This window comes from Triticum aestivum, chromosome 4D (genome assembly GCF_018294505.1).
Source record: "Triticum aestivum cultivar Chinese Spring chromosome 4D, IWGSC CS RefSeq v2.1, whole genome shotgun sequence".
In the NCBI taxonomy this organism is placed as follows: Eukaryota; Viridiplantae; Streptophyta; class Magnoliopsida; order Poales; family Poaceae; genus Triticum; species Triticum aestivum.
In genome coordinates, this window is record NC_057805.1 from 16,429,345 (window position 1) to 16,491,302 (window position 61,958).

Sequence of the window (61,958 nt, forward strand, 5' to 3'; positions counted from 1 at the left end):
ACTTGTCCTTGTCCTTTCTAATGAGCTTGCCACCATTGTCTTCCCTCTTCTCGTAAGGGCACTCCGCAACAAAGTGGCTCACATTGCCACAATTGAAGCAAGTCCTCACTCGTTGCTTGCCCTTTGCGCCACTTGAATTGCTCTTGTTGAAGTTTGGCCTTGTGTTCTTCTTGCTCCAAAATTGCCTTGAAGCATACTTCGTATCTTCGAGGTTGGCCTCCTCTTCTTCCTCTTCATCCTCTTCCTCCATACTAACCTTGGACTTTAGAGCAAGGTTGGGCTTCTTTACTCTTTGAGAGCGAAGAACCGCATTGTTGGCGGTCTTGTCCAAGATGCTCATAGCAACAAACTCATCCAACACTTCACTTGATGACAAGGTGTGGAAGTCCGGCCTTTGACGAATTACGGAGGACATGGCTTTGTGGTAGGGCATCATTGCCTTGAGGAATTTGCGCTTGATCCAATTGTCATCCGTGTCCTTACTTCCATGATCTCGGAGAGAGACCGCGAGTTTGGTTACTCTCCGAAAAATCTCACGAGTTTCTTCATCTTCTTTCATTGCAAACTCGTCGGCTTCATCTTGCACCACTTCATAGTTGGAGCGTTGAATGCTTGCGCTTCCCCGATAGAGGGAGACAACTTGGAGCCAAGCATCTTTGGCCACGGTGTAAGGCCGGAGATGAGGAAGATCTTCGGGTGGGATTGCTTCTTGGATGATGAAGAGAGCATTCTCATTGAATTGATGATCCACAACTTCTCTAGGAGTGAAGTTACTTCGGTCATGCGGATAAAAACCTTCTTCAATGATTCTCCAAAGGTTAGTGTTCACATGATTTAAATGACGCTTAAAACGATAGACCCAAGAATCAAAATCTACATTCTTCTCAATCTTAGGGGCCGGGCCGGCATGATTCAAATGAGTGGACGGGAGCGGTCCACCATAGACAGGTGGAGGTTCCACATGGGCAAAGATGTCGGTCCCATTTTTACCACTAGAAGAGGGAGCTTTCTCGCTAGTAGCTTCCCCCTTGTCGGAGGTAGCATCCGTCACCTTGTTAGCGGGATCACCCACTTTCAACTGTGCGGTGGTAAGTTTAAGCCCTTCTAAGAATTTATTAAACATGCTTTCGACCTCGGTCGTCATGGAGGTTTTCAATGTGTCCAACGCCACATTGAATTCCTCACGAGAGACTGCGGTTCCCCCATCTCCCGTAGACGAGACCGGATTCAAGCCGGAGTGCTCCTCCACACCGTCTACGACGTCAACCATACTCTTTGGACGGTAAAGTCCTTAATAAAGAAACCTCGCTCTGATACCAATTGAAAGGATCGATATAGTTGACTAGAGGCGGGGGTGAATAGGCAACTAACATTTTTTAGCTTTTCTCTACCAAATTAAACTTTGCATCAAAATAGGTTGTCTAGATATGCAACTAAGTGAGCAACCTATATGATGCAATGACAACAAGCATGCAAGCAAATAAGAGATATAACACGATTAAACTTGCGAAAGTAAAGGAACGAGATAACCAAGAGTGGAGCCGGTGAAGACAAGGATGTGTTACCGAAGTTCCTTCCTTTTGAAGGGAAGTACGTCTCCGTTGGAGCGGTGTGGAGGCACAATGCTCCCAAGAAGCCACTAGGGCCACCGTATTCTCCTCACGCCCTCACACAATGCGAGATGCCGTGATTCCACTACTGGTGCCCTTGAAGGCGGCGACCGGACCTTTACAAACGAGGTTGGGGCAATCTCCACAACTTAATTGGAGGCTCCCAACGACACCACAAAGCTTCACCACAATGGACTATGGCTCCGCGGTGACCTCAACCGTCTAGGGTGCTCAAACACCCAAGAGTAACAAGATCCGCTAGGGATAAGTGGGGGGAATCACATTTCTCTTGGTGGAAGTGTAGATCGGGGCCTTCTCAACCAATCCCGAGCAAATCAACAAGTTTGATTGGCTAGGGAGAGAGATCGAGCGAAAATGGAGCTTGGAGCAACAATGGAGCTTTTGGGGGAAGAGGTAGGTCAACTTTGGGGAAGAAGACCTCCTTATATAGTGGGGGGAACAATCCAACCGTTACCCCCCACACCAGCCCCGCAGAGAGCGGTACTACCGCAGGAGGCAGCGGTAGTACCGCTGATCACAACGGTACTACCGCTCCCCCGGGCGGTACTACCGCTGGGCCCAGAGCGGTACTACCGCGGTGGTCAGGGCAGTACTACCGCATACGAGCGGTACTACGGCCCCCCACTGCAGCGGCAAGTACCCTAAAACCCGACACGAAAGAAGACCCCTCGAATCGAGGCGGTACTAGCACGAGACCGCAGCGGTACTACGGCTGCGGGCTACCAGCGGTACTACCGCTCTAGGGCGGTACTACCGCTTGTAGCACCCAAGCGGTACTACCGCTCCGGCCCGCGGTACTACCGCTGGGACCAGAGAGGGCACGCGGAGAAGGGGAACGAGCCCATCATAGAAGCGGAAAGGCTCGGAGGGGGGGCAAAGGAAGTGTACGTGATGATTCCGCCCTAGCCTTTCCAAAGCGGACCCCCTCTTGATAGTACGGTGATCCCTATGAAACTAGTCCACCAAACTAATTCGAAAGGACTATACCGTCTTCGCTTCAAGCTCCGAGGGGAGGGAATCGTCTCGTGCCAAAAGGATGAATCTCTGAAAACACTCAATGCACACGATTAGTCCGCAAAAGCATTGTCATCAATCACCAAAACATCTTAGGGATAAATATGCCCTTACAAAGGTCAAAGGGGAGTTGTTTGTGTGCCAACTATATGTTGATGATATTATCTTTGGTTCCCTTAACAAAGTTTTCAATGAGGAATTTGTCGCTCTCATGACCTCAAAGTTCAAGATGTCTTCCATGGGAGAGTTGAAGTTCTTCCTCGGGTTCGAAGTGAAGCAAAGAAGAGAAGGAACCTTCATCAACCAAGCCAAATACACTCAAAACATGCTTAAGAGATTCAAGCTAAATGATGTCAAGCCGGCTTCCACTCCAATGCCCACCAAGTGCCAACTTGACATTGATCCCAATGGTAAAGCAGTGGATCAAAAGGTATATCGCTCCATGATTAGCTCCTTGCTTTATCTTTGTGCATCTAGACCGGATATCATGTTGAGTGTGGGGATTTGTGCACGGTTTCAAGCCGCACCTAAGGAAAGCCACTTTGTGGTGGTCAAGCGAATATTTTGATATTTGGCTCATACCCCAAACTTTGGCTTATGGTACCCAAGAGGAGCAAACTTCAAGCTTGTAGGATATTCGGACTCCGATTGGGCGGGAGACAAAGTGGATAGGAAGTCCACTTCTGGAGGGTGCCAATTTCTTGGTTGCTCTTTGGTGAGTTGGTCTTCCAAGAAGCAAAGTTGTGTGTCTCTTTCGTCCACTAAAGCGAAGTATGTGGCGGCCGGTAGTTGTTGTGCACAACTCTTATGGATGAGGCAAACTTTAAAGGATTACGGTGTCATTTGTGACAAAGTGCCTCTTTGGTGTGACAATGAAAGTGCCATCAAGATTTCTCTCAACCCGGTGCAACATTTCAAGATGAAGCATATTGAGATTCGGTATCACTTCATCCGGGATCACATTAGGCGAGGGGAGATCGAGCTCAACTACGTCAACACTCATGATAACCTTGCAGATATTTTCACGAAGCCCTTGGATGAAGCAAGATTTCACAAGTTAAGGCATGAGCTAAATATCATTGATTCGAGCAATGTTGCTTGAACCCTTGCACACCCCACCATACTCAACTTGTTGTCTTGTTTAGGTGTAGGCATGGACATAGGGGGAGTGTTGTTCTCTCAATGAACTTTCCCTCCCCCCATTATGCATAAACTAATCAACCTCTTTCACATTAGCCATTTTTATGGTACTTGTGCTTCAAAGATGAGTTTTGGTCATGGGCCCAAGGTTAAAATCTTCGCGGCTCCATACCTCCGGACTCAAACATAGGTGGCCTCGGCCACCCTCTCTTGGAGAGGCGTGTGCTTCTCGTCCCCTTGTGCTGGTTTTGCGTGTGTGTTTGCCCTTGTTTTATGTTTCTCGGTTTCTTTTCTTGAGCTTAGCCGTGTTGGCCAGTCTTTTTGCGGCTGAGCGGTACTACTGCTGGGTGTGCGATACTACCGCTTATGATCGTCAAGCGGTACTACCGCCCACCCCAGCGGTACTACCGCTGCGGGGCGGGCGATAGGGGGTTATGTCGGGGCAGGGGGAGTTGTTTTTCTCCCCCATACCCATTCGCTCCACTCGCCCATCCTCTTCGTCGCTCCAGCGACGTCTCGCCGCGGGAGGGCTTCGGCCGGCCGCCGTCCTCGTGCCATCCCTCTCCATTTCTTCCGGTGGAGTCGATCCCCACCACGTCCTCTTGCCATGGATGCCGGTATTGCCCCCTTTCCTGTTCTCTCTTTGCCTAGATCTCACATCTAGTTGTTAGGGGCAATAGGCATTGTTCTTCTCGATTTTTGGCTAAGTCAAGGCTTGAGTAGGACGGAGAGGGCTTCTAGGCCGGTTGGATTAAGGTTTGGTAGGTTTATTTTTGAATTTTGCATCCCCAGTAGTGCCGGATCTGTTCACGGCAGTAGGGAACCGCCGTCCCTCGTCTCGAGCGGTACTACCGCTCACCTCGCGCGGTACTACCGCTCGCGCGGTACTGCCGCGGTTAGGTCGCGGTTCTACCGCTGCATGCCCAATTCCATCTTTTTCCTACCACTTTTTGATCCATGTTGTTCTGTTTGGTGGCTTATGCTCTTTCTTTCGTGTTTTTTCTTCAGCTCGTGTGTTTGGCTCCAGGTGATCAACATCATGAGCAGCAAGTCCGCCGTGTCAACCCCGGACGTGCAACGTCAAAGCGCTACCGCACCTCTGAATCAGCGGGTGCTTCCTCAAGTGTGCCACCTCCGCCTCAACTCCAGAAGAAACCTGCCAACAGGCCGAAGCCAAGGGGCAAGACTGTGACTGAGTTGACTGCCAAGGAGTTCTGGGAAAGGCGTCGACGCAACCCCTATGCGGAAGACCAAGAACCCAATTTGATCAACCGCTCGTTCTGGAACCGCTTTCAGTTTGCCATCTACTTTGATGTGATCAAGGCCAAGAAGAATCTCTATGTTGATGTACACTCCATCGACACGGATGCCATGGAAAAGGACCCTGAGTACTTTGGCGAAGCCCTTCAGATGTGTTCTCAGCTGAACATTCTCAGAATCATGCAATTCAACAAGGACTTTGATGCAGATTTGGTGGCTCAATTCTATGCTACTGTCCATCTTGGGACTGATGAAGAAAGGACTCTAACTTGGATGACAAATGGCAAGTTGCTTTCTGTCAAGTGGAAGGCCTTCATGGAGTTACTTGAGGTGGAAGATCACGGGCTTGAGACTCCTGTCGGCTTCCGCCCTCACTGCAATGCAAACTCCACTCACAAGCAAGCCCTCTGGCCCTACTGTACTGTGAAGGTTCACCCTGTGACTAAGAAGTAAACCTATGAGTTGTCTGCCTTTCTGGATATCCTCCATCGCGTCTTCCGTGAGACTCTCTTCCCTCGTATAGGGAATCTGGATTCAGCAGCACTGTCCGTGGACCGATTCAGACACCGAGCAGTTTTCGACTGAGGATGGCAGTGCGGATGACCCCGCCAGGATGTGATGAGAGAGCTCCTCAGTTTGCTATCACCTGGAGCCGTAGCAACGCTCTTTGCCCTTTTGGTGTCTCGATGCCAAAGGGGGAGAGAGTTTAGGGATTTGTGCTTTGTGGTGTCGTTGTGTTTTCTCGCCATTTGCTTTGTTTGGTTTTGTGCTAGTGAGACCTAAGTTCCAGACATATGGTGTGAGACATATGCTACCTTATCTTTATCTTATCTTTATCTATGTCTATCTAGACTTTGGTATCTTATGAGTTGCTTGCTTATCCTGTTATATACCCTGCTCTCATGTATCCTATGCTTAGGTTGTTGGACTATAAAATATAGGGGGAGTGTTGATCCTAATGTGTGTGTCTTGCATTCCAAATGCACTACTAACTAGGTGCACACATTCAGGGGGAGCCCGTCTATATTTTGTAGTTCTAAGTATCTTTACTTACATGTCGTATCCTTGTGCAAATCCCTGGTTGTCATCAATCCACCAAAAGGGGGAGATTGTTAAGGCATATCTCTCTAGATGTGGTTTTGGTGATTGATGACAACATGTTTGCGGACAAATCGTGTGCTTTGAGCTTTTCAGAGATTCATCCTTTGGCACGAGACGATTTCTTTCCCCTCGGAGTGTTATTCAAGACGGTGTAGCTCTTTCGTTTCTATTTTGGTGAACTAGTTCCGTAGGAGTCATCGTACTATCAAGAGGGGGTCCGCTTTGGTAAGGCTGGGGTGGAATCAACACGTACACATCCTTTTCACACCCTCTGAGCCTTCCCGCTTCGATGGAGGTTCCATTCCCATTCCTCTTGAGTTCGTTCTGGTCCCAGCGGTAGTACCGCGGGTGCCCAACGCGGTAGTACCGCTTAGGAGTCACAGGCGGCAGTACCGCTCGGCAGCGGTAGTACCGTCGGTGGGTCCTCAGCCGTAGTACCGCTGCGGTACCGTGCTCCTACCGCGTCGACTCGAGGGGGTCGCTTCTCGTGTCGGATTGTGCGGCACTAAGCAGCGGCAGTAGAGCGGTAGTGCCGCTCATGAGCGGTAGTACCGCCCTACCACCGCGGCAGTACCGCACTGGGTCCAACTCCTGCTCTCTCGCCAGCCCTCCCAGACTGAACGACAGTACCGCGAGGGGGAGCGGTAGAACCGCTGTCCGTAGCGGTAGTACCGCCCTCTGCAGGGCTGTTTGGGGGGTAACGGTTGGATTGTTCCCCCCTCTATAAAAGGGGTCTTCTTCTCCAAAGTTGACTCACCTCTTCCCCCAAAAGCTCCATTGTTGCTCCAAGCTCCATTTTCGCCCTATCTCTCTCCCTAGCCAATCAAACTTGTTGATTTGCTCGGGATTGGTTGAGAAGGCCCCGATCTACACTTCCACCAAGAGAAATTTGATTCCCCCCACTAATCCCTAGTGGATCTTGTTACTCTTGGGTGTTTGAGCACCCTAGACGGTTGAGGTCACCGCGGAGCCATAGTCCTTTGTGGTGAACCTTCGTGGTGTCGTTGGGAGCCTCCAATTAAGTTGTGGAGATTGCCCCAACCTTGTTTGTAAAGGTCCGGTCGCCGCCTTCAAGGGCACCAGTAGTGGAATCACGGCATCTTGCATTGTGTGAGGGCGTGAGGAGAACACGGTGGCCCCAGTGGCTTCTTGGGGAGCATTGTGCCTCCACACCGCTCCAACGGAGACGTACTTCCCCTCAAAAGGAAGGAACTTCGGTAACACATCCTCGTCTTCACCGGCTCCACTCTTGGTTATCTCGTCCCTTTACTTGTGCAAGCTTACTTGTGTTATATCCCTTGCTTGCTTATGTGCTTGTTGTTGTTGCATCATATAGGTTGCTCACCTAGTTGCATATCTAGACAACCTACTTTGATGCAAAGTTTAAATTGATATAGAAAAGGCTAAAAATTGTTAGTTGCCTATTCACCCCCCCTCTAGTCAACTATATCGATCTTTCAGGGTGCTGGGTGCTCCTCGACGGCGACTGTCCGGTTGGGCGGTTCCCTCCCGCTCAGCTTCAGTACTGCTGCTTCCGTCGCTTGGCACTTCTCTCCGGTCTTCTTGGCCCCGTGTTGGTGTTCGCAGTGTGACAGCGTGGGTGGCGGCGCAACCGCGATGGCACATGGTGTTGGGCGGTGCTTTGGCTGGTCGGCTCCGGTTGGGCGGTGGGGTTTGTAGTAAGGGAGAAATCCTTGCCGGTTCGCCCGGCTCCGATGCGGTGACACAGGCGGGTGCCACCATTCCTTCCTAGAGGGTGTCGGTGGTAGCCATCCCCCACTTCCCTTCGCGTGCCGGGGGAAACCCTAGGACACGTCTGGGCAGCAACGTCGTCGGCGTCACATCCCTTTTTCGAGGTGCTGCTTGGTACGCGGCGGATCGGAGCCTCGGGCTGCGATGGTTTGTTTCCGGAGGGCGCAACGATGGCGGGTCATCCGCGCTTTGTCGAGCTGCCGTTGTTGGCATTTGTTTCTCCTTTTTCTTTTGGGCTTGATGTGCTGCTCGCCCAAGCAAAACTATGTGTACGGTGTTGGTTGCTTTGGAATACAAAGCGGGGAACCCTTTTCGTCTCGAAAACAAAAACCTTTTTGTGTAAAGGGCCATAGAGACCCAACCGAGAAGTGTGAACCGAGAATGTGAGTTGGGCAGTGGAGGAAGATATGAGTGGCATCTTCAACCAAGTTTGCACATCGAAGACGGTAACTAGACTTGTGAAATTTAAAATATTTAAAAAAAAAATACATATTATAAACTAATGAGCGAAATCGCATTTGGGAGCAGGAAATCCACTCTCACACATTCACCTATATATCAAAAAGAAGTGAGCACATGCACAATGCTGATCATTTTCCAAGGCAGTGAGGCACACTCCAATGAAGAAGGGGAAAATGAGGAAGCAGCCGAGAAGCATGATTCCGTACTTCGATGTAGCGGTTTTGTGAGGAATAAATTCTACATATCAGTAGTGCAACCTGCAGAACCATTTTCTATCTATCCCCGGAAATAATACTACAAACAAGGCTACATTTTCTCCATCCCGTAGGTATCTTCAGCACCGCTGGCCACCTTTTTCCTCCTCTCAGATATCATATCGGTGTATGCCTGACAAAGCCATAGGGTCAGTTCTAACTTAGTTCTGCGAATGAAATTTGTAATTGCATAGTAAAAAATAATAATACTGTGGACTGATGTTCAGAATACCTTCCGATCAAAGAATTCTACTTGAAAGAAGAAAATGTCTGATGTTAGCACTTGCCACAATCAGTTTGCTGGTATATTGTAGTTTGTAAGTTTTCTTTTGTGTGGTTATTTGTAAATCTCTTTCTTTTTGTGTTGTTTAATAGTAATAACATAGTTTATGCGTCAAAACAGACAGGACTATCTAGCAGATTATCAGTTATAACTTATAACTCATAACAACATTAGTTTATATGTAAGAATCATGTTAATGTCGAATAATAGGATATTACCATCTTCCAGAATTAGCAGTCTGGAAAATTTTCATAATTGTGAAACAAAGTAAATTTAAGAGCGCAACACACTAGACCTTTTAGAAAAACCAAACCTCTGAGCAATAATTTCAATAAAAAGAAATAACATAAAGAAAGGGTGGTGCAGAAACCTTAGGATAGGAGTAAAGAAATATGTACCACCATGCACATATTACAAAAGAAACTCCTCCGGTAATCACAGCAGAGTGGATGAGCACCCAACTACACGCAACTGCAACGGTTCCTGTTAGTAATATTGTCCAAGGCTGACACCTACAACAGACAAAATTCAGAGGTCAATATTGGTCAAAATAAGAAGACTGAAGCATACAAAACCAGTAAAAAATATATGGTTGTAGTCACTAGTCACAGAGGTTGAGACCATAAATGTTCAATAAGGACGACAAAACAAGAACTGGTTGAAATATAATATCTGCCTTTTAACTATCTTATATAATTCCTCAAAAATAAATTATAGTATATATCGCCTAGCTCCATTGCCACATAGCATTAACTTTTAGAAAGAAAAAAAAGAAATCGGAAAGGAGGGATAGTCCCGGGCCTCTGCATCGGGTGATGCACGCAGCCTTATTTATTGCAAAAAAAAATGTTACAGGTCGGAAAAATGAAGTAAAAATCAAGCACTACATGTTACAACTTTTATATGCTGAAACTTGAAAACGAGTTACTTGTTTACCAGGTAGTAAGAGAAGTGAGGCTGAATCGGTAGCATCAAGCATAGATATTTTAAGGCTATGTTAGGCATTGTGGTGAACCGTGAAAACCCCGTTTGGTTAAACCGCATTTAGATGGTTTATAATGAGTTTAGAATTGTGCTTGGCTAGTAAAAAAATACAAAAGAGATCTATCGACTCTTGTGGTAAGTGGTGTTTTTCATTTGGTATTGTAGGAGTTAGTTAGATTCTAATTTGATTTGACAAGCATGACTCCTATTTTTGCACTACTTCTGCACATCATCTTACTGAATAAGTTCAGTGCAGTCAGGTTTAATACAGTTCAGACACCGCAAACTCAGCCTAAATTAAATCGGCACACATCACTCAAGAGAAGCCATAACTTGTTTACAGCGAACAGGCAAATACAATCTTGACAGTAGTCATCAGATCATTAAAGGTTAGAGCGTAGTTCGTTCCAGATTCTTGTGGCCATTTAAGCTTTGCAACAGTAGTGCCGTACTCTGATCTGGTCATAATACACAGTAACAATACTAACAACAAACTAGAGGTATTCGCCTGAATAAATACAGGTAGCAACAAATCGAACTTTTTCGCCACAGCCTTCGTAAATTTCAGTTTCTGAACGGAAAGAAAGGGGGAAGGGGACAGGAAGGCATACCAAGCAGGCTTGGTGTCCCAGACGGAGTCATACTCGAGGGACAGGTAGTTGAGGTACCCGTCCATGTCGTCCACCACGCCGTCCTCCCGGAAGAACTCCGCCCCGCCGTTCTTGCCCCCCTTCTCCCCGCTGCCACGCGCCACGCCGGCGAGCCGCCGCCGACCCCCGCCCGCGGCGAGCTGGGGCCGCGGCCAGGGAGAAGCGGAGGGGGGCAGGGGAAACGCGCCCGCGGGTCTGGGCGGGCGCGGCGAGCAGGCCAGGCTGCGGCCCGAGCAGGACGGCGGCGTGGACGGGAGCAGCCAAAGCGCGCCCATTTCTTGGCTTCCGCTCACGTACGGTGCGCCTGCGTCCTGCTTCTCCGGCTATCGGCTCGGCTCAGTGTCTTGCTTCCTTCGCGATAAAAAAAATTTGTTTTCCGATGGGCCCTTCGCAGATCAAAACTTACAAGTCCTTGTTTGTAGAAACACGGCCTGGCCCGCCGAAACTTCAGCATTTTTGGCCCATAGAAGTTGTTAGCCTGCTGCAGAGAAACTGATAAGTCTTCTTGCCGTTAGTACACCCCATTTCAAGCCCGGTCTGGCCCTAGAACCTCTTAGAAAGTACAGAGGATCCTGATTTTTCTTTGTTTTTGCCCTAGAACCTCATTTGAAAATTTCTGATTTTACCTTGTAGTTGTTACATTGTGTCGTATTCGGTCCCATGGTTTCAGATTTGCTTCTTCCACTAAGGAAGTCTCTCTTCCCTTGCGTCAAAGCTAGGATCGCCGCTCTTGTCCAAATCCCTAACCCCAACTATCAAATATGTGACCGAAGAGGAATGGAGATGAAATAAATTCAATGTAGGGCGGGTTGGGGAGCTCTTATTTAACCCGTTTTTTGTAAAATATAGCTCGCGACGCACACACAGGAGCCCAACTGGGTCGCCTCATTGGCGACCATTGCCACGAGCACACAATAGTGGCTCAAAACACCGTTGTGAGTCTTGTGACGCGGTTTTCATGTATCGACTTGGTTTTTTGTGGCGACTCGGAACATTGTAGCGACGTGGTTTTCATGTAGCAACTCAGCGCAATGTAGAGAAGCTTTAAAAATAGTCCGAGAATAATTTTTGTGAATGCGGACATTTTTTGAAATTTCGAACACACAATGAAAACTCAAACATTTTTTTAATTCTTCCAAACATTTTTAAAAAATAATTAACTTTCGAAATTATGAATACTTTTGAATGGTTTTTGCAGTTGTACACAATTTCTGAAATTCAGTTTTTTTAAAACAGTCAATTTTTGAAATTACAAGTTGTTTTTTGGAAAAGTGTGGTCAAATTTTGAAATTTTCAAGCATTTTAGGAAATAGGCGAACATTTTTGAATTAAAAATTCTGAATTTTTTTTAAAAATGAAAACCCGAAAGGAAAACAAAAAAATCGGTTTGAGAACCTTCTAGAAGGTTCCCGAAACCCGTAGAAAACCGTACAGCAATAACCAAAATCCTTACACTACGCTAGCTAAATGGGCCTACCCAGGGGGAGACTTGTATGAGATTTAGCTTTAGTTGAGATCAATGAGATTTATCTATTTGAAGACTCGAAACATGTTAAAAAATTCTGAAAATATTTATAGACCCACATCCGTGTTTGATGTACAACCTCAACAAGTTTCAGCTCCTAATTCTAAGTACACTTAGAGAACCAAAAGGGACAAAATCGGATGTGAATAGTGCCAAATACTATTCACCCCAAGATGACACTATTCGTAGTCAAGTTTGTCTTTTTTGGATCTCTCAGGGTAGACCGAGTTTGAAGCTGATTTTTTTTAGAGTTGTCAAAAAAAAATCAGAATTTTTTGAATTGTCTAAATATGAAATTTTGGTGTTGATCCTACGATCTCACCTAAAGATCAGATTCTATACAAGTCTCCCCCGGCCTACCCACCCAGAGCGCTCCTCGCGCGTCTATGCAAATCCGTCAAACAGGAGTTGGTGTGAGTAATGTGTGGGTGTGTGTTTGCGCTAGCAAAAAAAGGCTTTCGACCCGCTTTTATCTACAAAGAAAAATGCGACACGGGGGAAGCCCAGCTCACCGACGCCTCTAGCCCCTCCCCCCCCCCTCTTCTCTGCGTCGCTGGCGTCGGAGGGCCTGCAAGAGAATCCTGGGCAAGGCTCAGGGAAGGTGGCGGCGGGGCATCCCGTTTGGTGGCGTGCAATGCAATGTCTGCGGCCACCTGGTGGTGCGGGGCGCGCCCAGATCCGGGGCGGGGTCCTTCGTGGCGGCGGCAAGGGAGGTCCTCAGCGCTGCCGAGCTCGCCTGGGTGGTCACGCGGTGGTGCCCGGACGGTGGCGGCTGGGGGTGCGTGGGCTCGATCTGGACCCACGGGATCTGGCATGGCGGGTGGCGGTGCTTCGGAGGCTCCTGGCGCGTGGATCCGGCGGGTGGGGATGGGGCCGGCGGCTCCTGGCTGCTCGACGAGGCCCCTCCCGGTGGTGCTGCGGCTGTAGTGGGTTACTCGGGCTTCGGCCCAGCAGCCCTGCTCGGCGGGTTGGGGCGGGGTGGCGGCCCCCCATCCCGGCTTGGTGCTATGGAGCTGGTCGGCTTGCTAGCCCGGCGTGGCTGGCGGCATGGTGGAGGCTGCCGGGGCGGCGACCCCGGATTTGGCGGAAGCGACTTAGGCTAGGGGGTGGTGCGCGTGCCTGGGCGTGGTGTGTCGGGGAATCCCACGGCTAGTGCAGGGTCGGCCTCGGCAGGATGGGTTTTGTTGGTTGTGCATGTGCGAGCAGGTGGTGGTTGAGCATCTCCGGGAGAAATCCTATGTCCAGCCTTTGCCGGATCCGGCGACAGTGACGCCCGTGGGCGTCGTGCTCTTTCTTGAAAGCGTTTCTATTGTGTGGTGCTCCTCCCCCTCTCCGCGGCATTGGCTCCGAAGGAAAACCTCAGATCTTCTGGATCGGGCGATGAAGGCGCCTTCACGTCTTCTTCCTCCTTGGGGGCATCGTCTCCGAGCCGGCCACAACCTGGGGACCAGTGGATGGCGGCATCTTCGCCGCGTGGTTTGCGGCATCTTCGCCACGTAGTTTGCTGAGGCGGCCATTTCGGGGGCGCTGATTTCTGTCTGCCAACGATGATGGCGTCGAGAGGAGCTTTGGTCGAGGCTCGGGCTTCGGTAGTCGGATCTTTGCGGCGTGTCCGAGGTGCTCTTCTGTTGGTTGCTTTGAAGTCGGAGCTGCAGTGGAGTGTGTCCATGTGGTGACGATGACAGGCGCTCGGTGGTCGGCTACGGAGGGCACGGTCGGCGCAATTCCTGCATATTTCCTTTGTGATGATCATCGTCAGAGTCGGAGCTGTCGGTTATTCGCGCGTGTGGCCTTCTGTTGGCATGTGCCGTCATGGTTTTTGTGCAGCTGCTTGTTGCTCTGTGATCCCATGTTGGTGGCCAGGTTGGCCGGTGGTACCCATGTTATGTGGGTTGATTTGTATCCGTTTTAGCCCGGTTTTTCGTCAATTAACCGGGCAGTTCTCTTCTTCTTAATCGATGAAAATGACTAGTCCTTTGCCTCGTTTAAAAAAACAAAATGCCCGAATCAATACAAGTTGATGAGGAAATTATTTACACTGTTGGAAAAAAAATCTATTACAATTCCACCCAAACGATGATTGTTTGTGATAGATGGTGCAACTGTGTGTAGCTAGATAGGATCGGACCGAGCCGACAATAAAATATCTCCGTGTCCCACAGCAGGATCCTCGATCCCTAATCCAGCTCGGTAATGGAGTGCAGGAATACCAATGGAGCACCACATCAACACGATGAATGATTGGAACTCATGCATGCTGGATTGAGGATTGTCTATCCGGAGAAAAAGGCTTTCGCCCCGCTATATTGATATATAGCAACCGCCCGATACAACAAAGAGTCTAATGCTGAAGCAAACAGCACAAGCATGCCAAAAAAAGAAGAAGAAAGAAGCGAGAAAATAAAGTCAACAACGTCGGATCGACGAAAACGAAGATAATCCAAAACCATTGCGCCCACCGGAGATGTACCACCTCGCTCCAGGCGCCTCAAACCTCCGCATACCAAGCAGCACCTTCAGGAAGGAACACGACGACGACGACGCTGCTGCCCGGACAGGTCCTAAGGTTTCCCCCGGTACGCGGAGGGGCGTGGGGAAGGGGAAGATCCGACGCCCTTCAAGAAGGAACGATGGCGCCCACGGGCGTCACCGCGTCGGTGCCGGCAAGCCGGCCCGGATTTCTCCCATCCGCCAAACACCCACGACCCCCGAACGGTCCGACGTGCTCCACCAGACAAGCCACCCACGAGCATGCGCTACCACGGTCTTGCCATCATCACCGCCGCCTCACCGTGGTCATCGAAACGAAACCGACGAGGACGAGAGGGAGCAGCCGGGAACGAGGAACGGCAGCGAGAGCAGCCACGCCGGACGCGGCAAGGGGAGCGTACCAGGCCCTCGAGGCCCGGCCGAGCCCAAACGGGGCTCGTGAAGCACCCGTCGCGGAGCTGCAGTAGACGTGTCGCCGTCTCCACCACCCCCCGCACGAGCCGCGCCACCACCGTCCCCGCCGGAGCCGCCGCAGGCGAGACCGAGTCAGGCCCGCCCAGACCCAGATGGGGCCCCAAAAGGCCCAGATCTGGACCGGGAGAGCGCCGCCACCATCCACCGCGCCAGCGCGCCGCCAAGTGGCTGCGCCGCCGCCTCTAGGCCACCCACCCGGAGCTGCGCCGCCAGGAGCAGCTGCCGCTGCCGGAATCACCGAAGACCGAGGAGCACCACCGCGGGACGCCACCACCCGAGCCGTGGCACCGCGCGCGGGGATGGGACGGCCGCCGCCGCCGCCAACACCACGCGGGCAGGGCCCGGTGGCGCAGGCCGGCGGCGGCGGGAGGAGGGGAACGGGAAGGGGAGGCGCTGGGGGCGGGGAGATGTGCCCCCGGTCGCCTCGCTCGGGGAGGCGACGCGGGGGGCGGGCTGGAAGGGAGGAGGGAGGCGCGGGAGGGGAGGGGGCCGGCGGCGGCGGCGGAGCAGGGGGAACCCTAGGAGCGGGGCGGAGCGGGTCTCGACCAGCGCTCCTCCTCACTCACTGAGGATTGTCTATCCTCTCTCACGATGGCCCACCAGTTAGTTATACAACTCATGCATCGATCTGCATCTCTGGCAAGTAGTACCAGTAGGAGTAATGAGAATGCATGCATGCACGCACGTTGCTGGACGCCGTAGTGATCAGCTGTCCAGTCAGCGCCCATCCCCACTTGGGGACGAGGGAGTAGTGATCTACAACACCAGACCGCTTGTCCGGATGCGCAGTCGAAACTCTATCCATCCGGACGCGGCAACCCTCGCCGCCTCGCGGACCAGAGTTCGATTCAGGCCTCGGGACCAGTGGACGCATCACATGCTGCTGCATGGATGCCACGAGACGAGAGGATCGATATCTCTCGCCCGACAAAATTCCCCGACAGTCTATCAGCTTGCGGTAAGAGCGCTCCGTCCGGCCGCCACGTCTCCCACGCGCGACGGGCCGGAGAAAACACAAGACACGCGCGACAACTTCTTCTGGAAACGTAGAGTACCAATCCATCCGCGTCATCGCCCACGCATCGGCGGCATCAATCCAATGATCCAATCCACCGTCCAATTACTAACTCACTCGGTATAGATAGTACTACCGGCGAGTATCTTCTACTCCATGTGTCTTATAATATAGGAGCATTTTTTGACACTGCACTAGTGTAGAAAAACGCTATTATATTATGGGACGAAGAGAGTATCTTCTAACAAAAGAAAATCAGCATAACTGATAGGAAAGCTGGTTGATCTGTCTTCGTCCGGGAAAGTATATAAGGTTGGACGAAGGAGCGAAAATGACAGAACCTTGCATCTTTCGGCTCTACGATTCGAGTTTATTTCAGTTTTTTGTTACTCGTTTGTTTTGACATTGTGGAAATATTAGCTCCGCTTGAAAAAAACTCACCGCATTTCACTCTATAGGTTTGAAACAAAGTCACATTTTTACCTTTTCTTTAGAACTTGTCCTTCCAGCCCTATATGTCATATCAAAGTGTCAAACGATCGGGCATCAACATAGATGCATTTTTTTGAAGAAAAAAAAGAATCTAAGAGGCAGTTCAAATTTGACTTTCGGCTCATGTGCTCCCTCATGAACTGTAAAATTAAAAGTAAGGAAATAAAACATTTTTTACAACGAACATGTTTGTGTGCTCTAACTGCTTGTAATTTTTCATGAATTATAAGGGTGTGTGGTGATCTAGACAACAAAATAAAATCAGGTGATCAATTATAAGCCTTTTTAGAGCACTAATTGTTGTTGTGTTCACAAACCAAAATGTATGTTTTTTTCTCCGTGGAATTTTGCGTCTGCTATTTATTTTTCATTTTACAAACCAAAATGCACTCATCGCCAAAATGTCTCACAAAATTGTTCTTTTTTATTTTTCTTGATGTATGAAGTGTTTTATACTACATCCTTTTTTTTCTTGTTGAAATGTTTTTTACATTTATTTAGAATTTCAAAAAATAGAAGATAAACATGTAGCAATTGGCTGCTGGGTGGCTTAGTTGAAGCTCCGGAACATTGATGCAAGCAGCTGCGGCAACCAAGAGATGGCCTGAGGGGACCGCGACGATGATGACTCCGGCGAAGGAATAGACAAAAGACGTCATTCGGAACAACAATGTAAAAAACGAGGCGGAGGGCACAATTCAGCAAGAATCATACGAATCTGTCCACATCACCCCCGTTGTAAAATCAAGCCGCTATGGCTAGTAGGGCAGCACGCGATGGTACGTCCGAGAGAACGACAATTACATATGAGATGAGAAAAAGAATCCCCTTCGTTTCTTCGTCGTGGGTGTTATCGATCAAATTCTGGCTCTAAACAATGACATGGAAAATTCCCACTATGTGAGTGCTTGTAAATGCTATCCACTTCATTTGTTCTTATGCTTTAGGTATTCCCACCATGTATGGTTGCTTTTGTTATGCTTGAGGTATTCTATTTGTTAGGCCTTGTTCGGTTTGGTATGGATCAAAAGAGAGGATTGGAAGGGATTAAATACTTTGATCGAAAGCGACAAACAACATCAAACAGATAGTAACATAATAGCGCACGTGGCACATGTGACACATGACACGTCCTGCAATTAAACTGATTTGCTTTGCTTTACTTTAGAACACGGTGCTCATCAGAATCATACATGATTGTTATCTGCCTGCCTGTCCATCTGTCAGCTAGTAGTAGGTAGGTACTTACTGTACATGCATATGAACTGTACACACGCATAATTAAGCATCAGGAATCAATCAGAATGACCGCATACATACAGGAGGGAAGCCTTATTAGTGACGCAGTATGGACAAGCAGCGTCTGGATTGGAGATCATCTGGACGCGATCGATCGATCAAGCCTGGATGGGGGTGGGCTGGATGACGGCGTCCAGCTCGGCCCTCATGCTCTTGTTCTTCTCCACGTTGTGGTCGGGCTGCAGCTCGCCGTCGGCCGCCGCGCCGCCCCAGATCTCCGGGATGGCTCGCCGGAGGCCGCCGACGGTCTCCAGCGCGTAGTCCGCCTCCTTGCTCCTCGCCCTCTTGCCAACCTGCACGCGCGTTGATTCACCGAATTTCATCAATGCGAACAAGAACTGTAGGTCATTTCACATGTCTTTAACTGGACTGGATTAGACGATGCTCCTTTGATGCTGGACCGACACGTTATCGATCGGCGACAATGGGAACACCATCTGATTGACGCGACGGGCCAGCGACCGCTGGCGGAATAGAAGATGGTAAGTACATTCGGTTGGGAGATCTTTTCTTCTTCTGCCCGCCGTTTCCTCCACCACATTGGTGTTGGCAATGCCAGCCACAAAAACAAACATGGCATGTGCGAGATCAGGCCAATCGCTCCTCATAATGCCACCCAATGATGTGAACCCATATGGCCTAATTGGAAAGCAAGCTCATACATACATGAAATAATGGCGTCTCCATCTGTCTAATCTAATCAGCGCGCACCGGCCACCTGATCGACTGACTCACTGATCGGTCGACCTAATTAAATTACCCGTCCAACAACGAAGGACAGCGACGACACTGAGAACTGACCCGGCGCCACCAAGCTTTCAGCGTCAGTTAGCTGCAACTTGCGTCACGTTTCCTCTCTTCTACTAGGTTATTATACTGTGACTTGTGAATTATCGAGCGCGGGCCGTTCACACGCAGGTCTAACAAACTGGTGAGGGAAGATGATACAAAATATGCAGATGAGTTCAGTTGGATGAACAGTTTACCAGGGCTGTGCGGAGGCCGAGTGCTTTCCCCGCGGCGATGTTCCTCTCGCTGTCGTCGAGGAAGAGCTGACAGAGATCCACGTATTAGTTTTATCATCAGGCAAGAGCACAAACCAAGCACGCACGCGAAGATGACAACCAACGTATACTAACATAATAATAAGGTTTGCTTTCATCGAAAGCAAGTGCTGATGAGGGTTGGATTAGCTGCTAATGGTTTTTTTAAGCTGGTGGCTTGTGTTGCCCCCGGTGTCACTTTCCGTCCATCGGGCTCAGTTCATTACAGTATTATAAGCATAAGTAGATGCTATGCACGTCGATTTCTACTGCAAATATATCTTAAAAGAAAACAGCAGATAGTTACCGTTCGACGTGGGTTTGTGCCGGCGACGCGCAGGGCGGTGACGAAGGCGTGGACGGACGGCTTCAGGACGACGGCGGGGCGGTCGACGTCGTCGGCGGCCTCGCCCTCGTCCTCCTCCGCCTCCTCCCCGAAGAGGTGCGGGTTCATGGTCTCGAAGCACACGACGCCGTCGAAGCAGGCCTCGTCCACGCCCAGCCGCTCCAGCGCCCGCTTCATGTGCGCGCGGTCCGAGTTGGTGAACAGCTGCAAATACGTGGCACTCGTTCGGTCAGAGGATCATCCGCTGGCTACAGGTGATTGATGATGCGTGGGAGAGATAGTAATGTGCTTACGATCTTGCGCTGGGGCATGCTCTGGAGCGCGGCGGCGAGCTGCGGGTCGGCGGCGATCACGTCGTAGGGCAGCCTCCCGTGCACGTAGCTGCAAAGCAATTAACCTCGATGTGTTTAGACTTTAGACTCTACTAGATGAGCAGCTAATAATCGTGGGAACAAAGATTAGCTTGACAAGTTAGAGAAGGTGGGTGTGGCGTGCGGCGTGGTGACCGACCTGTGGTACTCGTCCGGGTGCACGTCGTGGCCGAGCGCCTGCGCAAGTTGACAAACACGTAATAAGAAAACCAGAAAAGAGAAAGAAAAGGCGAAGTTGGAGTGCGCGTGTGAGTTTGAGTTTGAAGAAACAAAACGTACGATGAGGCCGGCCAGGGTGCTGCCGTGGGAGCGGAAGAGGTCGGCGCGGAGCGCGGCGGCCTTGTCGGCGGCGAGGCCGAACCTGGCGACGAGGAACTCGTCGATGTTGCGCCTCAGGGCGGGCCCAATGCCGGTGTTGCCCGGGTACAGCGTGTCGTCGAGGTCTGCTCAGTCCACGCACGGGGCAGAGGAATTCGTCAGATGATGATGATGCTTTGATCGTCGGCTCGAACGGATTACACGTGTAGTACAGCCAAGAAGAAAAGAAAGGAACATGTGGTCGGCTTGATCGATTGGTTTGGTTTACGTACCTATGAGGAGGCAGTCGAAGGGGGAGCTGACGGGGGACTGGAAGGCCATGGCCGGAGAGCTAGCCGCGAGGAGCAGGAGACGATCGGCGGTGGAGCAGGGGAGCAGAGTCTCTTCCGAGTCGGGGTGATTGATTTGCAGAGGCAGAGAGGAGCAAGCGAAGGAAGAGGGGGGAGTCGGGGCGTTTAAATAGCACAGAGCGAGCAGGCGGGGGCAAGAAGAAGAAGAAGAAGAAGAAGAAGAAAAAGGAGGGAGTGGATGACAGGGAATTTGGGTGCGTACACACGCATACATGTGCGTGAGGTGGCGGCCTTCCGACCGACTCCGTTCGGTTCCGTGAGGCGGCTCGTGTTCCTCGCGTCCGCGCGGCGGGCTTCTATCTTTTAGGTGGACGCGTCGCGGAGCTCCCACGCGTCTCCGTGCCCGGGATGGGCTGGGGACGGCGGTCGGTCGCTCTTGGCGCAGAGCTTGCTTTTGCTCATATATACACGCATACACTCATTTTTACGAACACACACGCACATGATGTATCTGTGAGCACCGTCGAGGGATTAAGCCGGCGTGTCATTTTAAGATTGACGGAAACGACGGGAACGTCTCCTCCCCCTGAACACGCATCACCGGAATAAATGCGAGCACCGCTACTTGAACCCTAATGAGTTGGGAATACCATCGTTCACCTAACCATCCAACCACATGTTGGTTCACAGGTCTTGGCGCAAAGCTGCCTTACGTATCGCTTTACATTTTTTGTAAGCCGGTACTAGGCGCCGGTCTTGCGTGTCCGTAGTGCATTGCGTTCAACGATCTTACTTTCTCGTCTATTGGCGTGGGCGTCTCATATGGCGTGAGGTTAGTTAAGTTTGTACAGGCCTAGTTCGTTGCGACATTTTCTTTGGATGAGGAAAAGTAAAAATGTAAAATATGCAGCTAGTGTCAACGAGTTCAAAGAGATTTTATGCAATTCCTTTTGTATTAGATATCTTGTTTTATACGTGTATATGGTTCAATTTTTTCGATCTAATGCAATTTATTTATTTAACAATTAAGATCGGCCTAAATACTCCCTCCGTTCCTAAATATAAGTCTTTTTAGAGATTCCACCACGAATTACATACGGATGTATATAGACACATTCTAAGTGTAGATTCACTCATTTTGCTCCGTATGTAGTCTATATTGAAGTCTCTAAAAAGACTTACATTTAGGAACGGAGGAAGTAATACCGTGTGTATCATTCTTTCGCGAAACTTCACATGTGAGTAGAATGATCGGCCAGATTTGATACCCCAAAATTTAAGTTTTTTTTTTTTTTTTTTTGCTATTCATTCACATTGGCGCCAATGGAACTTTTTCAACCATGTTATGTATTTTCGCTATAGCACTTCTGTCGCTAGCCCCCCTGGGCCTCGCGTCACCTCGCCGGGCTGCTGCTCGCTGGGCCTCGCGCCTTGTGCTTTCTGGGCCTGTTGTAGCGGGCCGAGAGTTACGTCGGCCTTCCGCGTCGTAGGTTCAAAGAGGCTCGAGAAGGTTCGCGCGGGCTCGTTCGCTCCTCCGATTCCTTCTCCGGCACCACCACCACCGATCCAGAACGCGAGCTCTATCACGAACCTTCCAGACCCCGCTCCCGGAAATCTCAAAAGCCGACCGCGCCGCGCTCGGATCCATCGCAGCCGCAGCCTCCGCGAGAACCATCCAGATCGATCGAGCCATTGCCATGGACGTCCTGAAGCGCGAGCTGCAGCGCATGCGCCAGCAGCTGGACGCCGACTTCGGCGGCCGCAAGGTGCTCCGCCGCGCCGAGATCGAGGCGCGCAAGGTCCAGCGCCTCCGCGTCGCCGAGCAGGAGCGCCTCATCCAGAAGAAGAAGAAGGAGGAGGAGCTCCGTTCCCACCCCGCCCCCGCGTCGTCTTCCTCCTCCTCGATGCCCGCGTTGCCTCCAGCCGCCGTGGCCGACGCGGCGAAGGCATGCGACGACCGCGCGGACGGTTCGAGGGAGTCGTCGTCGCTCCCGAGGGAGGAGGTGATCCGGCGCCTGCGCCTGCTGCGCCAGCCGGCCACGCTCTTCGGCGAGGACGACGCCGCGCGCCTCCGCCGCCTCCACGACGCGCTCGAGGACCCCGCCGCGGTCGCGGGCGTCGACGCCGCCGAGATCGGGGAGGGGCAGACCAACGACTTCCTCCGCGACATCCAGGCCCCGCGCGCCAAGGCCTTGGCTGTGGCGTCCAAGCCCAAGCCCGGCGTTGCCGAGAGCAGCCACGGCGAGAGCGAGGAGGAGGCGCCGTTCGACGAGCTCTGCGACGAGGACAAGATCGTGGCCTTCTTCAAGCGGCTGCTGAGCGAATGGAACCAGGAGCTGGACGAGACGCCCGAGGCGGAGCGGCGCACGGCCAGGGGCAAGGCCGCGGTGGCCACGTGCAAGCAGTGCGCGCGCTACCTGGAGCCGCTCTTCAGGCTGTGCAGGAAGAAGGCCCTCCCCGGCGACGTCCGGCGCGCGCTGCTGGACGTGGTGCGGTGCTGCGCGCGGCGGGACTACCTGGCGGCCACGGACAGCTACATCAAGCTGGCGATCGGCAACTCGCCGTGGCCGATCGGGGTGACCATGGTGGGCATCCACGAGCGGTCGGCCCGGGAGAAGATCCACGCCAACGGCGTCGCCCACGTGATGAACGACGAGACGACGAGGAAGTACCTGCAGTCGGTGAAGCGGCTCATGACCTTCTGCCAGCGGAGGTACCCCACGGACCCGTCCAGGTCGGTCGAGTTCAACAGCCTCGCCAACGGCAGCGACCTGCACTCCCTCCTCCTCCTCGCCGAGAAGGGCGCCGAGAAGCACCCGGAGGAGACGCTCCGGCTGGTGGCTGCCTCCTGACGACGAATCACCATCGCCAACCTCTGCATTTTAGAAGCTCAAAACTTTACTGCCATTTGACGAAAATTGTTCTCTTGCTTTCTTGTTGGCTGATAAAGATCTGGCTGTGATGATCAAGGCCTAAAGCCATCCTGATGACCGTATGTATGTTCATTATTTTGTTCTAGACGTGATAAAAATGTTGGGAGTGTGATGATGATTACTAGTGTGCTGAACGTAGCAGCACTCTGTTCCTTGTTCTGAAAACCACATGGACTGGACTGTCCCTCAAAGAAACAAAATCACAGGTACTGTGAAACTGCAAATTCGTTTTAAGTTCGTCCGAAAATTCATTTTAAGATGTGAAATTGAATAAATTTGACCAAGTTCTAACTGCATGTAAATTTTCGTCGAGAATAGTCATGTGGCAATCTTTGCAAAGAAAGGCAAAAAAGAGTGCTCTTAAAAGGTTTTTTAGCACCATTTTTTTTCTTTTTTGTCCATACAATCACACATCTTTTCTTTGCTATTTTTTCTTAAAAATGAGCTAATTGTAAAAAAAAAGTTTTTTTTTTGCTTCCTTTTTTTTTCTGAATTACGATTCATAGGGGGCTCACACTTGAATTTCAGCATCTCGGTGAGCTGTTTTTGAAAAACATGAGGAAAATGCGTACATGAAGGATCAGCTTTGGGTCACTATCTTAACAAACGCTTCGAAGCTTCCACCTTTTATTTACCCAAATAATAACACCCACACGTATGATACGAAACAACATGGTCCAAATGCCTCTATTATCATTCATTTTGCCACGTCAAAAAAGATGATATTAGCGGAAATCTTTTTGGTTTTCGGCTTAAAAATGTTTTATCTTTTAATTAAAAAATTCAATTAAAAATTCGTTTTCACCATTAAATCCGTCCGTCTTGACGAGATCCTCAAAACTAAATCCCATGTTGATATGTTTTGACGAAAAAGAAATTTGGTCAAAAGTTGTCATGATGTTTACACTGTAGTTACCATTGTGTTTACACTAAAGTTGCCATGCGGCAATTTTACTTTATAGATCATGACAATTTTAGTATTTTGACCATGGCAATTTCAGTACTTTGACCATGAAAATTATTTTTTATATGAACCATTGCAATTTTAAGTGCATGTATCATGGCAATTTTAATTTATGGTTCATGGCAAGTCTGGTTTCTTAATTCCCGTTTTATAATATGTTAAAATTTGCTTTTAAAGGTAGAAGAAAAAATAGCTGAAACATATCATGGCAACTTCAGTGTAAACACCATGACAATTCATGTGCAATAGACATGGTAACTTTTAACCCCAAAAAAATGTCATCGAAACATATTGATATGGGATCGAGTTACGAAGATCTCGTCGCAATGGATTTAATGGTGAAAACGGATCTTCAATCAGATTTTTCATTTAAGAGATAAAACATTTTAAAAACTGAAAATTCAAAAAGATTCTCACATGCATGCATACGATGACGTGGCGCAATCTGTATGTTGTAGGACGTGTGGACGGATATTGCTTCAACCACACGTGTGGGCGTTATCAGCGTCTTTTTTTTAACACAAGGAAGGTACCATTGAGCGTCAAATTTTCATTCATCTCAAAAGCAAAGTACAATGTGTATTACAAATCCCTCCACCTCAAAGTTATGAGGAGAAAACATAGAAGGGCATGAAGAATTGCCTTGAGAAGAATGGGTGAAGACAAGTTCTATTCTTGAATTGAGATCCTGATGAGCACAATTGTGAGCTATGCCATTGATGTTTTTGCGAATTTGATAAACAACATTCGTTATGGAGGTCTCGTGTAAGAAATTACTGACTGGAGGGTGACATCTCCTGATGTTTCCCCACGCAATCATCTTTGCAAGAGAGATATTAACTGTGAAGAAAGTAACATGCAAGAGAGAGATCTCCATGCACATGCTTTGTACAGTACATGACAAAGGGCCCCATTATCATTAACTCTATAGTGATACTAGATGCGTTGGGTGTCTTCATTACTTGATTACCATGTGGTTCTCGACATAGTGCACAACACGTCTATTTATACATCAAAGTTGTAACACTTCGTCCAGCAATTCAAGCTTGTTGTCTCATACTTTTTTTCTTCAGATTTTGTAGGCTCCGAGAGTAAGTAGGGAAGGGGAAGAAAGAGCACAAGAGCACTAGGAATGGAAACATGGAGGAAAGCTTAAGTTTTTTGTTTCCACTTCTCATTTTGGAGGTGCAAATATTTAGTTTTGTGCTTTCCTGATGCCTTCCATTTGTATGGTTCTTGAGCACTCCTTCCTCTCCTCTTTTGCTTGAGCAAAAGATTAATGTATAACCCATAAATATGTGTGCACATACTACTTAGATTGCAGGAAGTCTTTAGTATCCACGCTATTATCTAAAGACTTCACACATCACATAGCAAACTAACATATATAAAAGCATGCTAGCAAGAGACAACTACTTCGAAAACTCTTAACTCCAATGGGATTTGTACATGATCGTAAAAAGGTGTTTTATTATAGATTGTTAAGACGTGCGAGATAAGACTTATTTCCTCCACTCTTGAATCTTGGTGGGTATTTGCATTGCAAGCTAGGTGATTTGATCCTTCTAGTGATGGCGGCCGAGCTACAAGGTTGTGATTTCTAAGATTATGACGGGTGGAAGAAGTACTCAAATCTCTTCACGATCTCAATCTTTGTGTCTGAACTTTGTCCCAAAAATATTAGGTTGTTCATCGTGGTGTTTAGGCGATGCATGCCGAACCGATTTATACAGTGAGTTCAAACAAAATATATGATCATTATACATCCATGTATTTTCCTCACAGGGGTTGTGGCTAATGATTTCCTTGGCGATATGTTTTTATCTCCTTCTATGTACATAGTTGTGAGCAGTCTTCGGAATTTGGTATGAAACTACTTACAGAACATAACCCTAGCCCTATACACATTTTATCTTGAGAAAATGGCATATGTACATTGGATTTTGCTGATATGAGTTCTCCATAATCAAGGGCTAATCATATTTTGTCAGCTAATAGTGCAGCTCGTCTCGTAAGTACCTTGTGTACCAATTTGCTGTCACTTTAGTGTTATTTCCCCAATTTGTTGTCACTTTAGTGTTATTTCCCTATTGTTCCGCAATCTATCAAAGTTTACTTAGAGAGTTTAATTTTTCCAAGTTCATACTGTTTTTATCTCATGATTTCCTATTGCTACACATTTTTACTCTATAAACACACAGGCTAATACAAATATAATATACCTGTTTCAGATATGGGTAACAGATAAGCAGAAGAGATCTTCATTCACTTGCTCTAATTTATGAGTAGAGAAAAATAGGACATGGCTCCATCATGAGACCCCACTATCATTGATTGTACAATGGTGTGCCGCCCCCAATTCAATCGTACACTAATCATACACGCAAACGTGTACGATCAAGATCAGGGACTCACGGGAAGATATCACAACACAACTCTAAAAATAAAATAAGTCATACAAGCATCATAATACAAGCCAGGGGCCTCGAGGGCTCGAATACAAGTGCTCGATCATAGATGAGTCAGCGGAAGCAATCATATCTGAGTACAGACATAAGTAAACAATGCCATAAGATGGCTAGCACAAACTGGGATACAGATCGAGAGAGGCGCAGGGCTCCTGCCTGGGATCCTCCTAAACTACTCCTGGTCGTCGTCAGCGGCCTGAACGTAGTAGTAGGCACCTCCGGTGTAGTAGGAGTCGTCGTCGATGGTGGCGTCTGGCTCCTGGGCTCCAGCATCTGGTTGCGACAACCAGGTAGAATGGAAAGGGGGGAAAGAGGGAGAAAAGCAACCGTGAGTACTCATCCAAAGTACTCGCAAGCAAGGATCTACACTACATATGCATGGGTATATGTGTAAAGAGGTAATATCGGTGGACTGAACTGCAGAATGCCAGAATAAGAGCGGGATAGCTAGTCCTGTCGAAGACTACGCTTCTGGCAGCCTCCATCTTGCAGCATGTAGGAGAGAGTAGATGGTAAGTTCACCAGGTATCATCGCATAGCATAATCCTACCCGGCGATCCCCTCCTCGTCGCCCTGTAAGAGAGCGATCACCGGGTTATATCTGGCACTTGGAAGGGTGTGTTTTATTAAGTATCCAGTTCTAGTTGTCATAAGGTCAAGGTACAACTCCGGGTCATCCTTTTACCGAGGGACACGGCTATTCGAATAGATAAACTTTCCTGCAGGGGTGCACCACATAACCCAACACGCTCGATCCCATTTGGCTGGACACACTTTTGTGGATCATGCCCGGCCGCGGAAGATCAACACCTCGCAGCCCCACCTAGGCACAACAGAGAGGTCAGCACGTCGGTCTAAATCCTATGGCGCAGGGGTCTGGGCCCATCGCCCATTGCACACCTGCACGTTGCGAGGGCGGCCGGAAGCAGACCTAGCAACCTCCATTTCAAAGGAAGTTGCGTTACACGGACCAATCCAGCGCGCGCCGCTCAGTCGCTGACGTCACGAAGGCTTCGGCTGATACCACGACGTCGAGTGCCCATATCTTTCCCACGTAGTTGGTTAGTGCGTATAGACCAAATGGCCAGACTCAGATCAAATATCAAGATCTCCTTAAGAGTGTTAATTGATGTAACCGCGGACACCGACCAGGGCCAGGACCACCTCTCACCTAGGCGGTCTTAACCTGCCATGTCGCTCCGCCACAAAGATCCACCCAGAGGGCCGTCGGGACAAAGGTCCTTTCAGCCCCCAATCCGTGAATCACTCGCGGGTGCTCCACGAGCCGACCCGACTTTAGTCACCACATCTACCATGTATAAAGTATATAGTTTATACCCATGATCACCTCCCGAGTGATCACGGCCCGATAGTATAGCACAGCAGACGAACAAGAATGTAGGGCCACCGATGGAATACTAGCATCCTATACTAAGCATGTAGGATTGCAGGTAAAGGTAACAACAGTAGTGGCAAAGACAGGCTATGCGGCAGAATAGGATTAACGGAAAGCAGTAACATGCTACACTACTCTAATGCAAGCAGTATAGAGAAGAATAGGCGATATCTGGTGATCAAGGGGGGGGGGGCTTGCCTGGTTGCTCTGGCAAGAAGGAGGGGTCGTCAACAGCGTAGTCGGTCAGGGCACCAGCAGTGGCGTCGGTCTCGTAGTCTACCGGAGAGAAGAGGGGGAAGAAACAATGAATACAATGCAAACAGAAGCATAACGATGCATGACGAAGCAAACAACGTTGTTAGGTGTGCCCTAACGCGGTAAGAGGTGATACCGGCGAAGGGGGAAAACATCCGGGAAAGTATCCCCGATGTTTCGCGTTTTCGGACAGATGAACCGGAGGGGGAAAGTTGCGTGTTTGCTATGCTAGGGGTGTGTGGCGGGCGAACGGGCTGCGTATCTGAATTCGTCTCGTCGTTCTGAGCAACTTTCATGTACAAAGTTTTTCCATCTAAGCTACTGATTATTTTATATTAATTTTCAAAGTTTTAAATCATTTTCTAGAATTAATAGATTGATTTAATTCAAAAACATTTATTACGTCATCATGACATCAGCGGTCAACTTTGACCGTTGACCAGTCAAACTAATGAGGGGTCCCGTGTGTCATAGGTTGCTCACTAATTAACAGCTAACACTTTAATTAGCAAGTTAATTAGATTTAAATAGTTAACTATACATAGTTAACTAAGTTAATTAATTTTTTAATTAATTAATTAATCATATATATTTTTCCTTTTTTTCTTTTTGTTTTCTAACAGGGGCGTGGGGCCTGGTGGTCAGTGACCCATCTGGCCACCTCCCGCCTGCGCAACAACGCACGCAAGGGAGGGGTAGGGGGCTCGACGGCAGTGACCTGGGGTCCGGCCGAAACGGTCGGCAGCGCGCGACACTGGCAGGAGCGGGGCCATAGCGACGCAGACGCGACGGGGCCAGAGCAGCAAGGGAGGCGGGCGTGGTCATGGGCGGTGGCTGCGGCGCACAACGCGGAGCGGCGAGGGCGGTGGCAGGCGCGGGCAGAGTGGCGGCGGCCATAGGCGGGCGCGGTCGGGACTAGCTACCGGCGGTTGCAGACGCAGCGTAGCAGCAGGGAGCGGGGAGGGAAGGCGCGGCCGGGCGCGTGGTGGACGCGCGAGGGGCGCGCGGCGACCGCTGTGCGGGGCCGCGGCTGGGCGCGGACGGTACCGTGACGTGCGAGGAGGAGGAGAGGTCGGGGGGAAGGCCTCACCGCGGGGCCGTGGGGTCAAGGGCAGCGGGGCATGGGGAGGAGGTCGGGGACGACGGCGAGGCAGCAGGGCGACGGTGGTGGTGCTCCGGTGAGGGGCGTCGAGGACGGCGACGTGTGTCGAGGCGATGTGATCAGGAGCAGCTCCGGGCTCGGGGCGGTCCGGCGGGGAGGAGGGTTGAGGAGGCGGGCGGCGGCGGCGGGGCAGAACTGGGCGGCGTCGGGGGCGAGCAGCGTGCGCCCCCCGATCCAGATCGGGGAGACGAACTGAGCGAGAGAGAGGGGGGGATCGAGGGTAGTGGGGTGTGGGCTAGGGTTTCGTGGTGGGGAGGCCTAAGTAGGCCAATTAGGTGGGCCGACCTGGCTGGGCCGTGGCCTAGTTGGGTCGGGGGGCTTTTTATTCCTTTTCTTTTCGTTTTATCCTTTTCCTTTTATTTATTTTTACTTTATGTTTTCTTTTAGTTTCCTTTTATTTTTTGTTTTAGCAAAATACCAAAATGGCACCTAATTTGATGTTACCAAATATGCCACTGCCACATTAACTTGCTACCCAAGCTAAAATAGTTTCGTAATTATTTAATATTTAAAAGTATTTAAATAATAGTTTTCGCTACTGTTTTATTCATCTTATAGTATTTATAAATATTTTATAAAGGTATGGTTTCTCCATCATAATTACCTATGCAATATTTGGTTCACTCCGAACATTTTAGTTTTAAAATTTGAAAACTTTTATTGTTTGCTTGATTTTTAAAATTTGAACTGGGTTTCGAACTGACGCGAGTTTATCAACAGTAATCCGAGGTGACTGTTGGAAATATGCCCTAGAGGCAATAATAAATTGGTTATTATTATATTTCCTTGTTCATGATAATCGTTTATTATCCATGCTAGAATTGTATTGATAGGAAACTCAGATACATGTGTGGATACATAGACAACACCATGTCCCTAGTAAGCCTCTAGTTGACTAGCTCGTTGATCAATAGATGGTTACGGTTTCCTGACCATGGACATTGGATGTCTTTGATAACGGGATCACATCATTAGGAGAATGATGTGATGGACGAGACCCAATCCTAAGCCTAGCACAAGATCGTGTAGTTCGTTTGCTCAGAGCTTTTCTAATGTCAAGTATCAGTTCCTTAGACCATGAGATTGTGCAACTCCCGGATACCGTAGGAATGCTTTGGGTGTACCAAACGTCACAACGTAACTGGGTGGCTATAAAGGTGCACTACAGGTATCTCTGAAAGTGTCTGTTGGGTTGGCACGAATCGAGACTGGGATTTGTCACTCCGTGTAAACGGAGAGGTATCCCTGGGCCCACTCGGTAGGACATCATCATAATGTGCACAATGTGACCAAGGAGTTGATCACGGGATGATGTGAGTTACGGAACGAGTAAAGAGACTTGCCGGTAACGAGATTGAACAAGGTATAGGGATACCGACGATCGAATCTCGGGCAAGTAACATATCGATAGACAAAGGGAATTGTATACGGGATTGATTGAATCCTCGACATCGTGGTTCATCCGATGAGATCATCGAGGAGCATGTGGGAGCCAACATGGGTATCCAGATCCCGCTGTTGGTTATTGACCGGAGAGTCGTCTCGGTCATGTCTGCCTGTCTCCCGAACCCGTAGGGTCTACACACTTAAGGTTCGGTGACGCTAGGGTTATAGAGATATTAGTATGCGGTAACCCGAAAGTTGTTCGGAGTCCCGGATGAGATCCCGGACGTCACGAGGAGTTCCGGAATGGTCCGGAGGTAAAGATTTATATATGGGAAGTCTTATTTTGGTCGCCGGAAAAGTTTCGCACTTTATCGGTATTGTACCGGGAGTGTCGAAAGGGGTCCGGGGGTCCACCAAGGGGGTCCACCAGCCCCGGGGGGGCACATGGGCTGTAGGGGGTGCGCCTTGGCCTATATGGGCCAAGGGAACCAGCCCCAAGAGGCCCATGCGCCAAGAGATAAGATAAAAGGAGAGTCCTAAAGGGGGAAGGCACCTCCGAGGTGCCTTGGGGGGGAAGGACTCCTCCCTGGCCGCACCCTTCCTTGGAGGAAGGGCCAAGGCTGCGCCCCCCCCCTCTCCCTTGGCCCTATATATAGTGGGGGGAAGGGAGGGCAGCAATACCCAAGCCCTGGCACCTCCCTCTCCCTCCCGTGACACCTCTTCCTCCCCGCTTGCGCTTGGCGAAGCCCTGCCGGGATCCCGCTACTTCCACCACCACGCCGTCGTGCTGCTGGATCTCCATCAACCTCTCCTCCCCCCTTGCTGGATCAAGAAGGAGGAGACGTCGCTGCTCCGTACGTGTGTTGAACGCGGAGGTGCCGTCCGTTCGGCGCTAGGATCATCGGTGATTTGGATCACGACGAGTACGACTCCATCAACCCCGTTCTCTTGAACGCTTCCGCTCGCGATCTACAAGGGTATGTAGATGCACTCCCCTTCCCCTCGTTGCTAGATTACTCCATAGATTGATCTTGGTGATGCGTAGAAAATTTTGAATTTCTGCTACGTTCCCCAACAGTGGCATCATGAGCTAGGTCTATGCGTAGTTTCTATGCACGAGTAGAACACAAAGAAGTTGTGGGCGTAGATGTTGCCAATTCTTCTTGCCGCTACTAGTCTTATCTTGTTTCGGCGGCATTGTGGGATGAAGCGGCCCGGACCGACCTTACACGTACGCTTACGTGAGACAGGTTCCACCGACTGACATGCACTAGTTGCATAAGGTGGCTAGCGGGTGTCTGTCTCTCCCACTTTAGTCGGAACGGATTCGATGAAAAGGGTCCTTATGAAGGGTAAATAGAAATTGGCATATCACGTTGTGGTTTTACGTAGGTAAGAAACGTTCTTGCTAGAAACCTATACAAGCCACGTAAAAACTTGCAACAACAATTAGAGGACGTCTAACTTGTTTTTGCAGCGTGTGCTATGTGATGTGATATGGCCAGAAGATGTGATGAATGATATATGTGATGTATGAGATTGATCATATTCTTGTAATAGGAATCACGACTTGCATGTCGATGAGTATGACAACCGGCAGGAGCCATAGGAGTTGTCTTTATTTTTTGTATGACCTGCGTGTCATTGAATAACGCCATGTAAATTACTTTACTTTATTGCTAAGCGCGTTAGCCATAGAAGTAGAAGTAATCGTTGGCGTGACAACTTCATGAAGACACAATGATGGAGATCATGATGATGGAGATCATGGTGTCATGCCAGTGACAAAGATGATCATGGTGCCCCGAAGATGGAGATCAAAGGAGCAAAATGATATTGGCCATATCATGTCACTATTTGATTGCATGTGATGTTTATCATGTTATGCATCTTATTTGCTTAGAACGACGGTAGTAAGTAAGATGATCCCTCACTAAAATTTCAAGAGACGTGTTCCCCCTAACTGTGCACCGTTGCGAAGGTTCGTTGTTTCGAAGCACCACGTGATGATCGGGTGTGATAGATTCTAACGTTCGAATACAACGGGTGTTGACGAGCCTAGCATGTACAGACATGGCCTCGGAACACATGCGAAACACTTAGGTTGACTTGACGAGCCTAGCATGTACAGACATGGCCTCGGAACACAAGAGACCGAAAGGTCGAACATGAGTCGTATAGTAGATACGATCAACATGGAGATGTTCACCGATGATGACTAGTCCGTCTCACGTGATGATCGGACACGGCCTAGTTTGACTCGGATCATGTGTCACTTAGATGACTAGAGGGATGTCTATCTGAGTGGGAGTTCAATAATCAGATGAACCTCATTATCATGAACATAGTCAAAAGGTCTTTACAAATTATGTCATACGCTTTAGTTCTACTGTTTAAGATATGTTCCTAGAAAAAATTTAGTTGAAAGTTGGTAGTAGCAATTATGCGGACTCGGTCCGTAAACTGAGGATTGTCCTCATTGCTGCACAGAAGGCTTATGTCCTTAATGCACCGCTCGGTGTGCTGAACCTCAGCGTCGTCTATAGATGTTACGAAACATCTGACATACACGTTTTGATGACTACATGATAGTTCAATGCGTAATGCTAACGGTTTAGAATTGTGGCACCAAAGACGGTTTTTGAAACGTCGCAGAACAAGTGAGATGTTCCGAAGACTGAAATTGGGATTTCAGACTAGTGCCCACGTCGAGAGGTATGAGACCTCTGACAAGTTTCTTAAGCCTGCAGACTAAGGGAGAAAAGCTCAATCGTTGAGCGAGTGCTCAGATTGTCTGAGTGCCACAATCGCTAGAATCGAGTGGGAGTTAATCTTCCAGATGAGATAGTGATGGTTCTCCATAGTCACTACCACCAAGCTATTAGAGCTTCGTGATGAACTATAAATATCAAGGATAGATGATGATCCTTGAGCAACTCGCGATGTTTGACACCGCGAAAGTAGAAATCAAGAAGGAGCATCTATTGTTGATGGTTAGTAAAACCACTAGTTTCTAGAAGGGCAAGGGCAAAAGGGATACTTCATGAAACAGCAAATCATTTGCTGCTCTAGTGGAGAATCCCAAGGTTGAACCCAAACCCGAGACTAAGTGCTTCTGTAATGAGGGGAACGGTCACTGAAGCAGAACTACCCTAGATACTTGGTAGATGAGAAGGCAGGCAAGGTCGACAGAAGTATATTGGATATACATTATATGAATGTGTACTTTACTAGTACTCCTAGCAGCACCAGGGTATTAGATACCGGTTCGGTTGCTAAGTGTTAGTAACTCGAAATAAAAGCTGCGGAATAAACGGAGACTAGCTAAAGGTGAGATGACGATATGTGTTGGAAGTGTTTCCAAGGTTGATGTGATCAAGTGTCGCACGCTCCCTCTACCACGAGATTGGTGTTAAACCTAAATAATTGTTATTTGGTGTTTGTGTTGAGCATAAACATGATTGGATTATGTTTATCGCAATACGGTTATTCATTTAAGGAGAATAATGGTTACTCTGTTTATTTGAATAATACCTTCAATGGTCTTGCACCTAAAATGAATCTCGATCGCAGTGATACACATATTCGTGCCAAAAGATATAAAATAGTAATGATAGTACCACATACTTGTGGCACTTCCATTTGAGTCATATTGGTATAGAACGCATGAAGAAGCTCCATGTAGATGGATCTTTGGACTCACTCGTTTTTGAAAACATTGAGACATGCGAACCATGTCTATTGGTATATATGCATGAAGAAACTCCATGCAGATGGAACGTTTGGACTCACTTGATTTTGAATCACTCGAGACATGCAAATCATACCACATGGGCAAGATGACTGAAAGGCCTCGTTTTCAGTAAGATGGAACAAGAGAGCAACTTGTTGGAAGTAATACATTTGATGTGTGCAGTCCAATGAGTGCTGAGGCACGCAGTGGATATCGATATGTTCTTACTTCACATATGATTTGAGTAGATGCTGAGAATATTTACTTGATGAAACACAAGTCTGAATTATTGAAAGGTTCAAGTAATTTCAGAGTGAAGTTGAAGATCGTCGTGACAAGAGGATAAAATGTCTATGATATGATCATAGAGATATCTGAGTTACGAGTTTGGCACACAATTAAGACATTGTGGAAAGTGTTTCACAATTAATACCGCCTGGAACACCACAGTGTGACGGTGTGTCCGAACATCATAACTGCACCCTATTGGATATGGTGCATACCATGATGTCTCTTATCGAATTACCACTATCGTTTATGGGTTAGGCATTAGAGATAACCGCATTCACTTTAAAAGGGGCACCATGCAATTCCATTGAGACGGAACCGTTTAGAGAAACCTAAGTTGTCGTTTCTTAAAAGTTTGGGGCTGCGATGCTTATGTGAAAAGGTTTCAGGCTGATAAGCTCGAACCCAAAGCGGATAAATGCATCTTCATAGAATACCCAAAACAGTTGGGTATATCTCCTATTTCAGATCTGGAAGCAAAAGTGATTGCTTCTAGAAACGAGTCCTTTCTCGAGGAAAAGTTTCTCTCGAAAGAATTGAGTGGGAGGATGGTGGAGACTTGATAAGGTTATTGAACCGTCGCTTCAACTAATGTGTAGCAGGGCACAGGAAGTTGTTCCTGTGGCACCTACACCAATTGAAGTGGAAGCTTATGATAGTGATCATGAAACTTCGGATCAAGTCACTACCAAACCTCGTAGGACGACGAGGATGCGTGCTACTTCAGAGTGGTACGTGATCCTGTCTGAGATATCATGTTGTTGGACAATACTGAACCTACGAGCTATGGAGAAGCGATGGTGGGCCCATATTCCGACAAATGGTTAGAAGCCATAAAATCCGAGATAGGATCCATGTATCAGAACAAAGCATGGACTTTGGTGAACTTGCCCGATGATCGGCAAGCCATTGAGATAAATGGATCTTTAAGAAGAAGACGGACGTGGACGGTAATGTTACCGTCTATGAAGCTCGGCTTGAGGCAAAGAGTATTTTCACAAGTTCAAGGAGTTGACTACGATGAGATTTTCTCATCCATAGCGATGCTTAAGTCCGTCGGAATCATGTTAGCATTAGCTGCATTTATGAAATCTGGCAGATGGATGTCAAAACAAGTTTCCTTACCAGTTTTCGTAAGGAAAGGTTGTATGTGATACAATCAGAAAGGTTTTGTCGATCCTAAGGATGCTAAAAGGTATGCTAGCTCCAGCGATCCTTCCATGGACTAGAGCAAGCATCTCGGAGTCAGAATATACGCTTTGATGGAGTGATCAAAGTTTTTGGGTTTATACAAAGTTTGTTAGAAACTTGTATTTACAATAAAGTGAGTGGGAGCGCTACAACATTTCTGATAAGTATATGTGAATGACATATTGTTGATCCGGAATGATGTAGAATTTCTGGAAAGCATAAAGGGTTGTTTGAAAGGAGTTTTTCAAAGGAAGACCTGGATAAAGCTGCTTACATATTGGGCATCAAGATCTATAGAGATAGATCAAGACGCCTGATGATACTTTCAAAGAACGCACACCTTGACATGATTTTGAAAGAGTTCAAAATAGATCAGCAAAGAAGGAGTTCTTGGCTGTGTTACAAGGTGTGAGTATTGAGTAAGACTCAAGACCTGACCACAGCAGAAGAGAGAGAAAGGACGAAGGTCGTCCCCTATGCTTTAGACGTAGGCTCTACAGTATGCTATGCTGTGTACCGCACATGAAGTGTGCCTTGCCATGAGTTGGTCAAGGGGTACAATAGTGATCCGGGAATGGATCACATGACAGCGGTCGAACTTATCCTTAGTATCTAGTGGACTAAGGAATTTTCTCGATTATGGAGGTGAAAAAGAGTTCGTCGTAAAGGGTTACGTCGATGCGAACTTTGACACTAATCCGGATGACTCTGAGTAGTAAACCGGATTCGTATAGTAGAGCAGTTATTTGAAATGGCTCCAAGTAGCGCGTGGTAGCATCCACAAGATGACATAGATATTCGTAAAGCACACACGGATCTGAAAGGTTCAGACCCGTTGACTAATAACCTCTCTCACAAGCATAACATGATCAAACCAGAACTCATTGAGTGTTAATCACATAGTGATGTGAACTAGATTGTTGACTCTAGTAAACTCTTTGGATGTTGGTCACATGGTGATGTGACCTGTGAGTGTTAATCACATGGTGATGTGAACTAGATTATTCACTCTAGTGCAAGTGGGAGACTGTTGGAAATATGCCCTAGAGGCAATAATAAATTGGTTATTATTATATTTCCTTGTTCATGATAATCGTTTATTATCCATGCTAGAATTGTATTGATAGGAAACTCAGATACATGTGTGGATACATAGACAACACCATGTCCCTAGTAAGCCTCTAGTTGACTAGCTCGTTGATCAATAGATGGTTACGGTTTCCTGACCATGGACATTGGATGTCTTTGATAACGGGATCACATCATTAGGAGAATGATGTGATGGACGAGACCCAATCCTAAGCCTAGCACAAGATCGTGTAGTTCGTTTGCTCAGAGCTTTTCTAATGTCAAGTATCAGTTCCTTAGACCATGAGATTGTGCAACTCCCGGATACCGTAGGAATGCTTTGGGTGTACCAAACGTCACAACGTAACTAGGTGGCTATAAAGGTGCACTACAGGTATCTCCGAAAGTGTCTGTTGGGTTGGCACGAATCGAGACTGGGATTTGTCACTCCGTGTAAACGGAGAGGTATCCCTGGGCCCACTCGGTAGTACATCATCATAATGTGCACAATGTGACCAAGGAGTTGATCACAGGATGATGTGAGTTACGGAACGAGTAAAGAGACTTGCCGGTAACGAGATTGAACAAGGTATAGGGATACCGACGATCGAATCTCGGGCAAGTAACATATCGATAGACAAAGGGAATTGTATACGAGATTGATTGAATCCTCGACATCGTGGTTCATCCGATGAGATCATCGAGGAGCATGTAGGAGCCAACATGGGTATCCAGATCCCGCTGTTGGTTATTGACCGGAGAGTCGTCTCGGTCATGTCTGCCTGTCTCCCGAACCCGTAGGGTCTACACACTTAAGGTTCGGTGATGCTAGGGTTATAGAGATATTAGTATGCGGTAACCCGAAAGTTGTTCGGAGTCCCGGATGAGATCCCGGACGTCACGAGGAGTTCCGGAATGGTCCGGAGGTAAAGATTTATATATGGGAAGTCTTATTTTGGTCGCCGGAAAAGTTTCGCACTTTATCGGTATTGTACCGGGAGTGCCGAAAGGGGTCCGGGGGTCCACCAAGGGGGTCCACCAGCCCGGGGGGGCACATGGGCTGTAGGGGGTGCGCCTTGGCCTATATGGGCCAAGGGAACCAGCCCCAAGAGGCCCATGCGCCAAGAGATAAGATAAAAGGAGAGTCCTAAAGGGGGAAGGCACCTCCGAGGTGCCTTGGGGGGGAAGGACTCCTCCCTGGCCGCACCCTTCCTTGGAGGAAGGGCCAAGGCTGCGCCCCCCCCCCCCTCTCCCTTGGCCCTATATATAGTGGGGGGAAGGGAGGGCAGCAATACCCAAGCCCTGGCGCCTCCCTCTCCCTCCCGTGACACCTCTTCCTCCCCGCTTGCGCTTGGCGAAGCCATGCCGGGATCCCGCTACTTCCACCACCACGCCGTCGTGCTGCTGGATCTCCATCAACCTCTCCTCCCCCCTTGCTGGATCAAGAAGGAGGAGACGTCCCCGCTCCGTACGTGTGTTGAACGCGGAAGTGCCGTCCGTTCGGCGCTAGGATCATCGGTGATTTGGATCACGACGAGTACGACTCCATCAACCCCGTTCTCTTGAACGCTTCCGCTCGCGATCTACAAGGGTATGTAGATGCACTCCTTCCCTCTCGTTGCTAGTAAACTCCATAGATTGATCTTGGTGATGCGTAGAAAATTTTGAATTTCTGCTACGTTCCCCAACAGTGACGTGGCATCATTAGCGGAGGTTCACTGTAGCTTAACTATCCGGGCGTCACAATTCTCCTCCACTATAAGAAATCTCGTCCCGAGATTTAGGAGCGGGAGTAAGGGGGAAAGGTGTGGTTACGAGAAATCTAACGGATCTTCTCGGTCTTGGTTGCTCTTCTCGAAGAGGTTGATCCATTACGTTGATGTCTTCATTTCTCTCCTTCAAGTCATCGTGACGAAGTTGGCATCCTTTCTTTGGGAACTCCATCGTACGTACGAAGGTCAAGGGGTAACTTCGGAAGAACGTACCGCTACAATGTTGCTTATCTGGTAGATACCATCAGGAAAGGTGGCGGAAAGTAACTCTCGAATTGATACTTAACAAATTATCGAGAGCAGAGTAAGGAGGTGCAAAATGGAAGTTTCAAGCGCATAGGCAATCGTTTGTTGTCTGAAACAAAGTGTGAAGGGGGTTTAGAGCAATGGGAATAAGCATTGCGCCTGATACCAGAATAGATCACTAGGCAGGTGGCCCGTGAATTACATATGAAGTCAAGCGCGAGGACTAACTTTGACAACAGGGTGTACAAGAGAGTCAGGTTTCGATCCTGTGGAATTGTGAGTTATGGGCCCACCATGTGGATTAGAAGTAGGAGGAGCGGTGACATCTTGCACGGTCATGATAGCAAGGCATGTCAGAGGGTAGCCTGTCAGTTATGTCAGCAACAACTTCGGTACCAAGGGCGAGGGACGAAGAGAACCATTTTCCTGCTCGTTGAACGAGGCGGACCAATAGGCAAAGTTCTCGTCCATCGGTGGCTACCGTAATGTCATCAACAATAGTAACAGGATCTTACTGACAGAGTGGTGCAACAAGGTGATTACCTGACCAAGGAAATGTCACTGCTCAGTTAAGTCAGATTACTGAAAGGTCAAACAAAACAATGGAAAGGAAAATGTATTTAAACACATATTTCAGGGGTATATCCTTCCCAATGACAAGCACGATAGGATACAAAGTAAAAAACCCCTTTAGGTGAGGGAAGAGAAATTTCATGACATTATCCATGCAACGGTGGTTGGATAATTGATAATGAGAATTTAGCATTGTTTCAACTGTTCTTATTGAAGATCGGAGTACCACCGACATGCTTCGAGATAGCATTGACATGGTCTTCAATCAAAGGTCAGACTCTGGATACACAAAGGACTTATTAGGAACAACTTATAGAATAAGTTTTACAATTTCCTCATGGAAGAATCGCTAAGCTTGCTAAAAGGGATACTATAACAATAGGTCCTCCGCCCAGGTGTGCTAGGCATGGCATCACCTTACCGGGTCTTATATAGACCAATGCTATAACTCTTGGAAAAATGTTCCAACCATCATATCTGACCGAGATTCAGATCTGATTGGTGTCAGGATACCTCAGACTCGGGATGCCTGAGAAGAAAAGGTGCAACACAATTGACGAGATGACATTGTAAGTTTTTCAGGAAATGAACTATGGAAGCGAGTTCCGAAACAAGAGTTCATCATTAATCCAAGGAGAGGACGAGGAGGTAGCTGATGGACCCAGCGACAATCCATCAAGATTTCCAGAAAGATGGATTTCCACAATCATGTGAACAAGGAGATCACATTTTTCAGATCAAATGACACAATGATGTATGCTCGAGGGAAACATACACAATTTAAACATTGGTTGAAAGGTGCACCCGAAATATGGTCTTGGGTAGCATGATCAATGTTAGAATGGTGATTCAATAACGAAACTATCAACCATTCACTTCGAAACAATTGGGTTGCTAGCGATATTAAATTCTCACAACAGAGTTCACTCAACACAGGGGCCAGAAAAGAATGGTGATGGCGAGAAGCATCGCTGCAACAAGAATTTCTTAAGAGGTGGTGAAATTCTCACAACATTGATGACATAAGAGATGGTAATGCTCCAAGGTAAAGAAGAACAAATGCTGGATAGCAAGGAACTCAAGGTATAACACAGAACACGAACAAGTTTGTGTTGGAGGGAAGGCAGTAGAGTGGTCGATGATAATCACTAATCATCGAGGGCAAGGATGGTCTTTCTCAACATAAATTCAATTGATATCCTGGAAGAGCTCAGAATGCTGATGATGATCACGACACAGTAGTCGACAGATATCAAGATGTAATCGATCGGCGATGACATCAAGTCAAAGGAATGGTGAAACGAAAGGTTATTGGAACCAAGGGTACAACACAAACTCGAAATCAAGTTTGTTGTTCAAGGAGAAATGATATGACGAGGAAAGTTGACGTAAGCTTAGCTCATCGTCGAAAATTGTGCTTCGAGAAGAAGGACCAGGTAGCACAGTTAAAAGTTGCACGATAATGATATGGCCGATCAGGCTATGAATGACTTGAAGGATTAATAAGCTCATAAGCAACGAAGATTACTTAGAGTTATTGGATCGGAGTACGGAATTGATTCACTTATCGGTGTCCTTGAGTGTCTAACAACTCAGAACCCAGGGGAAATTGGAATCGGTGAGAAATAATACTTGAAGAAGAACTCATAAGAAGTAATATGGTTCTGTGATATTATCGAGATACCACGGGGTAATACTCGAAGGTAGATCATGATAGAGGTTGGACGGGTGCATTGATCTGTAGAGGACAGGTGGTTTTAACTTGTCTGAGAAATTGAATCAAAGGGGAACAATATGGTCAGAACCACATTTGTAAATGATCAAACCGCAGATACAAGAACTTATAACAAGGGGGTATCTATTTTGCGAGAAGCTTCCATGATAAGATCTGCATCGTGTCCATGGGCATGAACGCAAAGTTCAAGGTCGACTCCCACTTCTTCAATGTATAACCTTCCATTCACTTCTCGTTTCTTTTCGAAATGGCATTAGTTGTTGAAAGTTTTACCTGGTGCAATACCAGATAAGTATGACCCGTGAAATCTTTCGGGTTTGCACAGATTAGGGAAGGCATTGGTTCAACCCATCGGGGCTTCTCAGGAACATATATCACAAGCTTCAAGAGTAAATATCACCAGCTCGAAAGCAGAGCATGGTTGACAAAAGGGGAGGACACAATTTACCAAAGGCATTATGTATCGGAGAAAGAACTCACAAGGTGATTAATTATGAAGGACATTGTCGGATAATAATCCAACAGTGGATATGGCGATCCACAATGGAGCTGATGTGAGTATCGATACCCAATCAGAGTAAGAAAGAATGCAAATGCATTAGTTTATAGAACATCTGAATAATTCAACGTTTAAATAGCAAAGGAATTATGATTTTCAAATCAAGGGATCGGGAGCAAATGCTCTGATCAAGGATGGATAAGTTGAATAGACTTAGGGGTTCAATCGATGGCAATCTGATTGGTCGAGAACAAGCTCATGTTTAAAATGACGTCTGAGCCGAAAAGATAATTTAAAAGGATCAACTGATGATTGCGTGCATTCGCACTCATGTTGAATCAATAGGATCAAAATGACGGTGCCTAAGGATACTAACGAATATTGCCAGATATATGGAAAGCATCCATAATGCAAGCAGACAAGTATTGCAGAGCAATAAGCTACTAAGGATTTTTGGAGGATCGAATAGTATTTCGAAGTCCATTGTGAAACACATGAACAACTGGGGATGAACGGATACTCGATAAGGGCGAGAAATTATCCGTAGGGGTATTCAGGTGGCAAGGAACTGCAAGGCAGTAGGCACAAAATATTCTCGGATCAATAGAAAGGATTTCAAGGTATCTTGTAATAACAAGATCAACTGGGAAATAAAAGTAAGAATGGCAAGTGTATGTATTTATCCCTAGGGATATTTCGGTGGTAGGGAATTGCAAAAGCAACGGGCACAAAGTCTCAAAAGAGTATCGGAGAGTAACTTCAAAATCTTCTGGTGGAGCCGGCGATCATCTGGACTGAACGGGCTCTCCGGGAGATAGTGTTTTTCGAGAACCTAAAGTTAGATTTTAGAAAATCATTTAACCCGAATAGAAGAGAGATTAGAATCCCAGAGTATAGACGAGGAATAAAAGATCCTAATACCACCCAAATGGCGACGTGGCCCGTAAGGCACACAGCCATGTTAGTTAAAGTTTTGTAACGTCTAGACTCGACTTCGGCCAAGGAGTGTGGAAGGGGGATTCCTACAGGCAGTCGGCTCTGATACCAACTTGTGACGCTCCCGATTCAATTGTACACTAATCATCCACGCAAACGTGTACGATCAAGATCAGGGACTCACGAGAAGATACCACAACACAACTCTAAAATAAAATAAGTCATACAAGCATCATAATACAAGCCAGGGGCCTCGAGGACTCGAATACAAGTGCTCGATCATAGATGAGTCAGCGGAAGCAACAATATCTGAGTACAGACATAAGTAAACAATGCCATAAGATGGCTAGCACAAACAGGGATACAGATCGAAAGAGGCGCAGGGCTCTTGCCTGGGATCCTCCTAAACTACTCCTGGTCGTCGTCAGCGGCGTGAACGTAGTAGTAGGCACCTCCGGTGTAGTAGGAGTCGTCGTCGACGGTGGCGTCTGGCTCCTGGGCTCCAGCATCTGGTTGCGACAACCAGGTAGAATGGAAAGGGGGAAAAGAGGGAGAAAAGCAACCGTGAGTACTCATCCAAAGTACTCGCAAGCAAGGATCTACACTACATATGCATGGGTATATGTGTAAAGAGGCAATATCGGTGGACTGAACTGCAGAATGCCAGAATAAGAGGGGGGTAGCTAGTCCTGTCGAAGACTACGCTTCTGGCAGCCTCCATCTTGCAGCATGTAGGAGAGAGTAGATGGTAAGTTCACCAAGTATCATCGCATAGCATAATCCTACCCGGCGATCCCCTCCTCGTCGCCCTGTTAGAGAGCGATCACCGGGTTATATCTGGCACTTGGAAGGGTGTGTTTTATTAAGTATTCGGTTCTAGTTGTCATAAGGTCAAGGTACAACTCCGGGTCGTCCTTTTACCGAGGGACACGGCTATTCGAATAGATAAACTTCCCTGCAGGGGTGCGCCACATAACCCAACATGCTCGATCCCATTTGGCCGGACACACTTCTCTGGGTCATGCCCGGCCGCGGAAGATCAACACGTCGCAGCCCCACCTAGGCACAACAGAGAGGTCAGCACGCCGGTCTAAATCCTATGGCGCAGGGGTCTGGGCCCATCACCCATTGCACACCTGCACATTGCGAGGGCGGCCGGAAGCAGACCTAGCAACCTCCATTTTAAAGGAAGTTGCGTTACGCGGACCAATCCGGCGCTTGCCGCTCAGTCGCTGATGTCACGAAGGCTTCGGGTGATACCACGACGTCGAGTACCCATATCTTTCCCACGTAGTTGGTTAGTGCGTATAGACCAAATGGCCAGACTCAGATCAAATACCAAGATCTTGTTAAGCGTGTTAATTGATGTAACCGCGGACACCGACCAGGGCCAGGCCCACCTCTCACCTAGGCGGTCTCAACCTGCGCTGTCGCTCCGCCACAAAGATCCATCCAGAGGGCCGTCGGGACAAAGGTCCTTTCAGCCCCCAATCCGTGAATCACTCGCGGGTGCTCCACGAGCCGACCCGACTTTAGTCACCACATGTATCATGTATAAAGTATATAGTTTATACCCGTGATCACCTCCCGAGTGATCACGGCCCGATAGTATAGCACAGCAGACGGACAAGAATGTAGGGCCACCGATGGAATACTAGCATCCTATACTAAGCATGTAGGATTGCAGGTAAAGGTAACAACAGTAGTGGCAAAGACAGGCTATGCAGCAGAATAGGATTAACGGAAAGCAGTAACATGCTACACTACTCTAATGCAAGCAGTATAGAGAAGAATAGGCGATATCTGGTGATCAAGGGGGGGCTTGCCTGGTTGCTCTGGCAAGAAGGAGGGGTCGTCAACAGCGTAGTCGGTCAGGGCACCAGCAGCGGCGTCGGTCTCGTAGTCTACCGGAGAGAAGAGGGGGAAGAAACAATGAATACAATGCAAACAGATGCATAACGATGCATGACGAAGCAAACAGCGGTGTTAGGTGTGCCCTAACGCGGTAAGAGGTGATACCGGCGAAGGGGGGAAACATCCGGGAAAGTATCCCCGGTGTTTCGCGTTTTCGGACAGATGAACCGGAGGGGGAAAGTTGCGTGTTTGCTATGCTTGGGGTGTGTGGCGGCCGAACGGGCTGCGTATCCGGATTCGTCTCGTCGTTCTCAACAACTTTCATGTACAAAGTTTTTCCATCTGAGCTACTGATTATTTTATATTAATTTTCAAAGTTTTAAACCATTTTCTAGAATTAACAGTTGATTTAATTCAAAAACATTTATTACGTCATCATGACATCAGCGGTCAACTTTGACCGTTGACCAGTCAAACTAATGAGGGGGTCCTGTGTGTCATAGGTTGCTCACTAATTAACAGCTAACACTTTAATTAGCAAGTTAATTAGATTTAAATAGTTAACTATACAGAGTTAACTAAGTTAATTAATTTTTTAATTAATTAATTAATCATATATATTTTTCCTTTTTTCTTTTTGTTTTCTAACAGGGGCGTGGGGCCTGGTGGTCAGTGACCCATCTGGCCACCTCCCGCCGCAACAACGCACGCAAGGGAGGGGTAGGGGCTCGACGGCAGTGACCTGGGGTCCGGCCGAAACGGTCGGCAGCGCGCGACACCGGCAGGGGCGGGGCCATAGCGACGCAGACGCGACGGGGCCAGAGCAGCAAGGGAGGCGGGCGTGGTCATGGGCGGTGGCTGCGGCGCGCAACGCGGAGCGGCGAGGGCGGTGGCAGGCGCAGGCAGAGTGGCGGCAGCCATAGGCGGGCGCGGTCGGGACCAGCTACCGGCGGTTGCAGACGCAGCGTAGCAGCAGGGAGCGGGGAGGGAAGGCGCGGCCGGGCGCGTGGTGGACGCGCGGCGACTACTGTGCGGGGCCGCGGCTGGGCGCGGACGGTGCCGTGACGTGCGAGGAGGAGGAGAGGTCGGGGGGAAGGCCTCACCGCGGGGCCGTGGGGTCAAGGGCAGCGGGGCATGGGGAGGAGGTCGGGGACGCGACGGCGAGGCAGCAGGGCGACGGTGGTGGTGCTTTGGTGAGGGGCGTCGAGGACGGCGACGTGCGTCGAGGCGATGGGGTCGGGAGCAGCTCCGGGCTCGGGGCGGTCCGACGGGGAGGAGGGTTGAGGAGGCGGGCGCCGGCGACGGCGGGGCAGAACTGGGCGGCGTCGGGGGCGAGCAGCGTGCGCCCCCCGATCCAGATCGGGGGAGGGGAACCGAGCGAGAGAGAGAGAGGGGGGATCGAGGGTAGTGGGGTGTGGGCTAGGGTTTCATGGTGGGGAGGCCTAAGTAGGCCAATTAGGTGGGCCGACCTGGCTGGGCCGTGGCCCCGTTGGGTCGGGGGGGCTTTTTATTCCTTTTATTTTCATTTTATCCTTTTCCTTTTATTTATTTTTACTTTATGTTTTCTTTTAGTTTCCTTTTATTTTTTGTTTTAGCAAAATACCAAAATGGCACCTAATTTGATGTTACCAAATATGCCACTGCCACATTAACTTGCTACCCAAGCTAAAATAGTTTCGTAATTATTTAATATTTAAAAGTATTTAAATAATAGTTTTCGCTACTGTTTTATTCATCTTACAGTATTTAAATATTTTATAAAGGTATGGTTTCTCCATCATAATTATCTATGCAATATTTGGTTCACTCCGAACATTTTAGTTTTAAAATTTGAAAACTTTTATTGTTTGCTTGATTTTTAAAATTTGAACTGGGTTTCAAACTGACGCGAGTTTATCAACAGTAATCCGAGGTGACGTGGCATCATTAGCGGAGGTTAACTGTAGCTTAACTATCCGGGCGTCACAAATGGTGTCCCATGCGTTGGGTGCCTTCATTACTTATTCTCGTAAGGTTCACCATATGGTGCATTGCCCGTTATTTATACCTCAAAGCTGAAACACTTTGTACAACAATTCAGGCTTGTTATTTGAGAGCATTTGTTTCGCTAGTTATGTAGGCATCGTGAGAAAGCAGTGCAGAGGAAGAAAGAGAGAGCTTGAGAGCACTCGGAGTGGGAACATGAGGGAAAACCTTGCTTGTTTGTTTGCACCTCTAGTGTTGAAGGTGCAAATATTTGGCATGGATCTTTTCCTGATAACCCCCATTCCTATCATTCTTGCACACTCCTTCCTCTCCTTTTTGATTATACAATAGATTCGATGGAGAAACAATAGACATGCGTCAACATATTTAGATAACTTGAGACTTGAAGGCCAGCCGGGAAGTGGAAGAAAAGAGGGCATAAGAGCAGTGGGAGTGGGAACATGGAGGAAAACCTAACTTGCTTTTCTTTCACCTCTTGTGTTGGAGGTGGGACTTGCTTTGGTGTTTTCCAATGCCTCCCATTCCTATTGTTCTCAAGCACTCCTTCCTCTTCCTTTTTGGGATTGCTTGGTTGCTTTAGCTTAGAAACCAAATATGTGTGTGTGCACATATTTGATGTGGTATCTCAAAAGTGAACTAGGAAGAGGAAGAAAGAGAGGGTGTAAGAGCAATCGGAATGAGAACATAGAGGAAAGCCTAGCTGGTTCTTCACCTCTTGTCCAGAGGTGACGATTCAGTTTGGTATTTCCCGATGCCTCTCATTCCTATCGTTCTTAGGCGCTCCTTCCTCTTCCTTTTTGTTTGCTAAATCGCTTTAGGGGGAAATAAAACATACATATGCATAACAGGAAGAGGAAGAAAAGAGGCCTAAGAACAGGAAGGCTTAATCTCTCACCTCTCAGTTCCTCATGTAACACCCGAAGAGGCTTTGGTTGAGTTTTCCTAAGCCTCCCATGCCTATTTTTTGGTGCCCTTTCCTGTTCCTTTTGGCTCGCACGACATGAAACATGATTCATAGTATAATATGATTTAATTCAAGTTCATTCACCCTACAAAGTTGGATTGTTATTTTTGTGTTTGTTCGTTTCTTTAACATCCCTTACTCCATAATGACACACATGTTTAGCTCCACATTATTCTGCACATGAGTCCTTATCATGTCAAGACATCTAATTTACTTATCAGGTATTATGGACTATACATATCTATTATCTGAAAAAGGGACTTCGTAGAACACAAACAAGCACATTTTCAGACTTAACAAGATGATACACACAACTTTAACCCATAGAATGGTTCTTTATGTTGAACTTGTGTTGGAGACTAAACCACATCATGACACACCACTGCTGACCACTGTAGCTGAGATTACGAGCAGAATTAAGAGAGAAAGATGGTAATTGGCACACAAAACATGTAATAATATGTGCATTATCATCGATTCTGAAAGACATCACACATAGGATATCAAACTAATGGATAGATACACAGGCTATCAAGAAACAACCTTGGCTGCAATAAGATATATCTGTGACCTCAAAAATGGTATCTCCAATGGAATCTGTACAGTTGATCATAAAATGGTGTTGTTTTATGTATACACGTGCGGGATAAGGCTTATTTCCCCAATCATGAACATGTTGTTTTTTTGCATCTCAACATGGGTGATTTAATCCTTGTAGGAATGGTGGCCGAGCTACAAGGTTGAATTACGAAGTACTTCGGCATGGGAGAAGTACCATACACTCTCTGGGGTCTTGTTCTTCATTCGTGTTTGAACCTAGTTCTAAAAATACGTTGATCACAGTATTGCTAGGTGATCCATGTTGAACTGATGTGTATAGTGAGTTTAAATTGAATATGTAATCATTATACCTTCATGTATTCTTCTCATAGGGGGTGTGGCCGGTGGTTTCCTACGATATATGTTTTTCTATATGTATTTCCTTCCATGTACATAGTTGTGTACAACCTTCAAAATTTAGATACAAAATTACTTCTAGAACAATAGGACTATACAAAAAATATGTTGATAAAAAGTACTATAGAAATTTTGGTTTTGCTGATATGGGACCTCTCTAATCATGGTTTAATCATATATTGTCATCTGTAAGACGCGTCTTATGTCCGAAATACCTTGTGTTCCAATTAATTGTCACCACGGTGGTACTTTGCCCATTGTTTTGAAATTTTTCCAAGTTCACTTATAGGATTTAATTTTTCAATTTCATATTATTTTCAGCTCATATATTATTATTGGTACATATTTTTACAGTATAAATGCTCATGCTGATACATATATTGTTCTAAAAAAGGCTGATACTTATATTATGTACTAGTTTTGGATATGGGTAATAAAGCTAAGCAAAAGGGATCTTTAGCCACATGCCCTTAATTAAGAGTAGAGGACAATAGGACAGTGCAGGTGATTACATGTCCCCATTATCATTGAATGGCAGGCCTGTTGGCTATATAATGGTGCCCCAATGCACTGGTTGTCTTCATTGCTTACTCCTCAAAGGTTCTGCATATGGTGCACCACCCATTATTTATACCTAAAAAATGAAACACTTTATCCAGTTTCAAGCTTGTTCTTCAAGAGTTTTGTGTTACTAGATTTGTAAGCACTAAGAGTAAGCCGGGAAGAAAACAAAAGAGAGAGCTCGAGAGCAATAGGAATGGGAATATAGAGGAAGGTCCTCCTTGTTTGTTTGCACCTCTAGTGTTGGGGTGCAAATATTTGGCATGAATCCTTTCCTCATGGCTCCCATTCTTACCGTTCTTGTGCACTCCTTCCTCTTCCTTTTGGCTTACGCAATAGGTCTTATGGAGAAACGGAAATTTATGGTCTATTCCTTTTTCAGATTTTCTTGAAACTGAAATTTTGAATTTTGAACTTCTCAAAATAAAGGCCTTCATGGAGCTCGGTCTCCAAAATGCCCTACTCTGTAATCTATGGTCTATACTTGACAATATAGTATGGTAATTTATGTTTCAGATTCTACAAACAGAACCAAACACGTTTTAGCCCTGGATTATTCTGCACATGAGTCCATATCATACCAAGACACTTAATTATATACTCTCTCCGTCCCATAATATAAGACGTTATTACATCCAATATGCTCACATATTGGATGTAAAACGTCTTATATCAGAAGGAGTATTAAGTATACATCTAAATCTGAAATAATAATAAAAATCCATGTAGTCACAGAACATACACTGGCAGTGTTAAATTTAGTAAGATGAGACACACAACTTTAACACAGACAATGATAGATATTCTTCAGTCCACACAGATCTTCTATACATTTAATATTCCTACAATATATGCAATCCTATAGTTTCGAAACGAGAGCTACTCCCTCCGTTTCTAAATATAAGACATTTTGGTAGTTTATAATTTGAACTACCAAAACAGCTTATATTTAGGAATGGAGGGAGTACAAAGCAGTTTTAAGTACGTCTTGACCTAGTTTCATCTGTTTCAGTTAAGAAATTAAACGACATGAAATCACTTCAACACTCTGGTAACATCCAGAATGGACAACCCTCGAACAAGATGGAACAAATGTTGACAGAATGAATACGACATCAACCATCAACGATCAAAATTGCTGTTAATTTACAACTCATTCGACCCAACTAACATCACTAGCCAAATATGTCACTTTACAACCTTGCCACGGCGATGTGGAGACATCCCAGCCTCGCACACATCACTCCACAATAAAATATACACACCTGATGCAAACCTTGCCCTTGGTACAAAAGCCCAGGGCATTTGTATGCTGCACAAACCCCAGCAACCCAAGCACAAAAAATGTGCGAATGGAACACAAGAAGAAAGGAAAAAAAGGTAAGCTTTGAATTCCATATGTAACACGACTGAGGTCATTCTGGTTAGCTATGATGTCAATACAGATTGTAACGCGAGCTGTTGCTGTGGCTGAAGAGTAGACCATGTCGAGGCAAGTACTGAAGGAGGCAGAGTGGTTTGGAGCTGCCTTAGCAGATTAACTATCTTGCTAGCAGTTTGTTCTGTTGCCAGATCCTTGCCGGCACACAAGATCTGCACTCAGCAAAAATATATATGGTGTTAAACAGATAGTGTTGAACGTTCTGAAGATATTGTGAGCCATATAGCCCTGTGATTGTATTATAGATAGAGCTCACATTATATTGAAAGTACATTTCAAAATGCAATGTTTCTGTCAAATTGACTGCATCAATTGTAGACTAGACAGACAAACACAAATTAGTCTCGAGCAATGAAGAATAATTTAGTGCTACTATAGAAGGACCGGTGATTCTAAAATAAGATAACAAAAAAGAAAAGCTAATTGCATGTAGGGTAACTGATGATCAGGCAGTTGAGACAGAGTAACAAATGGTTGCAAAAGAACATACTACTGATGACAGCATCGTGACCAAAAATTGTCAATGTACCACAGTAGGTACTCCCAGTTTCAGGGTTCAGCCTAGAGGTTGACAGGGTTAACCAGACACACTAGTTGGTACCACATTTGTCGATACTCTTGAGGTGTATTTATATGCCTATTAGGATTAACACGGATATGCAGTTTCAAAGTGCTGATTTCAAATCAATTTTCAGAACTCAAGACATAAGATGCATAGTATACAAATATAGAAGAAATCCTTTATGGCTCCAAAAATGCAGGTAGTAACATCTTTACCAGCAAATCAAACAAAATGGAAAAGTTACATTGAGAATCAAGAAATAATATAAACAAAAATTAATACCTCTGCAAAAGTAGATACGATCTTTGGAAGATGTTGATTATTATGGCCCAAAAGCTCACTGTCGGACCTGTTAGTCGTGCCAACAAAGTTAGCAAGAGAGAAACATAATCATGCTACTAACTAAATGGAGGTTGGCATTTCTATTCCACATCATGACTTGGCAAAACTGTAAAATCCCAGTGGAAATATTTTTTGGCTATTGCTTACTTCTCAAGCATTGCACACATCTGTTCATGGACAATCTTGGCCTCAACTAGGTCATTTTTCAATGGCAAACAACTTAACCAAGCAGGAATGACCTGTTAAAATAAAAAAAGGTGTTGCATGTCAGAAGCACTGGTTAAGGAATTGATTTAGTAAAAAAGGTACCCCCTCTGTCTCAAAAGTACTCATCATTTGACAGGTAATATACCATCATTTGATACTTGGGGCAAGAGGACATAGTGAAGTGTCATTGAATTCCTAAAGATCCAATGAGCAATTGATGAAAGAACTACTATCTTCCTTTCTTCCTTTTTAAACTACATAATGACATCTTAGTATTGTTGGCCTGTTGGGTTCAGATGTACTCCCTCTGTCTCAAAATATAAGACTTTTTTGACATTGTGATAGTGTCAAAAAAGTCCTATATTTTGAGACACAGGTAGCATATCTTAGTTCAAATCCCCTTCAGTGGCAGCATATTACAACAAAGTAGATCTTTAGCTTACAACAGAAATAGTGGTGTCGTAGGCAATGTGTTCACTATTGAGAATTACGAATTCTCACACTAATTCAAAGAAAAAGGGAAAATATCCATGTATAACCTGCCTGGAAAACTGGTTGAATACTGGTGTACATTAACTGGTTGAATACTGTAAGGCCGAAAGGAGTACAAGTTCAATATTAGGTATGATTGCATAGTCTAATTTCATCGTACAATTAGACATGTATTGTTAGTTAAAACAAATTAATGTTCACACATAACTTGAAGGTTTCGGCTAAATGTTTGCACACAGTAAACCCTCTGAGCCTTGAGGTGATGTTATCTGCTTTGAGTAACAAATACAGCTATTTTTTATCTTAAGGAAAATGATGTTGTACCTTGACAACGTTTATTATCGAATTGATGTCAAACATGAATACCCATTCCCAAGCCCTTTCTGGATTCTCAAGGACACAAATGCAGGAGTTTAAAGTAAATACTTCTACATTTAATCACCACACATTCCAAGCATGCATGCCAGGTTGTGTGCAATATAAGAGTAAGGATACAAAGGCATATGGCTCACAAGATACCTGAGATGCATCAATGCTATCACGATGAAATTGACATATCTTTCCAAGAGCGGAAACAGAATTGTCATATGCCATCGCATTATCCAAATCCAATGCATTAGGATGTTTGATTACATTGTATAATCTGGACAGTGCCTCTGCATAAAAAAGATATCAACGTCAACAACAACTGCAACAATGAAATAGCCTGATTCATAATGAGTAAAACACATACCCCCAGTATGAGGCCTAAATGAAGAACCACCAAACTCAGCACAGATGCCAATACCATAAACTGCAGCCTGCAAACAACAGGTTAAAAATGAACCCATGGGCTTCTAAAGAAAACTTCTTGAGAAAATATGCAATATGATCACACATTAAACCTTGTAACTGAAGAAAGATTCAGACCTGTCTAACGTCTGGGTTTTCACTTGCGCAGGCTTCTAACAGAGAAGGAAGATATGTGTCATAATACCTGAGAAGTGAGAACCAGATAACAAAAAAACTTTGCTTCATGAGAAAAGGTTTTACGAACAATATCTAGGACAAAAGAGTAGGAGGATCATAAAGCTGTTACCTAACTGCTGCTTCTCGACAGTGTTCTGCAACATCATCAAAAATGCAAATGGTGACTCTTCTTTCTTCTGATGTCTTGTCCTTGCCCTAATAATTGATCAAATCAAACATGATAAACTTATGAGGTCCATCTAAATAATGCATTGTGTTAGGAGAGTATAATGTTTGCAATGAGATGTTTAGCGGTTATCACGGATCATCAGATCACCAAAAAAACAGAACATATATACATTCACATCGAAGCTTCCTTTCGGAAACATCTAAAGAAAGGATTGCAAATGAGAAACATTCAACTACGCAAGCAGTTCGTTCTATGAACATACTATCTGAAAATGACCAAAGGGGTAACGAAGCATGATTTAAGATTTGGCATCAGCAAAGTTAAAGAATAATTTGTTGTGTAAAGATCAGTTTTCAGAGCTACTCTTATAGGCTAATAAAATATAGCCCCCACAACCAATGGTTAATCATTGTACTACCAGCATAGGTGTCAAATAGACAGAGTTCATCAAAGAAAAAAGGGAATAGGTTAGTGAAACATAGCTTCAAGATCTCATGGTTAATCGTTTCACGTACCAACATAGGTGTCAAGTAGACAGAGAGTTCATCAAAGAATGGAAGGAAGTAAGTCTTAAAAGTTTTGACCAGAGTGCCCAAACAATCGCCAACCTGCAAAATCACAAATGGTAAGCTTGTCTAAATTACTGGTAATGGAGCTTAGCAATTAGCATTAGCACTAGCCGCTGTTTACATTAGCGAAAAGTACAAAACAATCATGCAAGCAACTTTTATTTCTTAATTACATGAATAAGGTAATTAATTAGGTATCTAAGTCGATTTTAGTACACATACTGGCCACTTGTCTATATTACCACATGTATCAAAAATATAAGTACTGGTATGCTGCTTCGTCCAAAAGTTGCAGTCTAGCACTTCGTAAGCTTACTTGATCAAAGATTTCATCCTCCTGTTCATTTTCTTCCCTCAGTAGCTCGTCTTCTTCTGAATCAAAATCTTCAGCGTTCGCCCTCTCTGTTCGTTCTGTCCTCCTATTAGAGCTTGCTGTTATTACTTCTTTGATTCCCTCCACTATATATCTAACCTGGCCTTCATCGAGAAGTGTTCCTGACATCTGAACGAAGGTGATGAATTACAGATTATTACTACTTTTTATATTAAGAAACAGATTATTACTATCTATCAATGATCTACACCAAACCAAGTGCAGGAATAAGCACACAACTGAAAAGGCACAGATGATTGTGAGTTGATGACATGTACTAGCAGATGAAGACTGTCACACCTTATCTTAAGAAACAGATTATTACTATCTATCAATGATCTACACCAAACCAAGTGCAGGAATAAGCACACAACTGAAAAGGCACAGATGATTGTGAGTTGATGACATGTACTAGCAGATGAAGACTGTCACACTTTATTGATAGGTAGGATAAGTTGAATGGTAGAGAGTATTTTCACTAAATATTTAGGCAGAAGAGCTAATCAACACAGCACTAGGGACATAATCCTGTTAATTTTATAGCCAAAATTATACAGCACAGACTACAGAGTAGGTGACTCTTAAAAATCACCCAAACCCAGGTGGAAATACTAACCACACACCTTACACCACCCAATACATCACAGTTTAAACCAATGCTGATCCATTGAGGTCCACACGGTAGAACACTAGTCCCGCATATACTTTAGCATAGTAAGACCAACGAGTCTAGTAAAGTTATGACAAAATAAGGAGATAGCTGTGCACAAAGTCAAAATACTGAGGCTTCTGAAGAGAACATAACTTTTTCAGTGTAATGCCACAAATATGCAGTACCTGAATTGACTCGTTCAATGACTCCAGTATGCTTGCACAAATTTGTGTCTCAGGTTCCTACAGAGTTACAGTAACAGGCTTAGACCAAAGAATAATAACTAACTGAATGAGCACTAAGTGGAATGAAGAAACATCTTAGAAGCTGCACTTACTTTATGCATAGCCTCTACAAGAGCTGGAACTATGTAATCAGATAGTTGCTTAAGATAAGAATTATCCCGGCCTTGAGCTTGGCCTTTTTCTACTGCCAACTTTGCTGAACGTAGAAGCTCAGGCATCGCTGGGAAGATTGCATTATGCATACAACTTGAGAACATGTAAAATACAAGAAAGAAATATAACAAAATTGAAGATCCCTAACCTGAAACAGCTGCCTTCCTAACTTCGTCATGAAAATAGAATTTGAGGAGAGGTACCAGAGTAGTTGCAACCTGTACAAATCCAGATTCAGTTGCAATTCCTTGTGCGCACACACAACAAGAAAGTGGGACAAACAGGAAGGATGAATTTTGAAAGAAGAAAAAATGATAACATGACCTGATCAATCCATGGAAAAAAACCTTCCTTGAGCTCATCAGCATAGCAACACAGCATACTACATGCTGTTGCTTTCTCCTCCAGAAGACTGGTCCTGATGCCAATCCTCTTATCTCCCAGGGTAATAGTCTCAACACTGCATTTATTTAGTACAGGCCGTAAGGAACTTTTAGCCTATATAGGTGGTAAGCACAAACCTCTCTGTTAATAGTCTCGGCACTGCTACAATGAAAGGTGGGTTGAGCTAAATAGAATACAAGTTAATTCTTAGTTCGTCCTGTATGGACTAACACATAAATTCAAAAAAACAAGCCAAAGTATCACCAACATCATAATGCCAAATCATGCAGGAACTACTGAAAACATGCCTGCATGGCCAGATTCACCATTTTTATCATGTGACCGTGACCAGCGGATGAAAATTCAATACAGGTAAATAGAGATGGGGGTGGTTCAGGCCGTTGGCCCACTGAACCAACACTAAAATTGTGGTACCAGTGTACTCGGCAGACCCATATAAAACAAGGGTGACTGCAGCCATGATCTGATCAAACCTAGATCAATCGGAACCTGGACCTCATGTAGAGCACCCCCTTCCTCCTAGGGAGAAAAGCAAAGGCATCAAGCAACCTGAATGACTGAAGCAACCATCCCGTCCCTTCCTCTCCACTGCCCACCAGTGGCGCCTTCCCCGTCCTCACCCACAAAACACTAATGCTCTCAACCACCACCACTGTTGCCGGGTGACAGTGGCAATGCCTCCACTCATTAGCGTGTTGGCAGCCACATAAGGACGACCCTAGGAACCTAACACTTCAGCACATTACCTATATAAGAGGATCAGACCAAAATGTGTCCCTAAATACTTTGAAAAGGTCATGTTGCACAGCAAAAAGAACCAAACTGCTCCGCCCACCTACACCCCCTATAAGAAAACAAGATATGACAAAATGTCAATGTAAACATGGAGGGGAGTCCTAAAACATACCCATCATCATCAGATTCACCATCCTCGCCTGCAGAAGTGATGCTCACATCTGGTTTAAGCTGAGCAGACTGAAGTAGAGGGGGCATAACAACACTCATGTACGGGAGGAACTCCTGACCAAGGCACTTACAAAGTCTTGCCCATGCCTACAAATGCATTTAGAATAAGCATAAGTTTTAGTTATCACAATTAGATTAAGTCAAGGTGAACACACAAGTGATCGTATAACTGCCAATCGTATTCTGATTTCCGACGTACTTGCAGCATGTAACTCGTTATTGGGTCATCAGCCTCCATGTGAGATCCTTGCAGTGACATCAAAACTTCCATAACCTAAGCAAAATGCATTCATGCTCAAAGGACCAACCAATGAATATTGAATTTTGCAGAATAAGTTGCAGATAACATATCTACAATCTAACCTGATACTTGACATGGAAAGTTTTACAACATGAAATATATATGAACCAGAGCAACAAAAATATCATTACCTGCTTAGCGTCATCCCTAAATTTCTGTTTCCCAACAGCCATACCAACTAAACTTATGCATTCCATGGATTTGGCACGCAACATTCTGCTTGATTTATCAGTTGCATTCATGAGTATAGCCTTGAGATATGGCATGACTGCATCATAATACTTTTGGAAGTGTTCCTGATTCAATATGTTTGGCATGAATTAGCAATAGTATTGACCAGAAAACCTTCAACGGTATTTTCTGTTGTACCTGCGAAGAATCTGCAGCTGACGCTAAAGCGGTCAAAGCACCTTCTTGCACCATTTGGCTTCCAGACTATAAGCAAAACAAACAAATTTCCAAATATGTATCAAATATGCTCATGTATATACCGTAGCCTCTAGAAGTTTAAGGTTGGAAGCAAGATTTACCTGAAGCAACAGGAGAAGTTTGCCGACTATCACGTCCAAGTATGGAGTTAAAATTTCGGGTCTGCAATTTTCGCTGAAGTTCAGAATTGCAGAAGCTGCATGTGCCTGAACTCATCGGGAATATAAAATGCAAAACAAAGGTTAGAACATGCCTTGTTGATCACTTGATGGAGGAAACACGCATGACAAGTCAATCACTCAAGTACACATCCAAGAAAGCACAAGTTGCAAACACTAACAAAAATAAACAGTATAAGCTTTTCTGTGAGATGCAATCAGATGCTGTCATGCCAATGTCTTGAATAGCTTGTACACGTGTATGGTCATTGAACTAGCATCAACTCCAGCGTAAACAGGGTACATTGGATTATTGGAAGATGTTCATATACCCCTTGAAGCATATCTTGCAGAAACGTAAACACCTAAGACCAACAAACAAACAATCCAGACACCAACCTTCCAAGATTGGTACAAGTAGCACCCTTGGATGTTCTGCAGGCAGTCTATCTATGGTGTACAGGGATCTGGCACTATCCTAGATCTATTTTGTGCCAAACAGTTTTATTTAACTAAAGTTCTCCAAGCAAAATGTTTTGAATGTTGAATCTCTCTGGTGTCCACTTCCAAATTCATCTCTGTAGGAGATATTACGCATATGGCGGTTTGGAGATCCCTGCTCTTGAATTTCATTTGGGTTTACTTTTAAAAGAGTTGATGTACTAAACAGAACTAAAACATTACGACCTGCAACCACTCCTAGGTCATCATCATTTTGGTGCAGAACAATTTTTAACTGAAAGATTATCTACATAATTCATGTCTTCTATAAGCAGCAGCAAGGAATCAAAATACAAGCCAACGTCTCAGGAATTAAGAACGCATCATGTGATACGGATAAACTCAGCCAGTCTGAATTGCCTCCAAAGGCATGACAAGTGCAAACATCCATCAACCAGTATGTAGAAAAATCTTGGGAATAAACTGCAATACCCTACAAATAATTTGAACAATGCCCTAGCAAATACCAACTCTTGGCTTCATAGACAGGCTAAGAGTCCACTTTATGTTTTGACCTAAAACACATGTGCTGTCCAAAGTAGGCCTAATACTCCAAAGTGTAACACAACAAACTAGTAAAAAGTTATGATAAAATCTTCAATACAAATACTATGATGACGATACCCAACCTGTGCACTAATGCACATCAGCATATCCAAAGTCAGACACCACAAAACATCAGGTGTGCATCAGCAAAACATGACTGGTTACATAACTGCCAACAGTGCCCTAGTAGTAGACTTGGAATACCACACACTAGGGGGACAATATCTATCATTTAAATGAATTGTATGGTAATATAGCAAGCATGTGGGTTACATGATATGATGATAAACACTGCTTTAAGAAATTAGGATAGAAGAAAGAATATTGAAAGGGCAATGATGCAGATGACTTAGAATGCAAATGGTGAGCAATCACTTGCCTGTACGCGTGGGTTCTCGGAATCATCCATGGCTGAAGCCAACGCAGGGAGTACAACATGGTGCAACTTGTTCTGCAACTCAGGCCCCAAGTCCGTCGAAAGCTGCCCTACTGCGTTGATTGCTGCCCACCTCACCCGAGGGTGGGGATCATTGAAAGAATTGAGCACCATCCCAACTACCTGATCAAGATTCTTAGTCATCACCTTAGCACAGCCTTCTGCAATCTGTGATATCGTCATGAGTGCCGCATGCCGTCTCTTCCACTCTTCAGCACCGATATACGATGGGAGCAACTCAGCAGCCACGGGCAAGATGGTGTTGCCACCGACAGCAATTGCAAGCCGGTCAAGACACTCCTGTGCAAAAACAAAGCTTCCAGTTTCCCCAGCGTCCTCCTCCTCAGACACTGCGGCGTACCATGCCGGCTCATCCTGGACATCAAGCAGCATGGTCATGACCACCGCAAAGAGCCTGCCGACGTACCGGGGCAGCCTCCTCATCATCCCAGGCGCACGCTCCCTCGCCTCGGCAAGGGTAACAACGAACTCGACAGCAAGATGGCGTGTGCCATCCTCCAATCCAGGGGCCTCAGCAATCTGCAGCATGGAGGCGACGACGTCGGGCAGCTGGCGGCGGAGGAAGCGTGGTTCCAGGCCAGCGAGCTCAATCATCATCTCAAGCGCCTCCTGCGCGGAGCCCTCGTTGCCGCAGTTGAGCGACTCGGCCAGGGCGCGCATCATGGCGGGGAGGAGGTCCTGGAACCGGTCGCGGTCGGCGGCGGAGGGGAGGGACTGGATGACGCTGATGGCGGCGTTGAGGCCGGCGACGCGGACGTCGGTGGAGGAGGGGTGCGAGAGCGCGGCGAGGAGGAGCGCGTGGAGGTCGGGGAAGCCGGCGGCGAGGTGGGAGGCGAGCCTGGCGAGGGTGTTGAGCGCCGACTCCTGCAGCGCGGGGGGCGAGGAGGCGGAGGCGACGGATTTGTAGAGGAAGGTGAGGAGATCGGGCCAGGAGCCGGAGGGCAGCAGGTAGGTGGCGAGCTCGGCGACGGCGTCGGAGAGCTTCTTCGAGATGGACCTGGAGAGGCCGGGCGACGAGGCCGCGGAGAGGAGCAGCGCGCGGAGCGAGGACTGCGTGGCCGGGGCGAGCGCCGGGTAGACGAAGGCCTGGGAGCCCGGGGAGATGAGGCGGCGGAGGAGCACGGCAGCCATGGGCGCCGCGGGGTGCGTCGGGGAGAGCAGCAGGTGGGCCAGGCGCAGCGCGAGCGGGTCCGGGTGGGACGCCCGCAGCGCGTGGAACGTCCGCTCCGCCCGCGACCGCGCCTCGTTGGCCGGCGACGCCAGGTCCCCCAGCAGCGCCGTCAGCGGCGCCGGGTCCGCGCCCAGCACCGCCGCCGCGTCCTGCCCCTCCGCCGCCTGCGGATCCATCGGCTCCGGCGGCGCGGCGCGGGGAGAGGGGGGGAGGGGAGGGGAAAGTGGTGGGCGCTGGCGGTGGAATTCGGCGGGATATTTTTGGGTTTTGGGGGGGAACGGCGCGGCGACGGCGGGGGCGGAGTCGGGGGGCAGGGCGTACGGTATTCGGTATGCTATGGGGGATCGGGGGAAGTGGAGTCGTGCGGGCCGTGGACAGGCACTGGACGCGGGGCCCGGGGGGGTTATGAGGGGTGGTGGCCCGCGGCATGGTTATCAAAAACCAGAGCGGCGCACGCCACAGCTCACCATTGTTGTTGCTAATTATGCCATCATCTATTAGACCCTGCTTTCCCTTCTTTCTGGTTGCTTTTCGGTTCCTCGTCCATGTTTCCTAGAAATCCATCAGATTCCTCTCTTTTTGAGTTTTTCTTCTCTTTTTGTTGTTTCTTTCCCAAAAAAAAATAATCATCTAAGGCGGTGTAGGGCTCTGGATGTCATCGGCGGTTAACCGATGTGGGTTGGCAGGCGCTCGTGTCTGGAGGCGAGAGTGCGGTGGAGGACAAGAAAGAAGGGGGTGGCAGGCCTAGTTGGAGATGTTTGTCGTGATGTGTTGCGGATGGGGTGAGGAGACGGCGAGCACGGCAACATGTGTCGTTGGGACGTGGGGTGTGGTTGTTTGTGGCTTCCAGAGAAGAAGCGAGGGGGGTCCGCTTCTTGTGTGCGAGAAGGGAAGAGTTGATTTGTTGCTCGTGTGTGTAGGTGGAGGAAAGGTGTCCACGTCGGTCGGTGAAGAGGAAGACAACTCGTTGTTCCAACAACAAGCAGAGTCCGTTCGTGAGTGTTGCTACTGGAGAATATGCATAGGCAAAGGTATCCCGGCCCGGCTCATTGTTTCCATTGGAAGGAAACAAATGTTGTTGAGCGTAGTAGGGAGAAGATTTGCTTGTTCTCTTGCTTGAGAAGTGCATTACTGGTATACTAAACGATTGGGGGAAGGTTGATGATTCAACAAGTTCTAGAAAAAATGGTTTAACTTCTCCGCTGCAAATTCGGGTGATGCACCATCTTCAACCAATGAAGTCATCCCTTTGTATCAAGCCCGTATAGGTAATACAGTTGATGCCCAATGATATCAAGTTGGAGGGTGTCAATAATTACTTAAGCTGGTGAGGGAGGGCATTGTTGATTTTGGAGAAAAAAAGCACTTGAGAACTTTGTCAAGCAAGAACCGATAGAGTCATTGGATAAGACAAGTTCCGAGAGATGGACATAGAGTACTGCTAACTAATCAATGGCGTCATGGTTGTTGAATTCTTTATCACTTACCATTATTGCAACTGTCGAGGTCATCACAAGTTAAGCTAAATCGTGGGAAACCTTATTGAAATTGTAAGCGTGAGAAGTGAATTGTGATGCTGAAACCAATGAGGGTGTTGGTGATCTGAAACAGGGGTGTGATAGAGTATGTTACTGAGACATGGTCTTTTGTGGGGGGGTGATCTAGATCATTATGCTATTCTCCATCTTTTATTTTGTTGGATGCATATCCAGTGTGAAAAAAAAGATTG

The 61,958-nt window shown here is 46.8% G+C and overlaps 4 protein-coding genes across 4 annotated transcripts; 1 reads left to right on the forward strand and 3 right to left on the reverse strand.

Moving 5' to 3' along the window:
- Window positions 1-8,430: 8,430 nt before the first annotated feature.
- LOC123099431 (uncharacterized) lies at window positions 8,431-10,871 on the reverse strand. The gene is made up of 3 exons (XM_044521592.1): window positions 10,493-10,871; window positions 9,268-9,409; window positions 8,431-8,747 (listed from the first exon to the last, which is right to left on the reverse strand). The coding sequence occupies exons 1-3, from the start codon at window positions 10,804-10,806 to the stop codon at window positions 8,667-8,669; spliced, it is 537 nt and encodes a 178-aa protein (XP_044377527.1). The 5' UTR covers window positions 10,807-10,871; the 3' UTR covers window positions 8,431-8,666.
- Window positions 10,872-17,658: 6,787 nt separating this feature from the next.
- LOC123095801 (suppressor of disruption of TFIIS) lies at window positions 17,659-20,430 on the reverse strand. Its single transcript, XM_044517365.1, has 7 exons — window positions 20,177-20,430; window positions 19,866-20,029; window positions 19,726-19,763; window positions 19,509-19,596; window positions 19,177-19,419; window positions 18,813-18,878; window positions 17,659-18,119 (listed from the first exon to the last, which is right to left on the reverse strand). Exons 1-7 carry the CDS (start codon window positions 20,223-20,225, stop codon window positions 17,925-17,927), a joined length of 843 nt encoding a protein of 280 aa, XP_044373300.1. The 5' UTR covers window positions 20,226-20,430; the 3' UTR covers window positions 17,659-17,924.
- Window positions 20,431-21,730: 1,300 nt separating this feature from the next.
- Window positions 21,731-23,245, forward strand: LOC123099432 (pre-mRNA-splicing factor 18-like). The gene has a single exon (XM_044521593.1). It carries the CDS (start codon window positions 21,892-21,894, stop codon window positions 23,044-23,046), a length of 1,155 nt encoding a protein of 384 aa, XP_044377528.1. The 5' UTR covers window positions 21,731-21,891; the 3' UTR covers window positions 23,047-23,245.
- Window positions 23,246-50,205: 26,960 nt separating this feature from the next.
- LOC123095802 (importin-5) lies at window positions 50,206-60,568 on the reverse strand. The gene is made up of 19 exons (XM_044517366.1): window positions 58,981-60,568; window positions 57,498-57,602; window positions 57,337-57,402; window positions 57,099-57,263; window positions 56,866-56,940; window positions 56,608-56,753; window positions 55,620-55,755; window positions 55,444-55,513; window positions 55,235-55,362; window positions 55,083-55,139; window positions 54,189-54,374; window positions 53,819-53,911; window positions 53,244-53,329; window positions 53,075-53,141; window positions 52,899-52,965; window positions 52,685-52,821; window positions 51,614-51,705; window positions 51,407-51,473; window positions 50,206-50,714 (listed from the first exon to the last, which is right to left on the reverse strand). The coding sequence occupies exons 1-19, from the start codon at window positions 60,403-60,405 to the stop codon at window positions 50,550-50,552; spliced, it is 3,333 nt and encodes a 1,110-aa protein (XP_044373301.1). The 5' UTR covers window positions 60,406-60,568; the 3' UTR covers window positions 50,206-50,549.
- Between the last annotated feature and the right edge of the window lie 1,390 nt (window positions 60,569-61,958).

Excerpts from the sequence above, each read along its gene's own strand:
- LOC123099431 (XM_044521592.1), bottom strand. The coding sequence starts at position 10,806 with ATGGGCGCGCTTTGGCTGCTCCCGTCCACGCCGCCGTCCTGCTCGGGC. Across the intron at positions 9,410-10,492 it reads TGGGACACCAAGCCTGCTTG|GTGTCAGCCTTGGACAATAT; the intron begins GTATGCCTTCCT and ends TGTCTGTTGTAG. Across the intron at positions 8,748-9,267 it reads TTCTTTACTCCTATCCTAAG|GCATACACCGATATGATATC; the intron begins GTTTCTGCACCA and ends TGGCTTTGTCAG.
- LOC123095801 (XM_044517365.1), bottom strand. The coding sequence starts at position 20,225 with ATGGCCTTCCAGTCCCCCGTCAGCTCCCCCTTCGACTGCCTCCTCATA. Across the intron at positions 20,030-20,176 it reads CTTCGACTGCCTCCTCATAG|ACCTCGACGACACGCTGTAC; the intron begins GTACGTAAACCA and ends TGGACTGAGCAG. Across the intron at positions 18,879-19,176 it reads GCACAAACCCACGTCGAACG|CTCTTCCTCGACGACAGCGA; the intron begins GTAACTATCTGC and ends GATCTCTGTCAG.
- LOC123099432 (XM_044521593.1), top strand. The coding sequence starts at position 21,892 with ATGGACGTCCTGAAGCGCGAGCTGCAGCGCATGCGCCAGCAGCTGGAC.
- LOC123095802 (XM_044517366.1), bottom strand. The coding sequence starts at position 60,405 with ATGGATCCGCAGGCGGCGGAGGGGCAGGACGCGGCGGCGGTGCTGGGC. Across the intron at positions 52,966-53,074 it reads AAAACCCAGACGTTAGACAG|GCTGCAGTTTATGGTATTGG; the intron begins GTCTGAATCTTT and ends TGTTGTTTGCAG. Across the intron at positions 52,822-52,898 it reads ATTTAGGCCTCATACTGGGG|AGGCACTGTCCAGATTATAC; the intron begins GTATGTGTTTTA and ends TTTTTTATGCAG.